The sequence below is a fragment of the Paramisgurnus dabryanus genome, chromosome 8 (genome assembly GCF_030506205.2).
Source record: "Paramisgurnus dabryanus chromosome 8, PD_genome_1.1, whole genome shotgun sequence".
NCBI lineage: Eukaryota > Metazoa > Chordata > Actinopteri > Cypriniformes > Cobitidae > Paramisgurnus > Paramisgurnus dabryanus.
In genome coordinates this window covers 21,661,590-21,724,656 of record NC_133344.1, presented here as the reverse complement: position 1 = coordinate 21,724,656, position 63,067 = coordinate 21,661,590, and the positions used below count along the sequence as shown (strand labels likewise).

The 63,067-nt window shown below is 37.9% G+C and overlaps 1 protein-coding gene across 2 annotated transcripts; it reads left to right on the top strand.

The window, feature by feature from the left end:
* The first annotated feature begins 4,421 nt into the window (after nt 1–4,421).
* nova2 (NOVA alternative splicing regulator 2) lies at nt 4,422–55,766 on the top strand. 2 transcript variants are annotated; one of them, XM_065280974.1, is made up of 5 exons: nt 4,422–5,202; nt 9,114–9,176; nt 15,334–15,477; nt 37,479–37,645; nt 46,558–55,766. In XM_065280974.1, the coding sequence occupies exons 1-5, from the start codon at nt 5,046–5,048 to the stop codon at nt 47,578–47,580; spliced, it is 1,554 nt and encodes a 517-aa protein (XP_065137046.1). In that variant the 5' UTR covers nt 4,422–5,045; the 3' UTR covers nt 47,581–55,766. The 2 variants fall into 2 exon arrangements, with proteins under 2 accessions (XP_065137046.1, XP_065137047.1); XM_065280975.1 differs by lacking the exon at nt 9,114–9,176.
* Nucleotides 55,767–63,067: the final 7,301 nt, after the last annotated feature.

The window sequence follows — 63,067 nt, the reverse complement described above, 5'->3', positions numbered from 1 at the left end:
AAGCATGGACGGATTTTTTACGCTGTAGTGTAAAGGTAAGATTTTAGAAATCGCAAGATTTACATGTCATTTATAAACCCGTCCTTGACTTTTAATTGTTCAATAACTGTGTTTTTTGTTTGATAAAACGTGATTTTAACGGTCGCACCCAGCGATTCTGTGCATCGCTGCACGTGACGTAATGCACGTTCTGACGTTAACAGTCGGGCAATGGACTATTTTTTCCAGCCAAAGGAAGGCTTTAGATATTTTACTTCATAAATTTGCTTTATTTTCTTCGAATATTTATATTGTGAGGGAACTGTTTTATAAAAACAATAAGGTACACGAGGGGCTACTGCAGTATATTAAATCATTCAGGATACGCGACATGCATAAAACGCGGTTTAACCGGGACTTATTCTTATATCTTGATCACGGAATGATTTTATTAGTGGAGCACTTTAATATTAAACAGTAATTTAAACTATTTAATTATTTATATAGTAATATAATTATATAATTATAATTAATTATATAGGTATTTCATGTCTACAAATGTAGACAATTAAGCCTTGTAATAAGCAGCAGTGTTGGGGGTAACGCATTACAAGTAACGCACATTACGTAATAATATTACTTTTCTGAAGTAATGAGTAAAGTAACCCATTACTTTATAAATGTAAACATTAATATTTGAGTTACTTTTTAAAAAAAGTAACGCGAGTTACTTTTCAGTTTAATTAATTCAATTTAAAAAATAAAATAATGTACTGAATTAAACTGAACATATCAACGTAGAATTATGCACTTTGTGCGCCTGAGCGGGAACAGTTTGAGTCAGAAACGGAGATGGCAGGCCAGAGCTTGACATTTTTGCGATTATAAAAAACTCCTGCAAGGCCTGAAAGAGATCAAGCCTCAGCCAAATAAGAAAAAGTAACGCAAAAGTAACTTAAAAGTAACGTAAGCATTTAGTTACTTTTTTGGGGAGTAACTTAATATTGTAATGCTTTACTTTTAAAAGTAACTTTCCCCAACACTGGTAAGCAGTATAATGTACAAGGGTCAATCTCAACATGGTGATCAGGACCCTTTTATCATAGGCTACATTATCTGTTACTTTTGTAACCAAAGGTAAAAACAAAGAGTAAGGTTAAAGTCCATAGTATAGCATTTACAACCAATAAGTTCTTAAATTATTAAACCAAGCTGTTTTATAAATGACCAAAGTTGTTTCGACAGAAGTACCCTGCATAGTGCCTTAAATCCATTATTACCAGCATAGCAATTAAAAAACACAAGAAATTACTGGTTTTAAATTTCAGTATTGAAACCTAAATTATTGAGGTTATATAAAGAAAGAAATCAGCTATGAGAACTTTATTCATTACAGTTTATTGAATGTTAAACTGCTGCCCTCTGGTGGCATGTATTTTCATTGGCACTTAAAATGAAATGAAAATAAAATGCGACTTTAAAGCGTAACTAAACCCCTGGTCAGAGGCTGACTCCACCCACTGCAATATTTGAAAAATGCAAGAAAAGTGGGCAGATCCCAACGGAGATAGAGGGGACGAACTAAGCTCGTATCAAGTGTGTGGTGAGATCGTAACAAGGGCGTGGTGAGCTTGAACCTGCTTACGTCACGAGTCATTTCTTGGACCCAACATCCAATAGGAAAATTCAACTGCAGTAGCCACCGTTCAACCTCAAGAGGGCAGCACTCAGACGTTTTTACACCATATATTGTAGTATTGAAACACTTTATATCCAAATGTCAAAAAACTTACTAAAATCAATGAACAGCACTAATAAAGCATCATTCTTACAGATCATTAACTAAAAAAAGTTGGTTTGGGGTTTAGTTACTCTTTAACATTTTGCCACAAGAGGACAGTAACGTTGCAACCTCCACGGCTGCACTGCCTCAAATAAATACACATTACAAATAAATGATAAGCAGTGCACACTTAACAAGTTTATTAATGAAATATATTCATGATTTTTTTCTGATATGGAACAGTTACAGATAGTTTATTAGACCAATATTGTTTTTGTTTATATATAAGTGATGCTTATCATTATGAGTTTTTTCTAAAAAAAAAAAGAGCTATAAATAATGTAATGTAAAAATAAAAGAACTAAAATAAACTATAGCTTTTCTGTAGTCTCTGCAATAATCATTTTATACAGGCTTTTAATTTTTGACCGTTTTAGAAACACTTTTAACCCTTTGACTGTTTCCACAATTCATCCACAAGATGGAGACTCTTGTTTATTTGTCTTTTGCATCTTGAGTTTTAATTGTGTTGTTCTGATATTTTTAACACACACATAAAAAGAAAGAGATCCAAAAATTCACACCAATGCATGTGAATAAAAATGAAAACAATTTGTCCAGCATTAACACTAGGGCATTTATTTATTAAATAATCAATTTAGAGAAATTCCCTATACCCAATCAAAGAAGATAAAGAAATTACATATATATTATTGTAGGCAAATGTAAAGAATATTTGAGGGAGCGTTGTCATTGTGTTCAATGCGTTTGTTACAACAACTTGATAATTATTCCAAACAAAGACCGAAATGAATCATCAAATACCTTAGGCTGCTTTTAAACTCGCACACTGCCATGTTGTTGCTCATAACTAAATGTGGTATTTAATGCCAGATGTTGCCTAGTCTTGCTAGTTCTTAAGGGTTTTCTCTGCGTGTTGCAGAAACAATAGTGCGGGTGCACATATATAGAAAGGGGCAGATGGGGTCCCCTCTTCAAACAATGTGTGTATCGTGGGGGAGGGTGTTCTGCATTGAAAGTCATCCACGACGAGATATCACCCTTTCATCAGTGTGACAGAGGGGGAAAAACTGTGCGGGTTTATGTGAAAGCTCATAAACCCATATTGCAGTAATGGAGAGCTTTAGCTACAGCCATCTGTCCAAAATTTACATTCGGGTAGAATGCCTCACCAGTAAACAGAATATATATATATATATATATATATATATATATATATATATATATATATATATATATATATATATATATATATTGTGCTGTCTCCAAGCTTTTTTGTATGTGGCTTATAATACGTACTTACTACTTTTTGTTGTTAATAGCGTCAGTTAAGTCTAACTGCCAGGTGGACTTTTTCCTAAATGTGGGATTCAGAACAAAATAAGCAAATTGTACTTGCTTTTGCATGTAATTCATGCTGCTCAATATACCTTTTTAAAGTTTTTTCTCCATGGCAACTACCTCCAGCTGGTTAAATGAAAGACAAATGAACCAAAGAAAACATCCTCCTTAATAAATCTGCAGATTTCAGATGATGGTATATTAACATGCTGTTAAATACCAGTCTGTTTATACCAATCCTCACTACCACCATCAGACATCCTAGGGCTGTGGACCAATTAAATATGTGATCTGCCCCAACCAAAGACCACGACCTGGAATTTTTGATTTTTTAATTTTGGCTGTTTTACATCTAGCACATTTCATGCATGGCTAGAATTAAATGAGCTGTTTTACAGTAACTCATTTAGCTTTTTTCTCTCAGTAAATAAAAGCCAAATGTCTCGGTGCTGGTTTGGCAGATTGCTACACTGAGCAAGAGTCAATGTATTTCAGATGACACTGACTGACTGCTGAAGTTCTTCATAGAAATCTGAAATTGTGTGAGGTAGCTCTTTGTGTGCTGGATGTAAAAGGCGCAGCATCACCTTGATGCGAAACCGAAATAAAAATAAGAGAACCGCTTCCCTCTGGCCTTGTGTTGGCACTGTGTGTGTCAGTGTGTAGGTGACAGGTGGGGGGTTACTAAGAGCAGTGGAGGAATATGACAGGATTTTGAATATGGATAGAACATTTTGTGTCTATGGTGTTCTTGCAGCCCACGTTAGTTTTTACGGTAGTAAACTTTAATAAAATGTGTTTTAAAACATTGCAATATTTAATATTAAAGTAATAGTGGCCTATATTCTACAGTTTATCAAATCATTGCTACAGAATACGATGCGACACAAAGTCAAGTAATTATAACTCCTACATAAGCCTATACAGCAGTTTATTATACTAAATACTAAGCATACTACAGTATTTTTCATGTAGGTGGTGTCTTATACAAAGAGATCATTTTTGTTACAGTTGCATAAATTTTAAAATATTTTAAAATATGATTTACCCCGATTAAATGTACATTTTACGAGATGCGCATTTTTCACTTTTATTTATGCATGCCTGCGCTTATTTTACGATGATGCTCTCGCATTTGTATCACAGCCACCCCTTCTCCTGTATTGTCATGTGATTTATACTTCGCTTCGCCAGGAGAAAATCAAATGTCGTCCAATCACAGCTCGAGATGGGCGTGTCCGCCTCTTACATTTGACAGCCGTAGATTGAGCTCGGCATGACGTCACCCACCGCTCTGCGCTCCGGCAGTAACGCGCAAAGATGCTCTGAAAGCAAGACTGCAGCATCACCGAGTCACAAAAAACATCGCATCTCCTTAAAGCGCTCGTCCAGTCATCTCTTCTCTGGACTCTATTCAACACCATTTACACTTTAAATCTGCAGGCTTTACCCACCACCTGTATGAAGGATCTGAGGATCACATTGAACGCTGTTTTTCGCCTCTTTATTATTTATTATTCGCGTAAGTTACACATGTTTAGTTCCTAGTCGTTTTAGTTTTGCTGGCCACTGAGGTCCTATATTGTTTTCACGAGGAGCTAGCGCCATCAAAGAGCGCTGCTTGAAATTAAAAGGGAATTAAATCGTTTGAGCCACGAGTGAGGACGCGCGCCCACATCACTTGTTATTAATACAGGCTACGCGCATCCTAAATATAATCGAGCCACTGGATATCGATGTGTCTTTAATTTTCCATCTGCGAAACTGCGAAGACTTGGTGTGGTCTTACGGTGTTTTGACGGAGGATCGCAACCACATCGACGCACCTCAAACATATCATCTTGGTTTCATCTAGAAACGTCGTATCTTATCCGTATCGCGTATAGGAAAACGTGATAGCACTTAAAGCTTCTTCATAAAAATGATGGCCGGTGGGGCAGTGCAGCAAAACGGGATTTTCTCCAATCCACATCATCACAATCAACAGCCGCACATGGAGTCTGATCCCCCCGATTCCCGCAAAAGACCTCTGGAGACCCCGACGGAGGCCAGCAGCACCAAACGTACAAACACAGGAGGTAAGGCTGTCTTGAGCATCATCAAACGCAAATGCTACTTCAAAATAGGCTACTATAAATAGGTAGCACACCCGATAAATAAGGATGCGTCTCTTCCCGAAGACAATTTAAAGGTTATAGAACAGTTAATGGTAAAACATAATGGTTAACCGTTTGTAGCAGGTTCATTTTCCCTAAAGCAGCATCTCATAAGATTACCATGTTTATCTGCTACGGTGTTAAATCGAAAGTGGCCTTGCTTTACCATTAATGCGAATCTGAAACATTGTAAAAAAAAGAAAATATTATTTTTAACCAAAATTGAAAAAGTGGACCATACAATCATTGTCTACGACTGCGTTTATTGTAAGTACGACAGCGAAAAAAATTAGTTACATATGTTTACTGAAATACAAGGCTTTAGGATGCGATAAATGCGTCGTATTTTCCTAAATATAATATAATACCGCCACAGACATCAGAAAACATGGCTCGTGCGTCGCATCCTTGTCATCACCGCCAATGACCTTGCGTTTGCCTCTTTTATTTTTAAATTCGACATTGGACATTAAAGCTAAGAATAAAATATGCATATATTTTTAATTTTACCAATATCTATAATATTTAGGATTATTACAACACTTCAGTTTTAATATTATTTATAGGCTACTGAAGAATTGGTAAGCAGTATGGCCTAGACTGTTTTGTACACATTTGCATGCCTACTCCACAAATCACCTGTGTACACTATCAGCATCACACATTTCAGTGCACTGAATTAGTGAATATTTTAGTGTTTGTGTTGCTTGTTTACCACATTCCTTTAGATTCAATAAACATTTGCATACTACTAAATTAGTTTTATTTACTAATTTGTTTACTAAACATTTGTTTACTATTTAGCTGGATAACCTATAAAAACAAAAAAGCTTGCATCAATTCTTCCTTTAAAAAGGCCCATGAATGAAGTGAAGCAGCGGATGTTTACATGTAAAAGAATCGATGCATAAAGCGTTATGAATTGTCAGAAGAAGGATGATGGACCCGTGGGAGGCATACCCTTCACATCATCCATTTGTCAAATGAAAAGACATTGATTATAAAGATACTTAGCCGTCAATGGAATTTATTTGCCAAGATTCAAACATTACATTATTAAACAAAAAAGGAGTAAGATGGGTTATTTCTCATAAGTTCGTATTAGTCACAGTTTAACTTTATTTTTGTAAATATGAATATGGCAGTAAGAGCTGTTCCAGTTCATATTTTTAAACAAAACCAAAAATGATAAAATATAATAGAGGGTCGTGAGAGTATTGTTTAACACGTGAAAAGGAATATGAACTTTTGGGTTTTTATATTAGCCTACTTAAACTTTTGTCTATCAGTCTACTCATTCACATGGTGAATGATTTAAATATGTAAATAAATACTACTAAAGTTTTTGTGCCTTATATTTTGACACCCAGTTAAACATGCATTGGTTATAGGTTAATATGAATCTCAAACATTTATGTAGTCTTCTTAACCAATTTGGTACATACAGAACAAGACTAACAAACCTAATCTTGCGAACAGAATGGAATATTTGTCTGATTGATTATTAATTGAAACAATAAAATGTTGTTTTATCTTCTTATAATATTTATATATTTGATTTGGTGTTTACACATTTGCAAGTTTAGTATGTTTATGCCACATGCCCCCGTTTGACGAAAGTCAAGATGCGAATGACAAATAGTGCACGCTGAAAAACAAAAACAAGAAACGTTTTCCTGCTAGTTGATCATTAAGGCTGTACCCTATTTAAAGGTTTTATGAAAGAGCCTCTCCACTTAGCTGTCTCATGAGATTTAATGTTTTAATTTTGTAAATGCATGGACTGGCGCAGTACCGCTCATCCATTTAAAGATCTTTTTAGGGTTTTAGGAGGTACAGATGTCTTAGCTGGATGGAGTGAAGAGGCTGTTACCTTCCTAAGGCCATAAAAACTGCTGAAGGGTGCATGTGTAGAATCCTGGATTTTTCATACTATATAAAGAGATTTATATAGATGCATAGAAGCTCTTATGAGAGAATAAGCTCAGGATCTGTCTTTGAAAGGGATGTTACATAAAACATGATCTGCCAGCTGTGTTTGAAGATTCACCTCCATCCATCTTCTCAGACAGCAAATGGGGGACAAAATAACCGTTTCAAAGCTGTCACCCACCAAGATCAGTTGCGTCCCACAATGCACCTCTCCCACCAGCTTTTATATTGAGCACAGAGATTTTAGTAAAGCTGTTTTTGATAGGCTTATCGTAAATACATTCACAGCACTCTTTATTCTATTCAATCACCCACCCCCCCATTATTTATTTTTTGTGCTTATAACCGTAGCTCCGGGTCGGGTGATCGTTTCTACTCCACCCCCATTTCTGTTATCTATCATCAATAAAAGAAAGTCATTGATTATCCATTCATCTTATGTCTGGCTGCTGATTCCTTCCTATCAATTCAATACTGAGTTTAGGTTTTTATTTAAAGCGCTGCGTCAAAGAAAAAAAAACACCCTGGCAGAATGGCGGGGATTTGGGAGGGCGTTGTGAAAGACGGCCCCACATTGGATAATTTGCTTGCCTGACTCGCCTGCCATGGAATGGAGGACGGGACCTTTGATGAATATGGATGAGAGGATAAAAAAAAAAACGTGAATAAGAAAGATCGAACCTCCTCATCAAGCCTTCACGCTTATTAGAACAAAGCACGCTGCGCATTGCTCACATGTAGCAGTAATCACAAACTGAATCCAAGTACAATGTTTATATCGGAAGCCATTTTGGTCAGGCAGTTGCTTGGACAGCAGAGCGGAGAAAGTGGTCCTTTCATCACTTCACTAAAATTAGATGCTTGTTTGTTATGCCAAAGCACAAATGCTCTCTAAACCAATGATGAGTCCCAAATCAAATAGAGTATAAATCTATTGTGCAAAGTTATTACGAGAGTGTAGATCAATAAAAATGAAACAAAAGACTTTTTCCTCACACACACTTATCCGGCTTAAGGGTGCTATATTTGCCTTTATTGCTTTTTGGCTATAGTCTGGTTTGTTCGTTTATATCACCCCCAACAAAAGCTTTCAGGATTTGAGCCTTCAATCCTCAGGCTGCTGCTTTTTCTGGACCTCTGCTCTCATGGGAGCCTCTAGTAACCAATTTATGTTTACACCCACTGGTTTATTATGAGCAATACCCATTTAGGCTTTTTTATTAATTTTTTTCTAATTTAACATGAACACGTATAATACATACATACTCATATACGCCAGACAAGGCTTAAGCAGTAAGTTTAATGTCTTGGAAATACAACATGTTCTTGTTTTGTTCCCTGTATAGCTCAATGGGAGTGGTAGGTTGGGCTCATTTCCCTTTAAAGGCACTGTTACGGATACACATGTAGTGTTATTCAAAGATTTTCTCAGCCAGGGCTTTGTGTTGACGTTGACAGTGACAGGAAAAGACTCAACCCAACTTGGACTGTAGATAGTTTGTGATTATTTGCCATGTTTTACACAGAATCTCTCCTTAAACTGGATTCATTTTGGTTTACAGGCTTACTATTAAACAAAAAGTACATTAGTAAAACCCTTAAATGTGTAACACTATCAACAGGCCTTGTTAAAATAAACATAATAGTGGGGGGAAAAGCGTTGTTACTAGAAAGTTTATTAAAAGTAGCCTTTATTATTTCACTACAGCTTTGGTTTAACCAAATATATGATGTCAAACAAATCTGGTCAGCATTTACAAATATGTTCTTCATTATGGCAGGAAGTTTAATGGTGGACTCTGTCATTGTTCTGTTGCAGGCGTGAGCTCTACTTCACCTTGTTTTGTTTATATTCCTGACTTTTTCCACAAGGATTAATTTTGTCATTCACATTCTTTTAGAGAGATGCAACCAAGCGGCCATCCATGATCCACCATTTTCATCAGATTTTGTCGGATTTCACGGTAATTTGTTTCATTCTATGCCAAATCACATAAAGATCTGTTATCACCAAACAAGAGTCTACCTTTAACTCTTGATCTTTCATTCTTTCTTTTTTTGAAAGTTTTTTGACTCATGAAACAGCCATGCTGCATAACACCTCTGTGTAACACATGCTTTGTGATTTCACACAATGGTATTTTTCTGTAGCTCAACTGGTAGAGGATTGCATCAGGTTCTGGTTTTATTCACAACATACAGTATACTGATAAAATGTATACCTTAAAGGTGCAGTGTGTAAATTTTAGCAGCATCTAGTGGTGAGGCTGCGAATTGCAACCAACGGCTCAGTCCACTGCCCACCCCTCGCCCCCGGAAAAACATGTCATCAACGGAGACAACTTGTTAAAAAAGTTTGTCCTTTAAGGGCTTCTGTAGAAACATGGCAGCACAAAATGGCGACTTCCACGTAAGGGGACCCTCAGTGTATGTAGATAAAAACGCTTCATTCTAAGGTAATAAAAACATAACGGTTCATTATAAAAAGGTCTTTATACACCCCTGATAATATAGTTTTGTATATTATTTTGCATTTCTGTCAAGAGATCCTTTTAAAAATTACACACTGCACCTTTAAAATGTATTGGACTATGTTGAATTGAATAAAATATGACAAATGCATACATAAACAGTACATGTAAAGCACAACTGTGCTGCTCATAATTAACTATTTAAAATGTTTAACCTAAATAGCTGGATGAAAATGTGATGCTTGACAAAATATGACACTAGCTGCGTTTCCATTGCAGATTTGCGCAATTATCATTATTTTCTAAATGTTGCCAAAAGACTTTTGCAAAATGACGCCGTTTTCATTAATCAATGATATGACACTGAAACTTAGTTTTTCCTAACTCGATAAGTTATTCCAAACATCACGTCGACTGATGTTGGTAGGTTAACTAATATCACATCCACTGCACTAGGCTTTATTTTTAACCGAAGGAGACATAAGAGTATTATCCGAACATTAATGCCAAGGAAAGGTGTTTACGTATAGGTGTTTCTTTGAGATAATAGTACATTATTTTAAATCAAAAGAGATGTAGGACTGTTATCCAAAAATAATTAGCAAGAAAGCCTCTTATGCTGTGTTCACACCAGCAGCGGTAGAAGCATCAAGCGCGAGTGATTTCAATGTTAAGTCAATGTAAAAACGCGTTGACGCACGTTTGGAGGTCTCGCGGCGCAAATGAGGCGAATTGAGTGTTGCCGCAGGAAACGCATGAGTTAAAAAATCTGAACTTTGGTAGAAAAACACGCCGCGTTAACCAATCAGGAGTTTGCTTTAGTAGTGACTTGTTTAAAGGAAGTGAGCAGAGTCGCAGAAGCCCCTCCCATGACACAAATTTCCGCGTGAATGTCTTGATGACTAGAATTTCACACGCGGCTTTCACGCACAAATGAAGCGAGTACACTCGAAATGTTCAAGTGTCATACTACACACAGTAGACACGCATTTGACGCCTCAAATACGTCTGCCGTGAACCCACAGTTATACTTGGGAGGAGACACATATTGAGGTGTTTATGGGAGGTTTTAGTACATACTGCGTCATCTTATATAAAATAATATTTATGAGACTTACTTGCATCAGGTTACCTGAAAATTCGAATTAACTGTTTCCGTTACAGTTTTGCGAAATACAACTTTTCCGAATTGCCTGAAAAACCACCTCATGCAAGTGTAAATACTTTTCAGTAATATAATTTTTGCAAAATTGTCGTGTTTCCATTGGCTGTATTTTCAATTCGCAATGTCAATTTAAAGGGTAATGGAAACGCAGCTATTGTCAAGTACAAAAGTCTTGTGTTGTGTCACCCCCTCATCCAATTTAAGTCCAATTTTTGTTAGATGCTTTTGAAGCGAGAATACTTAGATATGCATGATACACATTATTTATGAACATGCTCCATATTAATCAAGGTTAAAATTAGACTCATCCGAATCAAAAGCAGGACAGTCTTAGCTAGGAGAGAAATCTGGGTCATTGCAGAAAGGCATGTATCTGTAGTACTCCGGTATAATATAAACTGTTTATAATGTGAGAAAACAATAGCGGTTATTAGCATGTGTTTGAAATCATCAGGATTCGTCATTTAGGTGAATCCAAATTCGGAATCCTTTTATTTATATAACAATTATTTCATTCTAGTCTCTCATGTGTGAATTGCATAAACCGGGTGACATCTAATCAAACTGGCATGCCTGCAAATGATCTGTTTAAGTCAGAGATCTACTTCACTACACTTCCAGATCAACTGCCCTGCAAATCTAATGAGATTACCACAAGAAGATTGCCTAGTTAAAACCCTGTTAAACTCATCCTAAAGCCAACTGTTTACCGGTAATTAATCTGCAGTATTGATACTCAGCGCGCAGCATGCATTATAATTGGGGGAGATATTTTCCCCGAATTTCTAGGGGTCACCCCTCAACACACCTTTTAGTGAACAACTTCAAACAAATCAAGTAAGGCCACTTGAAGTGGAACTTTTAGGAAGTAAACAATGGCAAGTGCCTATAAAGATTTTAGTTATGCCCTAGGTTGAACTATGACCTAATCACCTAATTATTATTCATGAGTCAAACCAATAACATTCTTCACCATTTTATTACTAACTCTCTCATTGATTTCTCTGCGATGACCATCTTGTTAACATTACACTGACACTATTCTTACTTTGGCTCACATGTAACAATAGACATGTCATTACTTTGTCAGTGATACAGTTAAGCCGAGCCTTCAACCAAATCATGCCATACCTCCTCGCTGTCATTGCCGTTGTTGGCTCTGTGTTGTTTTTTCAGCTGCTCTCTATAATTAATACTCCATGCTGCATTGCTTTCATTTCATCGTATCTCTTTTTACAGTACCATCGGTATTAGACTGCAGCCGCATGTAGCTTAGCCTGACAAGATAAACTGCTCCTCCAGAATAACAATCTAATCTAAAGCGCCCATCTTCTGGGAACCGACACAGATTAATTGTGCTGGAATATTACCGCGTACCCAAGCGGCACAGGGAGAGGGATACAATGTCATGTTAAAGTCGTGGTGCAGGGGCCGTGAGCACTGTGCTTCTGTTGACCTGGATATGCACCAGCCAGGTAGAGCCCGACTACAGATAAAGCATTTACTGCCCCAGTGCTGCTCCACTTTTAGGAAAACCTTTGCTGACCTTCCTCAGGAGGGACATTAAATCAGGATGTTGTGTACTATATATATATAATATATGCGCAGTTATATATCTGTATATTAAAAGAACCAATTCACTACATTACATTAAAATGGTGTTTTATAATATGTCTTTTTTTAAATTCTGGAACTTGCACTATACTTTGATTGACATCTTTAACAAAATGTACCCACCTCCTTGACCTTTTCCTGCTTGCATAACTAACAATTTTCTGTTCCCACTAACATATGCTATAGTTTTTGTATTGCCCTTGATTGTTCTCAGCTCTATTTAACTTCAGTTGTAATGCTGTTCCTGTGGTTCAGCATTAATTATTACTTGGTAAATGAATTGATCTTATTTAAGTGAAATTGTGGTTCTTTGCTGTTGTGTCTTTAGGCACTTGTGCTCTAGCACTGGCCTGTATTTATAGCTGCCTTAACTGATTGCCAATTACTTAAGATAGTATATGTGCACTTACAGTATATGTGTTTTTGGCAGTACAGTGGCTACCACATTATTTACATCCATGAGATCTTGACGTCAGTTAATTATGGAACCTTTGCCTTTATGAGAAACTGAGAATCATAGGAGATGTTTGATTAAGATCTCAAGTAGTTCACTGACAGTGGACACATGAAATATATAAATACACTCAAAAAATGCTATAGGTTATTTTCACCCCAACATTGGGTCAATAAGGGACAAACCCAACCCGATGGGTTAAAATATTACTCCATTTTCTTAAAAAAAAAAATCCAGATAATTAACACCCCCCCATGTCATCCAAAATGTTGATGTCTTTCTTTCTTCAATCGAGAAGAAATTAAGTTTAAGAAAAACATTCCAGGACCCCAACAGTTTACAGTTTAAATGCAGTTTAAAATTGCAGTTTCAACGCAGATTCCAAGTGCTCTAATCGATCCCGAGGTATAACGAGGTATAAGGGGCTTATAAAGCAAAACTATTTTCGTTTTCGGCAAGAAAAATATGTAAAATATTGTAAAAAAAAAAATTTCAACCACAACTTCTAGTCTTGCCCCAGCCCGTGAGGCGCCAACACGACCTTATATAATAGGTGTGTTCGACTTCATGCGGCACTGTGCAGACCGATCGGCGGCTGACTTGAAGCAGTGCATGCCGGTTAGTAATTTTGTCCGACTTAAGCTGGCGCTGAAGGCACGTGACTGTGTCATATGGTTTTAAAGTACCATGTGAGTGTTTCGAAAGTAGCCGGCTACCTCAACTGGCGCAGCCTCTCCAGAGCGGCTGCACGGAGTTCTGATGACGACACAGCTCTCTTCGTGATTGGTCGCCTCACTGATGACAACGATCACGTGCGTTTGTTTAATCCAACCTTCAGTTCCACCAAAAAACATTATAAATTCATGTTTTTCTAACAAGTAAAACATGTTAATATGCATAAATATGTTATATTGTGTCGTGTAATAAAAAAATACCAAACTCTATTGGTAATGTAATAATATAGGCTTGTTTCCCGTTATTTTAGGGCATACAGTATAGACGGCAATTAAAATATTAGATCTTAAATATTTTTGGTTGCAACTTTTTATTAAAAGGTTTGTTTTTAACAAATTCACCATCTAGTAATTCACTTCATTCGCCATTTAAAAAAGGAAACATGGCGCACACGGCGCACACGTCACTACGGCATGCAGCAGGTGTCCGGCTTTACAGCTCCGTCTTCAGCTCCTCCCTCGACTGCAAGCGGCAAACCTTGCCGATCGGTCTGCGCAGCGCTGCATGATCTTGAACACACCTAATGCATTATCACGTCAAAAGGTCACGGATGACGTTTGCGAAACTACTGCCCCAGTGTTAAGTGTGGCGAAAGAGGACCGTTCCAACGTTGTTGTATGTGGAATGATACAAATTAATGTCTTGTGTTAGTTTGTTGTTTAAAATGGTCCTTAAATGTATGTTTTACATATCGCGTGACCTTTTGGAGTGCTTATGCAATTACGTAACTGTTAGGGTCTATTAAATTGAGAAAAATCCTGGAATGTGTTCCTCAAAAAACGTAATTTCTTCCCGACTGAACAAAGAAAGACGTCAACATTTTGGATGACATGGGGGTGAGTAAATTATCGGGATTTGACCCAACAATGGGTTAAAACAAACCAGCCTAGGTTAAATTTTAGACCCAATGCTTAGTTTATATAACCCAGCATATTTAGAGTGAATCTATATACTCTTTCAAAAGTCAAAGATTTGGACACACCTGCTCATTCTTTATGATCCTTTCTGCATTACAGAATAATGTTAATATTTAGAATAAGTTTCTGCATTATAGAATAATAATAAAAACACAAAACTTAAAAATATGGAAAGAAGTATGGAAAGTATGACTTACATTTTAGATTCTTTAGAGTAGCCTGGATTACAGCTCAGCACACACTTGGCATTCTATCAACAAGCTCCCAAGGTGCCACCTTGAATGTTTTCTTGAAGGAGTTCCCATGTTTGCTGGACACTTATTGGCTGTTTTGCCTTGACTCTCTGGCCTACTTATTTATAAAAAAAATTAATGTTGTTTGTAAAGAAAAGAAATGGTTTCCAAAACCATTCAGGATTAAGCTTTCGTTTGAAAGGTGAAGGTCAGAAAACATTGTTTCAGTCATGTTTCCAGACATTTGTCTGCCAGTGTGTATGTATTATATAATATTTAAAGGTTAATTTTAATTTGGCCTATTATTATTAAATTCCAAGTCACAAAATTGATTGTATAAATGTACTGTTTACTTATTTTTTTTAAAGACTCTCCACTGCATTTCTGTACAAGCTTGTATGTATTTATACCTTGCTCACCTATGCAAGATGATAGGTGACTGAGATTAAAAGTAAATTAATCACCAGATATAATTCTGTTGATCCTGTTTAAGTTGGTTTTGTTTAAAAATCTCTTTTTTGTCTATCTCCAGAGGAAGGCGAATATTTCTTAAAAGTGCTGATCCCAAGCTACGCCGCGGGTTCCATAATTGGCAAAGGTGGTCAGACCATCGTCCAGCTACAGAAAGAAACAGGGGCCACTATCAAGCTGTCCAAATCCAAAGACTTCTACCCAGGTAAGTCTCTTCTAATTCTGGGCAGCCTTACATGGAAACCTTCATCAACCTCTCCTTGTTTATTGCAAAGCTTCACCATCTACAGTCCTTGAGGTCACAGTCAAACAGCACACAATGAAAAGCACATGGGTAACTTTGCCACATGATTCAACCCTGTATTTGGTCCTCATTAATACATTAGCAAGTGTACCGATTTTCCCAAAGTCACTGTGATGTGTTTTTAATTGGAATCATATGGGACGCTGTCACCTTTGGGCCGGCGGCCACACCATATGGCCTTTATCAGAGCTCAGGTTGCACGGCGTGGCAGATCAACAGAGTAAAATTGGAGCAGAGACGCAAGCAAGCATGTAGCTCAAAGACAAGAGCATGTCAATTGCAATGTCAAAGTCACGTTTCTCAGTTAATGCAAAAACGATGATGACATTTATACCTTTAACGTAATGTAAATCACTCTGGGTAGAAGTGAAAGAGTTCAGAGCCGATGATATTGATATTATCTTAGTTAAATGCTTAAAAACACCCTTGTAGTTTATCCAGAGCCTTTGTGGGACATGGAGATAAATTCTGTGTGCTGTGTGTTGGAATTCATTCAAATGATTTTAGGGACGGGGTGAGAGGGAGGAAGCGAGCAGAGGACTTCTGGGCTCTTACTTAAAAGGGCTTTGTGCGATTTGCTCATCCTCCCATGGTTGGCACGTCCAACAAGGCACCTCGTCCCTTTCCGCCCGGGACACGGAGCATAGAGCGATGAACAGCCATTGCAGATGCCAAATGCAAGACACCTCCTACCCACCCCTTTTCATTGGTTTTGGCAACTTTGTGTGACTAGAGCGGAGAAGGCTACTAAATTAAGGGTAACAGTGAGAGTGAGAGCTTTTCTTCGAGATACACAGAGGAGGATTTTGGGGGAAGGCAATAGTTGCCTGTGGTTTAGTAGTTTGTATGGGCGCTTAATAGGGGGTTCTTCCTCTTCAGTCAAGGGGGCATCTGTATGGAAATTAGCTTGAGCTTTTCATAGGGTGCAAGTCAAAAGATCCACCTGCCGTGCTTCTCACAGTATGGAATAAGGGAGTTTTTAAGTGTCTGGTATGTCTAAACGTCCACATCACGACTGTCCCTGCGTTATATGAGATATAAACCATACTGGCTTTTAATTCTGGACAAAGCAGAAGTGTTCTGAGACAGACCAGCATCCATTATTTCAGCAGAAAGGATTTATTGGTTGTCTTTGCTCCAGAAATAGCTCCTGCAGCATTTATTGGGAAGCAGCCATATATACGACCTTGAATCTGTGGAGTACATTGCTTCATCTTCAAGACACCAAAAAGTGTTGAGCGCATAGGTAAAGAGTTGTAAGAGTCTAAGTGTAGAAATGAGATTCAGTAGGGGTTTGCTGATATGCTCTATTAATATTTGGGTCAGCGTGCAATATATGCTTCGCGTGTTAGGAATGATGTATTGTGTTATTTATGTTTGTCTGTTAGCAGTTACTGTATATTTTTGCTTTTTTCAGATTTTGGTCAAATTATAATAATTTTGGTACAGTTTTGTTGACCAAATTCTAGAATTTACCTTTTCACGAATTTGTTGTGAATGGTGAGAAACTTTCTTTTGCCATTAATATACATGTGAATATAAAATGAAATAAAATAAATTCTTTATTCACCTAAAACATTAGCATAATAAAATATTATTAATATAATAGTAAACTAGAATACTAATTTATTCATATTAAATATCTAATTGGAGGTCTGTTAATCTTTCAATCAGTCTTCTTGTGCTATATTCAGGCGATAATCTGTATTAGTAACACTAGTATTTAGTAATGTCCACAGTTTCATTCACATACACCAAGGAGCAATTTATCATCTCTAATTCACCTAATCACTTTCATTTTATTTCAGACGTCTGATCCAAAAAGTGATTTGCAAGTTCTAACAGCGCCAGTCACTGCATTTTCCCAAAATCTAAATGATTTTCATGAATCCAAAGAGTTTTTCTTTGTAAATTAGCCAGCACTCTTTCTTTCAGGTTCCCTTTACTTTCTGACATTTCCCTGTCCAGGTCACTGATTCCCATTCAACCTCTTTGTCTCTGTGAGCAGAATGTAGCACAATATGAAAGCTTTTTCTAATCCTGCACCATGATTGCAGTTTTTTAGTGTTTAATACCCAGAGAGACATGCCTACCCCCCAACACACACACACACACGCGTTATCAACATTAGTGATTTCTCTGCTGTGTAATCTGCTTATGGCTTAAGCTTTTCTGGCCCCAAGATGAAAAGTCACAATATTACATATCTAACTGAGGGGTAAAATGGTTTCCTGTGAGTTTTTTTGTCTCATAATGCATTTTCGCTCTCATTTAGGTTCACATAATTTTTTCATTATTGGCGATAAAAATATATTAAAATTGCTTGTGTTGTTTAGCTGAATTCACATTATCAGCTCATTGTTAGCTTCGCCGTTAGCTTCATAATTAAATTAGATTAAAATTTGAAATATCTAACTTATTTTTCAGACAAAAGCATGCATTTTCTATAAAGCAGCTTTGTATACATTGTGAAAAGCGTTATACAAATACATACATTTGACTATTATTGTGATGTATTGTTAAGTGTATGTGTGTAAATGTAATAGCACCTGGCAAACCAAATTTCCCAAGGGATAAATTAACTGAACTGATGTTTTGGTTTGCTTTAGTTGTGTAGGAACACTTTATTGACATCACTAACAACAACTACCATTGTATTATTGTGTTTTTCGTACATAGTAAAAAAATAGGATTTTAAAGGGGACATATCACAAGACTTGTCAAATAAAACTTTGGTGTCCTCAGAGTACATGAAGTTTTAGCTCAAAATATCATAAAGATAATTTATTATAGCATATTATAATTGCAACTTTGTAGGTGTGAGCAAAAATGTGCAATGCCATGGTTGTTTAGTGCAGATTAAGGGGTGGTATTATCCCCTTCTGACATCACAAGGGGAGCCAAATTTCAAATATCTATTTTTTCACATGCTTGCAGAGAATGGTTTACCAAAACTAAGTTACTGGTTTGATCTTTTTCACATTTTCTAGGTTTATAGAAGCACTGGGGACCCAATTATAGCACTATAGATTTTCAAGATATGTCCTCTTTAAAACAATTGAAATATTTTAACCAACAATACTGTGTTGATATTCTCAGTATTTGTTTATTCTTATTTTTTAGGGAAAAAGATTTACCACCATTTAAAGCAAGTCTAGGAAGACAAAAATAATGCCCCGAAGTTAAAATGAGCTATAATACTGTGTCTGATACATTAATGGCAATACCATGAGATTCTTTAAACCAGGTAAATTTCATCTTGAATATTCTTGAATTTACATGAATATTACCATTTGACATGGTACCACCCCAGTACATTACTGTGGGTTCACACCAGATGCGAGTTCAACGATTTGTGCAAGTAGATTACATACAAAATCAATGCAAAGATGCGATCAGAAGCATCCTCGTGTGGGGCGATGCGAATGATGCGATATGGGTGGTGCATTTGCCGCGAAAACATGCGCTATTCGCCTCAAACGCGTCTTCGACCAAGTTGAAAATATTCAACTCGAGCGAAAAATTAGCATGACACGAAATTAAATCCCGCGAGTAATCTAGAGCGAGTAACGCGATTCCCCGCGTTTGGCGTGTACGTACCAAGAGAACTTCAGGATGTTAACACTTCTTAGGTTTTTGAATCTCATTACATTTAGAAATGATAAGTTTAGACTATTTCCCATAATGTGTTTGTCACTTGGCTTGTGAGAGTTTTAAAGAGCGCATGAAAGTGTTATGTACAGAAAGTGAAGGTTGTGATTCTCCAATGACAATTGAAATAGGCAAAGAAACTGCTAGAGCGTTCTAATTAATGATGTTGCACACATTTCACTTCTTGTTAATAGATTTGTCTGTGAACTCCATTAATAAAGCGCTATGCATAGCATGCATGCTAACCCCTCTAGTATGTAAAAGCTCCATTGTCACGGTCTGCATCTGGGCTGTGGATAAGCGACTGGTGATGGGGTCGCTGAAGAAGAGACAAGGTACCCTTAATCCCCGTGGCTTTGTTTTTTTCAGGCATGTGACGTCATCCTCCGTGGCTGCTGACGCTCTGTGCCAGCCAGTGCCGGACTGTCACACAAACATGTCACACAGAAGAACCTTGCTTTCTACAGCGACTTTGACCCGAGTCGCATCATAGACAGCGTTATAGAGAGAATCACTTGTGTGAGGGGGATGATGGGGCGGTGATCTCGAAAATGATGAAGATGATGCTAGTACATTTGTGATATAATTAGCATGTTGCCCACTTAGACTGCTGACGCAGATGCTTCCGTTTATAAGTGACTAAACCTTTCTAGTGATCATCTTCAAAACCTTCATTATGAAGCATCGTATCTTTATCTGGGCTTTCTTTCTCTTTGTTGCTGTCTCCTATTAACTCCCCCCTCGTTCTTCCTGCCTCTCGGGTGTTGTACTTTCGCTGCCATAATGCGTGGCTTTTTCGTAAGCTGTAATGAAAAGCCACAGAGGGACCAACCATTAATAGAACGCTGCCAATTTATTCCAGGGATCAATTTTGGACCATGGGAGTGGTGCTTCGTCCTTTACACCCAAACCCCCCCGCCGACCACCATCTCAAATAGATCCTACAAGGCTTCAGAGCAAACACTATTGATCAGTCATGCCACTGCACAGAGAGCTCGCTTCTTTAATCGAACACTGGATAAAATGCAGCACGAATGCAGACGGCACATAAATGAGCCAGAAAGACCAAAATAGCCGGCGGACTCTTTCACCCCTCGTGTGTTCACCATAGGACGAGCGCTGACATATTTCTTATCATGCAATATGTTTGGATTGTTTTTATTAGTCTCTAATAGAAACTGCGAAAACAATTCAACTGATGTAAGCTTTTAGAATTGTAGCCAGTTATGAGAATATTCCCTAACGGTAAACAGTTTGGTAGATGTGAGAGCCTTTAATCCCGCATTCCTGCAGAGCAGCTCTATCTGTCTGTCATCCGTAAGACTTTGCATTATTACATCAGGCACCAAGTGGGCGAGTGCTTATGGGCAAAGGGCTTAGGACCTCAATAACCATGCTATGTTTGACTGATGGGTGCATAGAGGATTTAGATAAGGATGGTCTTGGATTTGAGAGCTAAAAATATCCTATTTTACCCATTTGGGTCCTTCCTCAGGTCTATATAAACACCTCCGCAGAACCTAGAGTCTACCAACTCATACCACTTTCATCACCCATATTGCACTGTGAATTGTGCGTGTTTATCTTTGTCTATTACCCCATTCACACAGCACTTTGGTACCAGAAAAATTCTGTAAAATTGGCAGAGAACACAAACACGTCCCGTAAATGTTCTGGGATCTCTCCCATAAAGAGGACCTAGTAACATTGCCGTAACATTTACAGGACACATCCTGTGTGAACAAAACACAGAACAATGGCGTAGTGAGGACGGGTGTGTCATCGCAACAAGAAGTTATGGTTCAGCTCTTTGACACATTCACAATGAGAAATGTCGGAAAACTGGACTGAAGCTCAGAAAGATTGCAAAGATCAGGGAGCTCGTCACTATCAGCGCTGAAGCTGAGATCATTCACCAGCATGACAGAAAAGCACTTCACACACTCCTTATGATCTTGTCATAAACAAAAATGTACGCGTGTGGTTTCTCGAAAGAGAAATCATGGATAATTAGCAAACTTCAGACGCTGTGGAAAAAACCTACCTAGTGCAGGACTTTATACGTCTTGTGTCTTTAAGGGATCTTTACGGCATTCCGGAAAATCATTGGTAGTGTGAATGAACCAAAAATCTAATGATCCAGGATACATTTTCTATCATTTCTGTGTGAAATTGGCTTATGTATATCAATGCATATTATGTATATTCCTCCCTTGTAGAAAAGAACAACCTACAAACACTGGTTTGTATTGGTTTGCAGCTCTAGCTGATGCACTAGCTTTGTTATGTTGTTCACCCGCATAGACTTTTTGATCAAACCACCAGCATGCGGATGACAAGTATCTTAAACACAATATATACTAGTGACCAGTACATTCACAAGCATTTGAACAATAGCATGTAGAAAGAGAGGTTAGGAGGATGAGGAGGGGGAATGGTTGAGTATATGGGGGAGGAGTGATTACATGTCCAGTTGTTTGAATGGCCAATGATAGGTCTCAACTGTCTGGGACAATGAAAAGTGGTGGGCCACTCTTAATGACAATAGAAGCTTTTGACATTGTTGATGGCACAGCTTCTCAAGAGCAGGGGGAGGTTCAGACAGGCTGCTCTCCCATCTGCCTGAGGAGGTGTTGTGTGTGCGTGTGTGAGGACTAAAAACAAGAGTGAAAGATAATGGAGAGTAGTGAAAGTAAGAGTGCACCTTGTAAATCCAAATTCAGCCTGAATTGGTTTCACACTACATGTACCCATGTGATAATTTTGGGGTTTGATTTCAAACGGCGCACAATTTATTTAACCACGACCGAAGTGAGCTGTTCTAATAGGTGATTAGTTTAAGGGATAGTTTACCTGAAAATGAAAATTTGGTCATCAATTTCTCATCCTCATGTTGTTTTAAACCTGTATGAATTTATTTTTTCTGATAAACACAAAAGATGATATTTTGATAAATGATGGTAAACACACAGCAGATACTGACCATTGACTTCCATAGTAGGAAAAACAAATATGATGTAATTGAATGGGTACGGTCAACGGTGTGCTTACCATCATTTATCAAAATATCTTCGTCATCATTTATCACAATACTTTAATAATATTTGTTTTTCTACTATGGAAGTCAATGATTCCCATCAGCTATGTGCTTACCATCATTTATCAAAATATCTTCTTTTGTGTTCATCAGAAAAAGAAATTCACAAAGGTTTATTATAACATGAGGATGAAAGACAGAATTTTAATTTTTGGGTAAACCATCCCTTTAATCCACACAGTAATATTTTTTCTCAAAGTTACACATACATATTCTTTGTGTGGCAACATAAATTTAAACTCATTGAATTCAAGAAAAGAATATGTAAGCAATAAGGTACGAGAGACTGTGTCGTGAATAAGTAACGTCTGAAGGCCGTTGTTAGGCACGACGTGAACCCCTTCAGCCGTTACTTATTCACGATACAGCACTTGCCTCGAGTACCTTATTGCTTTTATAAAACAATTACCACACAATATTAAAGTAAAAAAAAGTATTAGTGCAACTTTCATTCAGTTAAATTAATTAAAAGCATTCCTTCCGCTAGAAGAAAAATAGTCCCTGAAAGTGAACAACAAGGTTCCAATGTGTAATATGCTTGAAAGCTTAAATAGAAACAACAAGCCGATACGTGTGGTTGCTAAGGGTGTTGCTAAGGGTGCAGTGATAAATAAAATTTGGTGGTTGAAGCAGTCATAGCCGTGTTTTATCGTGAATAAAGCACAGCTATTGACCAATCAGAATCAAGGATTAAAACTAACCGTTATATATCATAGTAAGTAGTTAAAAGAAAAGTTACATTTTGTTATTTTTGCCTTGATTAAAATGTTAAAGCTGCCGTCGACAACTTATTTTATCATATTTTTTGATCATATTCACTGAAACCAACACTATGCTCCGATAGAACAACATCAACTAGACTGTTTAAGAAAAAACCCCGCGCTTCTAGCTCCACCTGGAGCCTGTTATTTGTTTTGCAAAAATCCACCGCTCCCGGTTCATTTGGTCCAATCAGCGCAGGCTGGTTCATTTGGTCCAATCAGCGCAGGGCTGTGTAAAATCTGCCTGTCAATCACAGTACCTGCACGCGCCACAGATCCCCATCCCCCTCGCGCGCGTTACAATATCACGTGCATCCGCCTGAATTCATAGTTGTTTTGGTTTGAATGCAGCGTGATGGCGGAGAGAACTTTCAGTAACAAACTTCCGATTTCTCGGTTAACAACTAGAGCTAGGAAAACAACCAATGAAAAGAAGGAAACAAAGATAGAAAGCGACTGTGACCGTATTAAAACTAGGATCAATATCGGACCGGCATTTGAAAGGAATCTACGAGATTTCAAGCTGGATGCAGAGCTTGCCACATTTCTTCTCGACAGGTAATTGTGCTTTATCAACCATTGATTGTATTTCGGAGTGTTATGTAAGTAATCTAAGTATTCTTGCTAAGTATGCGTTCACAATAATACTTTTGCACACGCGCTGACGAGAACGTGCTCTGAGGGAGGTTGCTCGGAGGTAGTGGGGGAGGGACATGAAATTGTAAACATTTGGAAACTGCTCAATCCTCCAGAGTTGCCGACGGCAGCTTTAATTTACACTATTTGTCAAAGGTTATTTACAAATTTTTCTTCTTATAGAAGTACTGTAATGTTTAAAAGTTTTGTATAGCTTAGTGGTAGGGCACTGTGTTAGCAGTACAAAAGGTCATGGGTTCGAACCTAGGGAACACACATACTGATAAAATGTATATGCATTGTAAATCCTTTGTATAAAAGCGTTTGCCAAATGCATAAATATAAATCCCAATTAGAATTTGCAAACATTTTTATTTGTACATTTTGCATTTTAGCAACCAGAATTTGTAGGTCTCCCTGTGATGTGTGAAGTTCCCATTCTTTTTAGATGTTATTGACTGTTTAAATTCATTTATTATTTTTAAGTCGTCCATATAATAATATATATATATTATATATATATATAAAATATTATATATAATTTTTTATGGACGACTTAAAAATAATAAATGAATATATATATATATATATATATATATATATATATATATATATATATATATATATATATATATATATATATATATATAGTTTGTTGAAGAAATAATTAACGTTGACACAGTTATATTTTTTTCTGCATAATTAATTTAGGCATACACTTCACATAAGATCATAAAAAAACATTTTAGTCAAATGACTCTAAACCTTTGTGTTGTATATGTGTCTGTACATACTGTATCTTTGTATACTTATATTATATCAGGACATAGAAATGCATCTCCTCTGAGTGAATCTCTAGTGCTAAAGCTATAAAATTAGAATTATAGTGCTTCTCATAATAAGGTGTACAGGACACAGAGGGGGAGAGAGTGTTGATATGTTACATAAGCGAGCTTGTCTCTGAGCCTTTGTCTGTGTCTGTCAGTGGGGTAGAGATGATGAATGTGTCAGTGGGAGACAGCCATTCTCATCTCTTACTGCGTTCACTGTCATCTGCTGCACATCTTATGATGAGCTCATCAATAACACCCCCCCCCCCTCGCTTTTTAGTATAAGCTCAGCAATTCAGGGAGCTTGACAGATTTTATTTATTGTATAGATGTTGACGAAGTTAAAATGAGTCGCATTTTGCTCAATAAATAATAATATGTGTATTTTGTGTGGTCCCAGATATATTCACCCTCTTCCAGAGTGAAATTCTTTTATATTTGCCAACCAATTCTCAGAGTGTACTGTGAGTTTTTTTTGTCCTATTGCTTTACGTTTTCGTAGTTGCAAGGTGAGCAGGATCTGTCCTATAAAGGTGGAGCCTCTCCTGGGGTTTGGCGCAAATCTGGTGGGGCGACACCCCCACCCCGCTTTCTCACAGACACGCCCTCCTGTCTATGCTTTCTCACTCCCCCCTTTGAGACAAAGCATGCTTTGTTAGTCTCTACACTCGGTTGCCCCAGAGATGGGAATTAAAGTGACGGCTCCAGAGGCAAGAGGTTTCCCTCCACCATCATCATCATAACAGTGGTCTTTTTTCTACGTATTCACTAGACAGGTAGACAGGCGACAAAGAAGTCTCTCGCCTCCGTGTTGACGTCTGCCGCTGTTGTACGAGCGAGACAGACGCTTGGTTTAAGAGGTAGAGTTAGCCGCAGTGAGGATGTATACTCTTGCAGTCTAGTCACGTAGAGGAGCCACAGCCAATCGCAAAGCAACAGCTCTGCCTCCATTTTGAAGTTCCCGCGGAGGGGAAAAAGCAGCACCAAATGTCTTGCTCCTGATGTTGTCGCATTATTAAGGAGTGTGAATGTAAATAGTAGATAGAAAATAATCATATAAACAATGAACAAGTACTAATTTGCTGTATGAATATGTTTTATTAATCAACTATTTATTATTGTGGCTTATTTATATTTATTAGCAACACAAAAGTGATTCCCAGTAATGTAAAATGTAATTTGTTTAAATTATTAGATTTATAGCTTTAATGCACTGTAAGTGGTTTAAATGTCTGAAAATTCAGATATTAATAACAATATAATATTAGAAAATAGTTTATTTGTAATGTAAATTAATTATGCAGCAGCCATCTTTAATAGATCAAATATCAACATTTGTTTGATAACCATTTTCAAGCACAACCACAGGACATAAAGGCCTCAATCACATTTCAGTGATCGTTGAATTATCATAATAATGACACCTGGTCGGTTTGCACTGGCGATCCCTCCCATTGCATAAAGAGGTTATAAGTGCAAAATCATTTAATGTCCTGAATTGGGGCAATTTAGCATTTGCATTAGACATTTGCGGCTTAAATTCGAAAAGCCCCTTACATAAGATTGGACAATGGAGAGCTGCATTGTGTGAGCACCTTTCCTCTAAGACGGAAGGTAGTTAGAGATGACAAAGAAGAATATTCAGTTGGCGGTGGGTTTTTCTTTTGGAGAGGATCCAGCCTCCTTGCAGAAGGGACAAAGCTCCCCCTCTGAGCCTCAATGGAGCCTCTAAAGGCACCGAGTTCCACAGCTGCCTCCAGCTCCACCCATTTGCCTTCCATAATCCCCACTGAATGACCCCCGAACCCCTATTTCACTCTCCGTCCCACTCGCGGTACACCACCTTGAGCCCACCAGGCTCTCGTGATTCATTTCGCTTTAAGTCTACAAAGCCGTCAGCTGTCAAAACGTCCCCTTCAACACACCGGCTGTAGGCTCATATTAATTGCAACAGATCAGCTACGGCTAATTATCTGTGACCTCTTTAGCCATGTAGGAGTAGACTGTCTATGTGCTCTGGGTTTTGAAAGAACATACATTTGGGAATATACGTGCACAAATATCCTGAAACAAGATGGATATTTAATACTTGTACAGTAGATATAAAATATTATTATAGTGTGTCTTTGCTAATCTCTCCTTGGAACTAGGAGTGGTGGAGCTATGTGTAGATTAGCATTAGAGCCGGGGCGAACAGTTGCCCTCACGTCTACATTGGGGACCTCCAGATTTGGTCATGTGACTGTGGCCTTCTAGAATTATGTAGGATAATGATGGGGGGATGGCTGGGCATGGCCCAATGACCTTTACCAATTGTCTCTTGGTACTCATTGTTCTTGAAGATACAGCATTACTGTACAGCTGTGTTATATAAATCATATAACATCATAGCATCAGGCAAAATATTTTGTGGCAGAGAGAATGTTTAATGAATTCAAAGTAGAATTCTAGTTAATACAAGTTGCTAATATTTTATTATTAAAAAAGTATGGTATTGGTTGCATGGTAATTCCATAATTTCCTGTCAAGTACCTTTAAGTACCATGAAATATTATGAATATGATAATCATGTATAGTACCACAATATATAAAAGTAAAGATTTATTACATTTTCTTAATTTCATTTGGAAGACACTTGCAGAGCGACCTAAAGCGCACTCAGTCTATGCATGACTTTTCTCAGTATGTGTATTCCCTGGTATCAAACACATGACCTTTGTATTGCTAATGCAATGCTTTACACATTAAGCCACACAAACGCATCTGATCATCATGGTACTGCCATAATACTTATTAGTAAGGATTAAAAGAACATTTAGCACATTTTTGTGGGAGTTTTAAGTCTTTTCTTGTTGTATCCAGACTGTATGATGATGCCCTTTCAGTCACATGAAACCTTCAACCACAGACACAAAGAAGATTGCTAATTGCTATTTTGCTGATTACTAATTGCTGTTTGCTTTTCAGCTATCGCCAAAGCCAAATGTTCCCCAAAACGTTTAGCTGAAACACAATTTGGTCCAAAAGAGAGGACGTTTGTTTGGAACTGAAAGAAACACCTTAAAGAGAGACTGATCTTCCTGCCATTACTGCCTCTTATAATTACTAACCCCTCAGTCTTCATGCTAAAGTTTGAAGCGGAAGGGGGAAAATAAGCAGGCCGCACGTGCGCTTAAGACTTCACAATCACTGCTTTCAACATTCGTTCCCACCTCGGCCCACGCAGGGCAGGTGCAGTCAGAACGGGCAGAGTTTCAGGAGCTTCTTTGTAGTAAAACGTTAGCACTTTACTGCACAAGGGCTGGCTGGCCAGCAATGTGAGCCTAATGCCAGATTTTAGGAAAAGTAGATTACACTAGATTTATGCACAGGCAATATAAAAGCCAAGTTGATTGTGAAGACCCCCACACCCATGAACTGCAGCAGCAGTCAAAACTGCTCCTCTCTTCTTCTTTATTCCCAGTTGCGTTGGGTAACTCCTTCAGCAGACCTGGATAATGTCTACAGTTGTATGCATTTTGGCAGCTGATGCAGACTGAGAGATGCTGCTGATTGTGTCTTTTCAGACATCAGATGTGTGTTTAAATAAGGCTGCCAAAAGGGACTTGGAGCTGGACTCGATTAGTAAAACTAGTCATGAAACTCTCTGATGAGTCCGTAGATGCATGATTCCCGTAGTTATTGTTCATGTGCAGTCTCTCTACCACAACCCAAGTGACTTCTAAGAACTGATGTAGTTACAACAAGAGTTCAGTCGTAGAACAGCCAGTACTCCGTTACACACGAACGCAATGTGTCTGCAGACTCCAAACATCTGCATGGAGTGCACGCGCAAAACCCGTTCACATGTGGGTAATTGTATACAATACATGTTCCTTTCAAACACTCTGTATTTCTTTGAGCTTGACAGTATGTTCTCCTGGTGTTGAGAGCCTTAAAAGGGGGGTGTCTCATTTTCAGGTTGAGTTCTTCGGCCTTGCTTGGCTCCTCAGCCCCATTGCCTCATTCAAATTCCAGCTGTACGAAATGGGGAACAGATTGTGTGCATGATGTAAAACGGCAGGCATTCTCCCGTTGCTATGGATAAGGTCATCTGTTGAGTAAACTCCGAGCAGATTAATCCACATTATGAAAACTAGAAAACTGAAAAAAATAACAGCACCCACAAGGGAGAAGTGATAAAAACATGTTTTGCCTAAAAAAGAAACTTTTCCGGTGGTCTCCGCCTGCCATAGAAGAAGAGTGGAAAAATGAAAGTGATAAGAAGTGGGCTGGATATTGCAACTTGGCTCAGGAATACGAGGATCTGGAAGGTTGTGATAAAGAACCAGAGCAAATAGCTGGCCCTAGATCCACAGGCCTGGACACCTCGGCCAACTCAGTTTAGATGACTCACTGGCCAGCGGAGGAGGCCCAGTCTGGAAAGGACTCTTAGCAATTAGCAGTGCCTGGAAATGATGGAGCGTTTAGGAAAGTGGCAGCAAGTTTGGATGGTCTTGTGGGGTGTGTGGGATAGGGTTTGGGGCAGCTGTGCCAGCTGACTCAATCTCCCTATGTTTCAAACCGGCAGTGTTTAGACGTCTTTGATGGACAGCAGGCTAACAGAGACAGGTGTGTGTTGGACTCCGAGCACTTGTTGGGAACCCAATACCTCCAAAGGGAGATGCTCTCAACGAGTTGAGGACAGGCAATATGTGAGAGGGAAAAGTATTTAGATGGGAGAGAAATGTTTTAAGGTCGTAGCTGTTACGTGAGCTTTGTGCTACTGAAACAATTACCTAGCGTTTCTTCATGTGCTTACAATCACCGTACTTAATACTTTTAAATGTTCTTAATCTACTTTCAAATGATTTTTATAGCACCTGAGCTAAAGTGGAAATGTGAGACTCACAAGCTAAGCTAATGTTTTACTTTACATAACATCTCCTTCCAGTTTCTATTTGTGTTTCCATCGCTACTTCATTAATAATACTAATAAATGACTAAAGGAAGTGGATGGTGGAAGAGGATCTCTATTTGGTCATCCTACCAATAGTGTTATGTGGACCAGTGGGATATTCCCCGATTCTCCATAGCCTAATGTAGATGACCATCATTCACTGTTAGAATCGTTTGTGCTGGCAAGGAATTCACACCAGCTCCGGTTACCACACAAGGCTTTGGAGATTGCAATCACACTATGAGGTGGTACACAAAAAGTGTGTGCATGTGTGTGATAAAAGTTCTGCCCTTGTGGAATAATGCAAGCATGTTTAAAAGTGAATTGATACATGGGGAATTAAAAAGGACTAAGTCTTTGTGTTGGTGTGCAAATAGCACATGCTTCACGTTGGCGCATGTATATGCAGAAGTATTGTGTTGAGTTAGGGTGCATTCTGTATTGTTCAAGTGTCCAAAAGCTCAGTCTAAAACACTTAAAATCATTTAGCCAGTAAATTCATCAGCTATAAAGCAGGGTCGGCTCTAACAAGGAGTCAATGCTAAAGCATCTATGGATTTTACACCTTCTCTACGTTCGTCTGTAAGGCAATGGCAACTGTATTTAAACGGTAGCAGTCGTACATCATGGACCGTAACTCCTTCAAGTAAAGATTAGCTGAAAATACCTTTTGATGTTTTTATTAGAAGAGATAACTCACACAGCTAGCGCGCACAGATTCAAACGCCAAAGTCAAAAGCGTTATGTGAAGTGCTAGTCAGGCTAACATGTTGTCTCTCGATTTGTGGATTCGCTTTGTCAATGTGAATTAATTCTCCAGGAATATCATCACATCTTTGCCTGACTTACAAGTTTGTATGTAGCAGATTTAGGATCGTAAATAACAGAATGGCTGGTCGTGATATTTAGTGCTTAGGTTTATGAAATGTGAATTTAAGAACTGAGTCACATGGGATTACAGACTCAGATGTTTCATTTGAAGCATCTCAAATTGGCAGCTAGTCTTGCTTTCTTTGTTTCTATCTCTTGAGATTCGCAAATGCAGTTCTCTCTTTTCTGAAATCTGCACAGCACACCCGTTGAGTTGGTCCCAGCTGACTTATGAGTCATTTCCTCATCAAAGTCAGTCCGTGTTCAAGCTCTTGGACCCCATCTTTATGCAGTTCATGTTTTTTTGTGAAAATTACTAAACATAATGACATCATTTTGGTTCAAGAGGCGCAACACAGATTGCAAAATGTAAGAAATAATTTTCCTCAAAAAATAAAAATTCATCACTATTATCCTTTTATGATATATTGAAAGAAAAGTCACATTTTTGTAAACTATTCCTTTAAGGCAAAGTGGGGAAAATGTTTCTGCAAACACAGCTCCTATGAGCCCTTAAAACTGTGTTATGCACCTGGCAGGCAAGTTTAGATCTCCCTCTAACCAATTCATCATCTTTCTTTTGAAGAGTTTAGTTTCTCTGTGAGTAATGTCAAACCCTCCTTTCTCTCTCTACTGCTGGTTTGGCTATATGGAATAAAGAATCTATTTTCTCACTCTCTTTCTCTTTCTTGCTTACTGCCTGTTTGTGTCTCTCACCCTCTTTTTGTCCCTCTGTGAGGTCTTTGAGGGGTGCACAGGAAGGTCTTGAGAGGGTGAGAGAGAACATGAAGGAAAAGTTGTGGACAGATTCCCGGGCCAGGCATCCCTTCAGCTGTTTGCACGCCATGAGCACCGTAACCATGGCAGTGTCACTATAGATGTGGGGGGATGAGGGCGGCTTAGGTCGAACTGAGGAAAAGGGGTGGTCAAACTTTCAATAGGAGTGACATCACTCAAGAGGAATTCACTCTTTCTTCCAGATCCTTTTGTTATTCTTTGGAGACTCTTCTATTCCTTTACACGGCTGTTTTCAAAAGCTTGCACTGCGGAGGCAAAGCTGAGATTGTTACCCCCTTCCAAAAGTTACTAGAAATGCTTTTTTATGACATCTACCCTTGTGACTGCTTACAGGGGTCAGATCGGGTCTTTGGAGAAGCATCTGGATTTAGAGTTTCCAGTCAGTCAGATGTACTTGATCAGTATTTCCAACCTTTCCTACAGTCCTAAACCCCACCAGTCCCATCAGTAAGGCCCAAATAATCATTCATTAATGTCAAACCAGACATGTGTTTATTTTTACTCATAGATTATCATTTGATATTATTAATGTCACTTGAAACATTGAATAGTGCTGGTGCAAAACATACTCTGCTATGAGTGTTTAGACACAAAATCACAAGATTAATTATAAATCAGGTTATTTTATTCTACTTTATTTCTGTTTAATAGGTTTAACAAAGCAAAACTTTCCAAGTTCACTTTGGATATACACACAAATCATTGGAAATCATTGTTCTAGGCTATAAAATACATAAACTGTCTCCAAATTTCTATCCCCATCGCTCCACTTCACTGTTAATCATTACATAAGCGCTCACAACACCCCGCCATTTCCTTTTTGTTTTAAAATAAAAACACATGACTTCATCATCATCAACTGCCCCAAAATATTTGCAATGTCCGTCAGTTGCTGTGGCGATGTCTTATGTCATGTGCCTGAAGTGGCCTCCTTCCAAACATTCATGTATGCTAGAAATAATATCACTGATGGACACCAGCAGGACCCAGGTGTTCTCTGCTTTAAATTTGCCTTTCTTACAGCCCACACTTTATCTTATAGTGGGTGCTCCATGTTGAAAGAATGACCCGTGTGGTCATGTGGGACTCGCTCACGTGGAGACGGCAATCAGAAGTCTTTTGATGGGCGGACAGGAAAATACGAGTCAGTGGAAGGAAGAGTCTTGATTTTTATTCCACCCCCCAAAATCATTCGCTCTCTCTTTCTCTATCTTCCGCCTATAGGTCTCCCGCCCTATTTTCACTTTCTCCCAACACTGAAGCCAGGAAACATCTGTAACCTCGTCTACAGGCATGGCCTGTACATTTGAGAAAATCTTTTGGACTCTGTAGATAAACACAATCAGGAAACGTCAACTCCGATTTTTAGATTAGGATGCACTGTAGGATAAGTTCTTTGGAGAAGCCTCTTTTAAAAAGGCCGTCCACGTGTCCAAAAGAAACACTGGTTTTTCTGTTATGCTGTGTGCAGCTGTGTAATGGGTTATTGAGTTTGCTGTGGTCATTTCTATGGTTTTAGAACCCTGTCAATCAATAGGTCAATACATCTCTCTACTCTTGTCTGATGGGACTTGTGATCAGCATTTCTGATATACATGACACAGCAGTAGTCTAGCCCCACAGAGGGGTAACAAGAAATGTTTGTGTTGTATTTTCACCTGATTGTGATGCACATTTGTAGGATGGACAATAATTACATTGCTACACTAGAAAATACACTTAAATGCCTGCACTCCTTTTAATGAGCCAACATTACGTTTTGTTAATCCTATTTCAGCCATGTGCCCTACACCCCTCTGTTACTGTTACACCCATCAGATTCCAGAGCTTTTATAAAACAGATTGGCATAGTCAAATTATTTTAAATATTTAAAAAGATGCAATACCCTTGTAATAAAAATGATGTGTTCTTAGTATAGCTAAATCACTAAAGAGACACTTGATAGAGCAATACGCATAAACATGACTCATCTACTTTATAACTGTACAAAAACTATTTAGTACAACAGAGCCAAGGTGGCATTCCCTTGCCAACTATATAAAACACCTCCGCACTCCCTTTTTGTTTTAGCATGAACACCCTTGTATTGCTTAAAGCATATGCTGATAAATAAGTCTATAGAATAATCTGTAACACTTTACAATAAAGGTGTATTTGTTAACATTAGTTTATCCTAACATGAACTAACAATTGGCAATACTTCTACATCATTTATTAAAGGGGTAGTTTACCCAAAAAAGAAAATATTGTCATCAATGTCCCATCCTCATGTTGTTCTAAACCTGTATGATTTTGTTTTTTTTCTGATGAACGCAAAAGAAGATATTTTGAGGAATGACAGTAAGCACACAGCTAATTGTAACCATTGACTTCCAAAATAGGAAAACAAATATAATGGAAGTGTGGTGATGAATGATGAAGAAGATATTTTGATAAATGATTGTTAGCACAAAGATGACGGTACCCATTAAATTTCATTGTATTTGTTTTTCCTAATATGGAAGTCAATGGTTAAAATCAACTGTGTGCTTACCATCATTTATCAAAATCATCAAGAATTAGAACAACATGAGGATGAGAATTTTCATTTTTGGGTGAACTATCCCTTAAATCTTGGTTCATGATAATGTTTTAGAAACTACACTGTGAAAAGTGCAGCACTTTTGTCAAATTAACATATATTTTTTGTTACTTTAAATACTTTAAAAAAATTTAATTTCACGATCGGATTCATTTTATATCATGATAACGATATGTATCACGGTAAAAAAAAGTATTAATCTTTTAATAAGATTTTATTATATTAAAATATTTAATGCCTTAGAATTTTCATAATTCTCACAAAACTTATACATGCATAAAAAAAGAAGATAAAAACAAACAAAATTCAAGCTCACTGAAATATAAACAGTCAGTGATGAAAGAATGATGTACATTATATATCATATTAAAGGTAGAAAAGTGATTTTGTCAAGAGCAGTAAGACTTCCCCTTTAACACCAATGCCCGGATCCAATCTACTGTTAAACATGCGTTTTCTATTTCAGCTGTTTACTTTCCCTAAATTGTTGTATTTATGAGGATAATTGCAAAGATGAGAATTTTGTCGCATATAAGACAAATAAAGCGTCAAAAAAGCAGTGGATGCGCGACTTGTTCACAAAAACTATGCGTGCATATAGCACTGCTGTTTGTTTCAATGGCTTAAAATCACTTGTTTAAAATTGCGGTGCTTAAATACGTGTACAAACGTCAAGTTTTCGTGACCACGCGCACCGCAACGTGATGTGGCGCATTAACTAGATAGAGACGATAGTGCAAAATCTCTACCGATTGACGACATTTCTACCGGTTTATCCTATCTACCGGTTTATCGCCCACCCCTAGAATTAACTAACATTAACAAAGATTAATAAATGCTCAATAAATATTTTGCTCATTGTTAGTTCATTTTAACTAACGCATTTTTACCAAATGCAATGTTAACAAATACAACCTTATTGTTAAGTGTTACCATGAAATTTAGTGCCTTTTAATTTGTATCAAACCAATATAAGCATATAAAAAAGACATTTTAAAGTTTGTATAAAGCACAGGGATGTTGTAAATGAATTGGCGAATCAGTGCTTTGAAAAGAAAAAATGCATTGAAATGAATCAATCTCTTATCTGCATTTTTGCCTCATGTTGGAAGATAAATATTTTTATTTTAGCACTGTTACAATCATAGCAAAGATAGGGTACAAAAACGTATTCTACCAGAGTCTTTAGGAAACACAATGGCCAACTACAAAGCTTATTACAACTATTGTGATGTTGAATACTTCACAAGGCAACTGAGCTGTGATTTCCCTTCCTCTTGTTGGTTTGTGCTTGTGTGTGTGTGTAGCAGGGGGTGTTTATGTATTTCGATGGGTGGTACTGCAAACTTCCCAGGTCAATAGGCTTTATGGGCAGAAACTTAAACATGTGTCTGCATGTTTTTCTGGTAGCTCAGTTGGTAAAGCATTGCATTAGTGCAAAAGGTCATGTGTTTGATTCCTAGGAGACAGTCAAAATAATAAATATAGCTTGAATGCACTGTAAATCACTTTGGATAAAAGCGTCTGCCAAATGCATAAAAGTAATGTAATGTACGACACATACAGTTGTAGGCTGGTGTTTCTGCCGCCACCCCATCTCCATTTCAAAACAATGGTGATCTCTGCTCGAATAATCTACCACCCCGATTGGTCCGTCACAGATTACTGTTGGGCCGCCAGCTGTCGGGAGCTCAGCAAAGCTTTTCTATTTTGTAAGAGACTATCCATGATGTTCTTCAATTTGACCGTATTAACAGACCATCGTGTAACTGTCTGGGACTGAAGCCAATTATTTTCATGCTAGTAAACAATAGAAGGTTAGAGGAAACCGGAAAACGCTACTGCTCCATGGCGATAAGGCCCGATTTGCTTCCCAACCTCTTGGGAGACACGAGATCATGGCTTCGGATCAGTTCAGTTGTGTTTTTCTCTTCCCCATCTAGGTTAAGCTGTTGCAGATTTCGTTTATATTTCTGAATATGAAAGCCTACGTTTGACTGCCACACTGTGGTGTGATGTTATTTATTTTTGGGGGCTTCTGTCACAGAAGTCTCCTTTCGTGTTATAGTGTAGAAAGATTTATTAACCAATCAGTGCACAGAAGTCAGTTCATTCCTTTTGAGCTTGCACTGAAAACAATAGCAATTGTGCACGTGGCTTTACCCTATTCATATACTGCAGGCGCGACAGTAAAATTTAAGCCGAAACATCAATATCGTATCAAAATTAATTGAAAGTAGAGACTTCTTGGCGTCTTATGAAAAGCTTGCTGTGAATAGACTGACAAAAATAGTAGCATTGCCAGGCGACTGTTATTGCAGCTGCTCCCATAACTTTAGCCTGCATGTACACAGATCATGGTATTTACATGGGCAGATGCTTTAATGCCGGTTGCTGGTCTTCCAACACAATATCTGTAGCCTTTGGTGTAATGTGATTGATAGCCGAATGATTGATGGATTCACTCATTGTTAACACATGCGATAGTTATCATCTTTTTTTTATGTGCTGTCATACAAACAATGCGCTGTAGTATTGTTTGACTCAGTTGAGTAAAAACAGATAATAGGCCTTTGATATCAGCGATTTGTACTGTTGTCAGCTGATGATATTTTATGTTGCTTGCATGTAAGACAAAAACATTCCTACACCTGTTTTAGTTTCAAACACCATCATTTGCACAGTACTCATCTTATGCTAGCAGTAGTAAAACATAGCATTTGGTTTAATGTTGGTTCATGTGAAGTACTTTGTATAGAAATGTTGTTATTATTAGCATTTAGATGACAAATATAATAAAGTGAGAAGTTGGCTTGTGCCAGCTGAAGCATAGTGTGTGGTTCGTAATTTCAAAGTATGTGCTCTGCGCGTCGAGTGATCCTATGTGCATCACGTGTCTTATCAAAATAAGTGCCTGTTGCAGACGTGTCTAAAGGGTTTATGATAAAAGAGATGCTTGCGTTTGCCAGATACTCGCATAATCTCATGCGTATTCAGAGTTTACTGTTAAGGGAGTGTCTTGCGTGTATTTTCTACTCTTTTATCATTAACAGTTTTGATGCGTGTGCAGCAGGCACTTATTTTGACAAAACAGGTGATGCACATAGGATCACTCAGCGAAGAACACATATTTTGAAAACACAAGCAACACACACGACACTCTGAACACTTATTTTGAATTTGCGCCCCTCGGATGAGCACTCACGAGCCGCCACTGATAACAAAGGCATCATATTTGGTGTTACTTTATTTGAAATAAATGTTAACAGTAACAGCTACCAAAGAGATTGCATCACAGCTTGAAGAATCAGAATCTGTATTGGTATTGGCTGATCATGATGACAAGAAATTGGTACTCCATATGGGTACCTAGTTTTGGATGTTGTTATGCTTTAGTCTCTTCCAGACTTTTTAACTACCCTAACAAGCAAGACTTCCTTAGTTTATCAGAAATTATATGCTGGTTTCACAAACTAGGATTTACCACACTGTACAAAATAATTTGCTGCCTTAAATGTTTTGTTTAATCAACTCAGATTTACAAGTAAATTCAACTTACTATGATTTATCAGCAGGGATATTTTCTTGGAAACCTTTTTTATTATTATGTATTATACAGAAAATGTCCTCCTTGGGTTTTCTTTACAAATCTGTGTTTGTCTGCATGCTTGGGACGACATCTACAGTATAATTGTTACAGATGCTAAAACCCTGGTTCTCTTTGTGTCCTTCCTTTAGGAACAACAGAGCGTGTATGCTTGATTCAGGGCACCGTAGAGGCACTCAACAGCGTCCACGACTTCATCGCAGAGAAGGTACGGGAGATGCCGCAGAGTGCTCAAAAAACAGAGCCGGTCAGCATACTTCAGCCACAGACCACCGTCAACCCTGACCGTGTCAAACAGGTGAGACCCTATTTCCCCTGTCCTGCCCTATTTCCTGTTTCTTTCCCTTCCTGTTTCCTCTTCATCCTTGCAGAGTTAAAACACATATAAGAAAATATAAATCCTTTAAAGCATATACAGCTTTGAGTACATTGAACGTTACATCTGAGCATTTGGTTTCAATACTGCCTCATTTTTATCCGTGGGTGTAGCGCAAGTAAAGGTGAAAAATGCCCAAAACATTATAATAAAAAATACTGCCTCATTTTCAGTTATTTTTTATCTAATACTCATCTAATAAGTTGTCATAAGCAGCCCCAGCTCGAGTACTTGGGTTTAAAGCCACAGGATAAAATAAACTGTTGGGAGAGATATTTTGATGGTATCATCCTTTGTTAACTCAAAGACTGCATGATGTGGCATTTGCGTTAACAAACTACAATTTCGAGTGTGTTCAATTAGACAAGCCATTGATTGCCTACTGGCTATCTGTTTAAGAGATAATCGCCACCGGTCTCTCCATTACTATGGTCCATTGATCCGCCAGGTCCCTGCAATGTTATCATCCACAGCAATGGTTCTTCTCCTCTATTTATTCCTTACTTAATTAAATCAGGAGAAAGTAGGCTTGTATTCATTAATAATTTACGACATGCTGCCTTTTTCTGTTCTTTAATTTTTAGTCAAGCTTGTCCATTAAGGAAGCATCCTTTTTGTGCTTATTGAGCAGTCTCTGTGAAGAAGGGGCCATAACCTGAATTTCTGGGACATAAGTCCACGACATTCACCCCCTGCAGAGATGCTGACCTAATTATTTCTGCATGTAATTATAGGGCTTATCAGCACAACAACACATCTCACTACTTCAGTCTACACTATTGTTTCGGCTGAAACAACGCCACTGCAAGCCCTTTCTGCATTCTGCTGCAGTGTGAGATTTGACAATCAATACAGTGTGCAGTGATGCTGAAAGACTGGAATGTGAAAGAAAATATTGAATTGTTTTAAATGAGCCAACACTAACTTTTTTTAAAACATAAATTGCAATCCAAACAGATATAGATTAGACTGTGCTTCACAAAGGTGCAAGGCATTCATTTTTATTGGTCCAAAGTGATGATGATTGTAGTCATGTGATCTTGGCTTGCCTTAGCCATCCTTTCCAATTGTCACCACAAGTGCAGCTGTTATGGCATGTATCTCAATGCATTACACATCTGAGAACAGACAGAGCGCAAGATATAGTGAAAGATTTTGAGTAATATTATGCAGCAGCTGCTGATCTTGGGTACGACAACCGCTAAGCCCGCAACCAAATGGCCAATCCAAAATCTACCCACCCAGAACACAGGAAAGCTGATCATCTGTATGGTTCATTGTTATGGATATCTCATTGTTTAAGGCAGTGTTTAACTGAACTGAATTTTTTAAGTGCCAGCCTGCAGTGGCTTCCTTTAGTCAGCAGAGGTTTCCTCTGATCTTTTCCTCTGATCCTGCTTCCCATATCCTGTTTTTTCCCTATTCACACAGGAAACTGTCTATTAATGCACAGGAAGGCAAGAGTGCTAATTTTGTCTATAGGTGGATTACCACCGTGAGTTTTGAAAGTTTATTGCATTTAGCTAAAGGAATAGCAGATGTTAAAGCACTTTGGAATATAACCATACAAATCAATTTCAATTTAATTTATTCAACTGAAAATCAATAGTACGGCCCATGGCACTTACAATAACGAAAAGAAAGTGCCTCAGCTTGAAACAATTTATTATGCAAGTTAAAAAAATTTTTATAGGATAATCATATATTCACAATAATTTGATTATGTGGATTAATCACAGAAACAATGCATCGCTTATGTCTGTAAAAAGTAAAACCGTTTTCCTTTAATCTTTATTCTTCAACATTAAAGAGAAGAGACTGATTTTCTCTATGCATCACTGGTCTTTCCTGTAATAACCCACAGCTTTACTTCTAATAAATTGATGAGTTGGATTGCCTTAAGTGGCCGTGCTGTTTCAAACCAACCTTTCCCTTCACGACACCACCAAACCCAGCCTATTTAATTATCCTCCATCGTGAATCTAATAAAAGTTCTCACTGGAGCACTACGCACGCTCGCACACACAAAAACAGCCAAGCGAAACGCTGCTGTGTTCCCTGTTCGTCTTCTAAATTAAAAGCGACATCAGGAAAATTGCTATAACGTCTGAAATTGGAAAAAACTCAATAGCCCAGCCTTCCTGTGCCCTCTCCTGCCTGGTCTCTGGAGAGATGGCGATCGGCTAAAATATTTTATGCCTTTTTTAACCTTCAAATCCATCAGCCGGCGAGAAAAGGTCACAGTCTCTCCACGGAGTATTGATCGAATTTCTAGAAGAGCCAATAGAGAAGGGGCTTACACCATAATGGTTGTTGGACAAGGAAGTACATCTTTTAATGCCAAGCTTAAAACACTTTTGGGAGAAAGATAAGGCAGATGCAGTTTGTGTAGTAGTGTGGGTTCAGTATTTGCAGAGTGACAGTTTTGTTGGTTATTTTGTTTATACAGTCTATTCGTTCAGTTTTTCTGCACACCTTTATTAAGTTGAATTATGAGTATATACACTAGTCAACACTTGAAGTGGATCAAAACCTTTCATAAAAGATGTCTTAAAACTAATACCCAATACTCGTTCTTGTCTTAGGACAATTTTGAATGTATAATTTTTTTTGATCCACTTCAAATGTTGACTAGTATATTCCACTCCCTGTCTTATCATTTCCAGGACTTTCTCATTCTGTTTATATAAAGGATATTAATATGGTTTTCACTTTATATAAAACACAAAGCATTGAAATCTCCGGTGGGTGATACAAGAGGTTATAAATATATCAGAATGTTGAGCATTATTATCAGGGATTATATTGGGCATTTCAGAAGAATTGACATGTCTATATCAAGTCTCATAGCCAGTGTCATTTATTAAAGCAACTTGTCCCATTGATATTGGACTCTTGTGATCTCATTTTGTCTGTGTGAGAGGATGTACTCTATCCAAAGCTCGCACATCTCTAATCCTGAACGGGGCCCCTGGAGATATGAGTTGTAACATTCTTTGATGGATGCGGGACTCGAGCTGTCTAAAATGGCATAAAAATCAATAATAAATCAGACCTTTATTAAATATGTATTTGTAAGATGCATACTTTATTTGATGTTGCTTTGCGTTTGGTTTCTGGAGGGATCTGTGATTCAAGTCTTGAGTTGTTTAGATATTACATTGGGATTTGTTTTTTTAAGACTGTCAATTTATCATGTTGATTTCAGAATAAAAAGTATACAAATTCATAATCGCATACAAAATAAAGTGTTACAAAAAAATTTTAAGTACACGGCATGACTTGTTAGTGAGTTACATAAGGGAGTTCTGGAATCTTTATGAAAGTAGTCACCTTGGTAACTTTCAATAGCTGGGGACTATTTATTTTATCATTGCGGCTGCTGCAGCCACGGTACGGCAGCAAAGTCCTTGATTATTACGGCAACTTTTAATTTTAATTTAATTTTCCGTCAGTCTTAGTACACAAAAATATCCAAACCCTTTGGTTATTTTTGGGCGCGATGCTAATGGTCTAATCAGATTCAATGAATTATACTAAGCTATGGTAAAAGTGGTACCACCAGACGTGGAGATCAGCTGAATGAATTACAAAACGGTAAAACTCAAATGTTTAACCCTAGGGGATCTGGAAAATTTGCCTATTTTCAAAAAAGTGGAGTGTCCCTTTAAAGGAGCAATTGAAATTTAATGTACCATTTTTAGGTTTTTGCATCTGCAGTCAAAACAAAGGCACGTTTTTAAAGTTGCACTGGGCGTTACTTGATACGTTCACTTAGAACATACCAGAGATGTCCATCAGCATGTGTACCTAGACCAACAATTAAAAAAAAAAAAATATCACAGACAGAATTCAAGAACACGTCCCATGAAAACAGCCCTGAAGTCAACCTAGAACAGACTTAAAAAAAATTTCTGTGGGCTTTTGTTCAGTGATATGGGTCAACAATATATTTATTTCTAATGGCACATTTTGTCATTTTTTTATAATGCTGTTCTCGCCGACTGCTCTGTTATGTTTTCCTCATATTGATAGATGCGATACACATTCATGTATTTAATTTATACAAAATTGACAGGCCTAATATTTTCTAATGTGATGTTATGTTGTCTAGATAAAGATGATTTCAGATCTCTATTTATTCAACTCAATGTTATGAGCTTGGCTACATCACAGAATGTTTATGCCTCATTGTGTAAATGCTTGCAAATTAACCTGACTATCAGACTCTCAAATCAAATATGTTTTGTTGGAAAGCGCCACATGGCCATTATACACAACCGTAAGGTGGTCTGGCTATTAGGAAGACCTTATTTCAGAAATGCTGTGGGCTCGGTCATTACAGGACAGACTATTTTTGGGTGCATCACCACTTGTGATAGTGCTTAGGGTTATTTAATGCAATCTAGAACGCTGAGCGTTAAGATTGTTGTGGATGTAAGGGGAATATTGTATGTGTCTTTAGTGAGCAATGGTCTCTTCCTGTCATACATGCATGCATGATGCAAGATGCATATATTATTTTGAGGAATATCTTGTTGTTTGCATCAGTTGTTAGCGAGCCACATGCATGATTTCTCATTTTTTTTTAGAAGGTGTTAGTTAACGCTGAAACATTTCTCTTTTGTGCATCATCACGTAAGTGGGTGAAAACTAAGTTTGCTATGAAATTAAATACAGGGATTTAATCTGGTCATTGTGTACATGCTCAAAGATGAAACTACAGGCATCACTTAGCGCATCTCATAAAATGCAGCGATGAAAATCAGCAGCAACCCGCATGACGAACTTGCATCCTGCGTTTGATTCTGACAGGAAGAATTACACAGGGTGAGAATTGAGACTTCATCATCTGCGACCTTTCGCATAGGCCCTTGCTAACAAACAGCAACCTCTCACGACAGTCATAAGACCAAGGTGAGGAGAAGGAGGAGGACAAGGCGTTATTTTTAACTCATGTGGAGTTTTTTCTTTGTCAATGCCAGCAGCCAGCGCACACAGGCAGAGGCAGATGCTGTGTAGAGATGTGCGGCTAAGCCTGGGATCAGGAGACAAGCGATTAACCCAAAGGCAAGTGCTTAAGACTTCAAAGTGCAAACAGCTCAGGCACTGTTTTGGGGACAGGGGTGGCGAGGGGTGTAACAGTTGCTGTGTGCCCTAGAAGGGATGCACCAGGGGTCATTGTTGGGGCCGCTACTGCACTGGCTGGAGTAGAACCAAATTGGTGTTTGGGTGTTTTCAGTTCATTAAAATTTGTGTAAATAGAAGATTTAACTGTATTCTGTGTGGCAGGAAGCTTTTAATAACAGAGTACAGTTGGATTTGCTGCTACAAGGACTCAGGGGGGCTCATCTGCCGGTTTGGCAAAACCCACGCAAAAAAATTCTTTGAATCATTTGAATCAGTCTCAGATGCTCCTCTTATTATTTTCTTTTTTGTAGCTGTTAGAACGATGATTCCATTTACATAAAGAGTACATACATATGTCCTTCACGGCTGACCAATTCCTTTATTACCCATTACCCACAACCCCCTGCGGCATCCTCCTGACAATTCATCAAAGACTTTTAGTCCCAGATAACTGGTGGCGCAGCAGAAGGCGTCTCTCTCTGTCTTCATCTCTTGCTTGCACTTCACTGTCTTATCCTCCCTCTTTCTTTCACTCTTTATAGAGACATCCACCTCCTCTAGCTCAGCACTTGGATGCATTCAGTGAAATTAACCTGCATATATGTCGACGTTGCTCAATTCTTACTCAAGCGTCTCGGTTCTATCAGCACTTCTCTTGCCAAATGCTGTCATCAAAAATTATAGCGTCATAAAGTTAGAGGCGAAGAAGAAAAGGAAGAAGTTGATGCTGATAGTCTTTTAGTGCTAATTTTCTGTTAATAATTAGTCCTCTTGTTTGTTTACATTTATACATTTCACAGCTTTTTATCAAAAGCAGCTTACAGTGCATTACAAGGTATGCATTTATATCTGTGTGTTCTGGGTTCAAACCTATGACCTTTTGCACTGCTAATGCAATGCTCTATCACTAAGCTATATAAGAATCTATCATTTATTTTTATAATGTAGGTATTTAATGTAACCACGTTGATAACGTTTTACACATTGATGGTACATTCACACGGGACAGAAGTGTTAACACTTGACGGAAGGCTAACAGCCAATCACAGTGGCCCCTGCACATGCTCTGGTATTCCATAAACGTAATTGGCTAGCTCGCACTAGGTTATTTGCATAAGGCGATCTGATTGGCTGATGCACGCATTGCTTCTTGAAAAGTTGAGAGATGTTCAACTTCTGCAGCAAGCAACGGCAGTGACGTGGCGCAGATGGATCCACAAAATTTAGTTTGGCAACGCTTGACGTCAACCATTAAAAGTGAAAGGGAAGCGTTAAGGCTTACGGCCCGTGTGAAAGTACCGTGATAGGCCAATATGCTTAAAATAATGCACACTTGGCCTAGTGTTGGGCTATATGCCTCATTTTGAGATCGTCCGAGATTGTGAGATCGCCGATATACGATAGTATGGGGGGGACAGGGCAGTAGTTTGTTCATTTATTACTTATTTATCACAAGTCACTTGATTGGTGGACAAAAAGAAGCAAGGGCAACACCCTGATGACCGTAACCTTCTTAAAACTGATGCCATTAATTCATCCGCGTCATTAATTCCAGGCGCTGCTGAAAAAGTCTCAAATGTAACATTTATATTTTTTCCAAGAAAGTTAATGTAGGAGTCTATTATATCTTTTTATTTCTATCCTAATTCAGTTAAGCTGAATAAGAGTTGGAGTTACAGTGGCAAGGCTAAGCAGCCTCTGTAAAGACATGTTTGTAGGCAGCAAGCTACAGCCTTGAGGGAAAGAAAGAAAAGAACGTAACAGCTTACAAAAGAAACAAACGTAAGGCTCAGGCGATCAGCACGCCCCCCCAACCTCTCCCTCTGCTTTTTTCTGCTCTCCATCGCTTTGTTCGCACACACCCGTACAAACACACACCCCCACAGACACACACCTCTTGCTTCACTGTACACACACCTACCCACTCGTCTCCCCTTTTCACCGTTTTCATCTCTCTATCAGTCATTTTGACAGTGCAATATACAGTATGTAGCATTGTCAAAGCACCCTTGGAGGGCTTGAGGTTTTCATTATACGGAGTAATTAACTGTCAAACCACAACGCATATGCAGTGGTCTTACAAAGCGCAGATCCATCCGACAATGATCTAAGAGATCAAGCTCCAATTTGCTAACTCATTAATGGCCGAACATTTCAAGTAACGTGGATGAAATGATTTGAATCTTTAAAAGCTGCTATGTCCTTCAAAAGTGTTATTTGTCCGTGTTATGTTTGTAAATCTGTGTCTATGTAGACAGCAGCATAATGGTGTATTTAAGTGAATGGTTGAGAGCTTATGAGGTGGGGGGTGGCGGGGTGGTTGGTTGGTTGCTATGCATCATTTCGACTCTCTTTCAGTCCCCCTTGAATGCTGGAGTTGAGTTTCCATGGAAACACTGACCCCTGGGAGTCGATGCTTTTCAGGAGGAGCCTATTTTACCTTGTGATTCACAGCTCAGAAAGTAGAAGAACAAAACACACAAGCATCTTTATCTTTCTGTCCTTAATTTTCTTTTCATTAGCTGTATATACCTCTTTTAATAATATACAATTTTATGTACTTTTTTGCTGTGTGTAACTATTTTAGCCACTGCAGCTTCACAAAAACTAATTAAAATAATTATATTGTTAATGTAGGTTTATTGAAGTGAATAGGAAAGTGATAAGACTCTTATGGGGATAGTTTACCCAACAAAAAAATTCTGTCATCATTTACTTCTAAACCTGTATGAATTTCTTTGTTCTGAAGAAAACAAAGGAATATATTTAAAAAAATGTTTGTAAACTGATCAGAAGCTCCATTCACTTCCATAGTATTATTTTTCCTACTATGGATGTCAATGGGGCTTCTGATTGGTTTGGTTACAAAAATGTTTCAAAATATCTTCCTTTGTGTTAATCAGAACAAAGAAATTCATACAAGTTTGTATCAATGTAAACAATGACAGAATTTTCATTTTTTGGTAAATATCCCTGAAAATTAAAAGTTCCTAAAATTAAGGTTCCTAAATGGTACTTTGTCACGCTGAAATATATACTTTCACTTAATAAGTATACATAATTTCAACCAAAAAATTTGGATGTTGACAAACATTAATACATTTCAGGAAAGAAACTTCAGGTTAATGAATGCGCATAATATCTTTTACAGTACTTTTAGCAACATTTTAACAAGACCAGTATGTTCTGTGTAAAGCTTTGGTCAAAAGTATCAGCATGAATCACTGTGCTTCATCAGACAGCAATCCTTTCTAAGTTAGAGAAGAAACCATAGTAACGGCTGTTTACACTTAATCCTTCTTACAGAAGGATATTGTTGGTTTGGATATTTTGCAGACGCTGTCTAAAAACTACTCGCTGAGAACATTATGTAGTTGTTATTCCAGATTAAATGACCAGATTAAACACATCGGTCATCTTGACGTTCAACTAGAATTATGCTTTAATGATACAACAACTTAAAAGTAATTACGTTAAAGACTAGAAGCCATGAAAGTCTTGAAAACATATGGTTGCTGCAATTGCAACAAATATAACTGTTGTGCTGACTTTTATAAGCTTCCAAGTGGCTGAATTCACACATTGTACTTTTAAGTCCTAAAACTGTGATGTGGCTCAAGCTAAACTAGAATAAGCAATTGTATGGTTGTTTCAGAATGAGTCATTAACAGATGACTGATTTGATTTGTTCATGTTCTCTTTAGGCCAAGCTGATAGTACCCAACAGCACGGCAGGACTGATCATTGGCAAGGGCGGGGCCACCGTCAAGGCTGTCATGGAGCAGTCTGGTGCCTGGGTGCAGCTCTCACAGAAACCAGAAGGTATCAACCTGCAGGAGCGTGTGGTCACCATCAGCGGAGAACCTGAGCAGAACCGTAAAGCGGTGGAGATCATCGTGCAGAAGATCCAGGAGGATCCACAGAGCAGCAGCTGTCTGAACATCAGTTACTCCAACATCTCTGGCCCAGTGGCCAACTCCAACCCCACCGGTTCCCCATATGCCAACTCGGCCGAGGTGATGCCAGCTGCTGCCGCTGCGGCGGCAGCCACAGCCTCTAGTCTCCTGGGGCAGGCCAGTCTGGCTGGAGTGGGTGCTTTCCCTACCACCATGTCCAGCTTCTCAGGGAATGACCTGCTGGCTATCACGTCCGCACTGAATACGTTAGCCAGCTATGGATACAATACCAACTCCCTGGGTCTGGGGCTCAACCCTGCGGCCGCCTCAGGGGTTCTTGCCGCTGTGGCTGCGAGTGCTAACCCGGCTGCAGCTGCAGCCGCCAACCTGCTAGCCTCCTACGCTAATGACGCATCCACCAGCGCTGGCCACCCAGCAGCCAGTCTAGGAGGCTTCACGTTAGGATCGCTAGCCGCTGCCACTGGAGCCACCAATGGCTATCTGAGTGCTGCTTCCCCACTGGTTGCAAGCTCTCTCTTGGCCACTGAGAAGCTAACCGAAGGGGCCAAAGATGTTGTGGAAATTGCAGTGCCAGAGAACTTGGTGGGTGCCATTTTGGGGAAGGGAGGCAAAACGCTTGTGGAGTACCAAGAACTGACAGGAGCCCGCATTCAGATCTCCAAAAAGGGAGAGTTTGTTCCCGGCACCAGAAACCGTAAAGTTACCATAACCGGATCGCCAGCCGCCACACAGGCAGCACAATATCTTATCAGCCAGCGAATTACATACGAGCAGGGTGTGAGGGCCACCAATCCGCAGAAGGTGGGCTAAAACAGGGAGTATAAAAAAGGAGAGAAAGAGTGGGGGATGGGGAAGATACAGAGAAAGAGATGGAGGGCATGAATAATGAAGAAAATCAACCACAGGCTTTGTGGAAATCTCAGTATTAAAAAAAAATAATTGAAGAAATTCAAGAAAAAATGTGTAAAATGTAAATATGGGTTTATTTCTTAAGTTTAAATCTTTTGGGATTTTTTTGTTATTTTTTGTTTGTTTGTTTGTTTTGTTCTGTTTTGTTTTATTTTTGTCAATTTTCCGGACAGCAGTGAATGGCATTTCAACCTGGCATGCTGCCGCGCTGCAGTTCTCAGCAGGTGGGCAAGGTGGTAGGATGGGGAGAATGGGGTGGAGCAATCGGAGATCCAAACTCCCAGGAATCAGCCCTTTCCCCACCCCCATCCCCTCCTAGCTGACAGATTTTTGTTCTTTACTTTTAGCCCTAAGATCAATTCTCAAACCTTTGGCCCATGCCCCCTTTCTATGTGGGTTTGGGACTGAAAATTACCCCTACCCAATTCTGTGACACCCCATAACCCACCCTTGCCCCAGCCCTCCCAATTCCAGCCAGCCCAACCCTGCCTTGAAAGATGGGGCAGGATAGGGCAAGGGATGCGAGGCTGCTCTAGGGTCCCTCAGCGCCACTAGACATTGACCTGGGGTACCAGTTTGACCAGGCGCATGCCACGCGATGCTACTTGCTACTACAGAGTTAGCATAAGGGAAGCTTGTAGGTGATGTTGCGGACATAGACCAGGATGCACATTGCACCTGCTTTGGTCAGAATCTATAGTACCAGAGCTCCTTCAGATTGAGGCATTTTCTCTATGGGATTTGAAGTCTAGTGTTTATACAGATACTATCTTATCATTATTCTTACTACTACTATTATTATTATTATTACAAATTATCATCACCATCAGCGTTATTTATTAATATGATTTCACCCATAAGGACTGAGGTATCTTTTTTTGTTTTTCTTAATCTGTGAATTCAGGTTGACATGAATGTAAAGACAATTTTTTGGATTTCGTTTTTTATTTAAGTAGATTGAATCGTGTGTCCATGTAATATATGTCTTATTTAACGTCCAGTGATAACTGCACCGTCGGCACCAATACAGTTAAAAACCTTACACATACAGTACACTCCAAGCAAACGATTACCACGTAAAGTGCAACTAAACATAAGCAGACTTGAAATCACAATGGGACTAGATGATTTATTCACTTATCCTGTAAATGAGAATGTAGGTCTTTGCACAAGTCCAAAGGAGCTACTAAATTATTATTATACTGAATATAATGTTTGCCACAGACACCCCTTCCTTTGTAATGTCCCCTTCTCTTCAGATTTGCAATGCTAAAGCCATTGTGCAGTTAAAGACACTGCAGTTCAATGTCTGCACAGTTATTGGCAAATTTGCATAGATAACAATTATGAACGCATACTACTGAAAAACTACAGCCACGAACAAATTCATGCTCTGATCAGCACAGGCTAGTTAGTAATATGGTGTGCCCTAGAAATCCTCTTTTTGGTTGCAACACCATTTATCCAGGTTGTCTGCTTGATTGTGGCTAATATGAATCACAATGACTGATGTTTACCACCTATTTACCTACTTTCTTTGAAACTGAGCGGGCGGCCCATGTGGAAAAACTTCCTGTGCAGATCAGAACTATCCATGTGCGACGTATGTGCTGCTAATAAGATCATACTTTGTTTTGTGTTGTTTTTTTCTGAGTACACTGAATTTTGTCTTAATGCACTGTGAAGTGTGGAGGCCGTGATGGAGGGCCAAACAAAGTCAGGGTTTTGTATTATCGCATATCGCATGTATCACAATGATGGAATGTACTCATGTGGAACTTCTCATATTTATATCAACGTCCATGGAGTCAATGCATTGCTTATTGTAGGTTAGAAGAGATCAGAGAATCGGGACTGAATGGTTGGTAGGCTGAGGTCAGGGTTTTGGGTTCTTCTGGACGTCATATTGCAGTATCCGATATTTACGTTTCTAGGTGTGCGCACACCCAAAAATGGCAAGCTGAGTGTCTATTTATTGCAAAGGGGCAGAGGATGGTATATTCTCTAACTTTGTGTCCTCCAAAGCTATTTTGTCTAAAAGACAAACATACATTTTTAATTACCCCAAACGTTTAAGACCATTCTGTAATTTTCCAAGTGCAGAATTTCAAAACAGATTGGATGCCTACTTTATAATTCAGACAGCGCTGTGCTCTCTCTCCCCTCACTAAAGTTATGATTCTTTCCTCTCCTTTGCTTTTGGAGCACCAGGGAGAGTAAATCTGAACCAATTGGTAAGGAGGCTTCTTTATTTTCATCAAAAAACCATCACCTCCTCTCACTCTTCTCAACCCCCTTTTACCTTTGTGCACCCCCATTCTGACACATCAACCCAGAGACCTTTCTCTCACATTTCTCCATGGGTGGCAATGTCTGGTGTAACAGTGCATGTGTGCTTGCCCTTTCACAAAACAGTGATGATACAAAAGAGAAGATTTGACTACAGAGTAGAAGGTAGACGCTTTCACAGTCGACCACATCACACCTGAGTCTGTCATATCTGGGCCTCTTTAAAGGGGAATTTGCACAAAGCCATCAATGTGTTTGTATGGTGAGTGTGTGTATGTGTGTATAGCTTGGAGTCTTGAGTTTGGATAGAAATGGATGTGTCCAGGCAGATATGGGAACTATTAGATGTTGTGTCCAAGGTGGGGAGGTCTAACAAGCGAAGTAAAGAAAGAAAGAACAATGACTCCAGATACTATTAAGCAAGCAAGGGCGAGCTATAAAGATCAAGATGGCAATCGAGTGCCTCCGCATTTTAGAGTGCATCTTTGCGTTCGTTTTTTACCCATAATGCAGTACTTCAGATCGTGGAGAGAGGAAGCAGTCAGAATTCAATATATAAGTTACTCATATAAACACACACAAACAAAAAAGTACTTTTGTAAAACAAGGTTAACATCACATTTAAGTTGATTAACACTAAAGAACAAGATATTACTGTGACAATTCAATGTGAAAACTAAAAAAGGTGCCAACGTAGTGTCAAGGAGCAGCTTTCTGTTTCTGTTTGGGTTTTGTATTCAGTACTAAAAGTACATATTGGGGGGATCTCTGTTTTTATTTGTTAGTAACTGGAAAAAAAATAGATCAAATGTGATGAGTACTGAAAGCAATATACGTAGTAGCATGTCGTCATGTCTTGTCATTTCGTTCTGTCTGTGTAGGAGCTTTGGATTTACCTAGATGTTGAGTAGATTTGCATATACTATTTTTTAAGTTGTGAAGATGCTGCTATTGAATAAGTGATGTACTAAAATTTAAGATATAAAACATATCTGGTCAGTCATTTAGCAGGACGTGGTAGAGGTGTAACTAAATGCTACATTGGTAAGAAAATAATTGTTTTATCACTGGATTAAATAAACCTGTGCCAAAATAGATCTTTACAGATGTAAATGTGATTTAAATACCATTAGTTATAAGAAGACATACTTTTGTAATGGGAAAAAAAATGTGAAAAGTGCCAAACAAGTTGGGTTATAACTACGGGGGTAAAAGTAACTTGCAAAAGCAAAAAATAGACATTAGCACTATAAGCTTGAGAGTTTTCTGCCCCCTTAATAACTAGTCCTCGTGAAAAAGAATAGGGTGGGATTCATATGTTAGGCCAAACAAAAGCAGGGTGCCATGTGGCCAATAACACACATCCCTGGGGCTAGAAGACTGCCGAGTTAGCTTAGCATGGTTAAACTTTTATAAGTTATCAGCATTCTTAAGTCAGCCTTTTATAGTTCTGAAAATGTATTTTGTGAAGATAGATGTTATCTTTTTTGCACGTTGATATTGCATGACACCAAGTGAAGCGTGGATTTAAATAATGAAGCTACAAAAACATACAAAAAGAACAAAAAAATAAACAATTAGGCAATGTGCATTCATTTTTAACGACAAATCTTTGCATGTCAACAACAGTTAGAGCTATTAAATTAGCTTTTTGACATTTTTAACTTTTTTAGTTTTGCTAAGACCAAGCTGGAAGATTTCGTTGCTAGGCCACAGAAACCAACGTCATTCAGAATCATAATCATATTCAGCGTCATATTTACAATACTCATTTTGTACAAGTTATCAACATATTGTGATATTTTTGTTATAAAGGGAAGCTGGGAATAAAAGGTTAATTTATAGGAGAATCAGCGAACATTACAACAGTTCATGCTCGTGAATGTACTCACCGCTACATAAGTTTGCATATCACTCTGTCGAGGCTCGTGTTTGCTGTAAATTGTGTGTCAATACTAACATCATTAGGCTATATTACACCCTTGTGTTGTTTAGCTTGTTCTGCCATCTCTGCACATTAAGCTTGATTCATAATATGCACTTTATACTTTTATTTCATGCCACCCCAGTAAAACAGCCCTATTTCCATATGAGAGCAATGCAGTGGCACTGCTTAACCACTTGAATCCTTTACCTCACATCTCCACCAATAAAGAAATAGCAGAACTATTACAACAGGCAGAGATAAGGCACTACAAATAAATCGCTGGGTTTCTTTGTTTGCATAAGAAAAATGGCCAGATTATCGGTGCTGACCAAAAATAGCAGAATAGTTTTATGAGCTGCAAAATTTGGAAATGTTATTTTGTTAGTGTTTTTTTGCTAATAATAACAACAAGTGCCAAAATAGGCATTTTCTTTAGGGCCATGCTGAGATATCAACAGCAAAATTTGCTTTTTAACTATATCAGGCATATTTTTGTGCATAAAAAGGTGACTTAGCTCTGTTGCTCAGTTGAAATAAGGGATATTTGTGTTTTTTGTGCATGCTTTGAGGAGTTTTTTTTGTGTTTGTGACATGCTGTGTAACTCATGTCAGTGCGCCCATACAAGCACGGCTGATATTTTCTTTCCCAGATTACTGGGTTCAGCAGCTTGTCACATGCAGTCGAGTCAAAAAAACCCGCAAACTTATGGTTTTGCTGATGTTTAGAAGGTCATTGCTTTCAGGTGGGCACATGGCTAGAGCTTCTTGCTCTTCTAAAACCCCACATACCCCTAGTCCAACCCCACCCCAACTTCGCCCCACCATAAGAAGATAAAAAACCTGGGGTCTTTTTAAGCTTGTACCCATCGAAGCACCAGCAATGTTAGAATACATTTGTCATATCACTGTTTTGTTCTCTCTTTTTTATTTTCCTGTTTTTATTTGTATGACACTCTAACCTAGACCAAGTATAACAAATGTCATTCATATGTATCCTGTTTACTCTCCCTTTTTCTCCCTTTTGCACTTTTCACTGCTCCCCTTTTTTCCAACCACTCCCCACTCTTCTGCCGACCTCCCCCTCACACCCTCCCAGACTTTCTCCTGAGTGCCAAACAAAAACAGTACCATTCCAAACTTTTGAGTTCTCTTGTATGTTGGACATCCATCGGAAGCACCCATGAAGCCAGCATGTTTCTCCATAACATGATGTCAGTCATGACGCCTCAACATTACCCAAAAAGCAAGCAGTAAAAGCGAGACCTGGATTAACACGGTAAAAAGGCTGGCTACCTCTCATAAACTGCTTTTCCTAATTCTCTGTCATCTCTTCAACCTCCAGGACATCACTGATTATGTGCCATAATGTCGGGGGGACTGTCACTCTCCTCACCCCCCCAAGTCTCTTCATTTGATTTTTCGATGGAAAACATTAAACGCAAAGAATGAGAAATCCATTTAAATGGCAGGTTTTGTTTCTTTAACATAAAAACATGCTGAGGAGTGTAAACGTCAGCTGTGCAGCCATCTTCTGTCTTCTGAACTTTGAACTTCTCACCCCTCATGAACTTTATTGACCTTCTTCCTACCCTTCTATGTTCATCAACCGTTTGGACTTAAAATCTCCATTCCATCTCCAAACCTTTTTGAGACTGTGCAATTCTAGTTGAGATGATTGGATTTATTTCATTTTTTTTAAGTCATCATTGGGGACGATTCTCAGAGATAAAAAAAAAAGAAAATAAAAAACAAACAAAAAATATCAATAAGATCCAAACTGTTTCTCCACAATTTCATTATTTTCTCTCATTGTAAATATTTGTCAGATTTTGTTGAACTGTAACCAGAAACGTGTTCAACACAATGGGGCTGGCAGCATAAAATCGGTTTTGTGGAGTGCCCAATGCGAGCCAGTGACGGGCATTTGGATTTTGGGGAGCCTACATCTTTAAGCCAAACTAAAGCACCTCCTGTTAGGGGTTCTTTAGTATATGAAACAACGCACAAAAGTAAATCAATAGAAATGGGCGTCAATGCAGCACAATTTGTTGTTACACTGGAAGAGATTGATTTAGAAATAAGTAATGTGTTCCTGCATATGTAAAATGTTAATGAGAATTAAATCTGGTTAAAGATACATCACGGAGCCACATACAAAGTATTGCGATTGTAAGGTGATCACGAGGAATGTTAATTCCCATCAAACCATTTACGGCCATCAAAATACATAATCACTACTAACCATTAAGATAGACAATTAGAGTAAGTTTCATACTTGAACTGATGGTAGTTGCTAATCTCATTGTACATATCAGATGTGTCGAGTGTAAATTGTGATACGTGTTGACTAGATGTCTTGATCATTGCATCTGTTCATAAGATCATAGATGAAAATGTTTCTCTGTGATTAAGAAAGATCGATCATTCTCATACGTCTCAACCATGCTTTGAGCTCCACATCTAATGTTTCTATGCTGCCAGCTTTATTTTCTGATAACCCTTCATGAGCTTATTTATTTTCAAACTACTATACACTATTAATAAATGGCATCAAGAACTAGAAAAAGGGATTGACTGGAAAGATGAAATACTGTTTTGTTTTTAGTATTTTAGTGGTTTCTTTTAACGTCATCCATTAACTGACTTAAAAAGTATTAAATATTTAATGTAACTGTAGCATTGTGTTTGTAAAAAAATAGTGAGTTGTGTTTCTTGACTTGTGGATTACCAGTGAAGTCAGCAATTTAGTGCTAATATCTATTAAGTCATTTATTTCTTTTTCTTTTTTATTTAAGGGTTATTATTTTTTCCGACAGCAACAGCAGTCATTATAAATGTTCATTTTACCATCACCTGTCTTCTGTTGTCTTATTCTTCACCTCCCACTACACTCAGTTTCATCAAATAACACATTGCAAGTTCGTGCCTGAAATCATGTGCTCGGTCTTGGGGAGGGGCCATGCTGGGTGAGTGATGCGTGTGTGATGCGAACGAATGCGACTGCTGAGACAAGCTTGGGCGGTTGGGTGTTATGTCCTCTGTCCACCAAAGCTAAAACCTGTTGTGTTTCCATTTACCAATGGAACCTGCTAATGTTATAGTTCAAACCCATCATGTAAGCCTAGTTGATGGTCCATAACTTCCCCCCGTTCCCAACCACTTTTCACCACTACCTCCCCTTCCCCTTATGAGCCATTCCTTCGCCACGCACCCCCACACCATGTGATGTTTTTCATAATAACGTACTACTTGACCAGACCCACATTAACTCTGTTGTCATGCCTGCAGAGGAGGCGGTTGCCAGTCAACTCACCCTCCGCTCATGATTCGCCACCATCCCTTACGTAATGGCTGCCGGGGCCGCGCCCACTCTAAATATGAATAATTTTGTAAAAAATGAAAAGAGTAAAAAACATTCAAGTGACTCTCAGGGTGTTTACGTAATCTACCTTATTCTGTGACTTCACAGAGCCGTGATCCAGCTCTCCCTCCTCAAGCTATTTAATAAGCCCAAAGACATTATACCATGTACGATTACTTATCAAGTCTTCGAAAAACAAAGAATGATATGCACCCAATTATAGAACCAAGCAAAATGCTGTAATGTTTACAACTTTAATGAGACCAACGCTGTTGAAAGAATGTGTAGGAGTTGAAAGACAAATCTTTAATAATGCGTAATTTCACACTGAGTTCATTTAATGGTAATTTCTATGTGACATGAAGTTATGTGTTAATGAGGCATTTTTGAAACATTGCATGTTACTATTTTTTGCAATGAATTACATTTTTTTTTAAATGTCAGTATGGCTGGTACAGTGTAAACTTCGAACTACATTTGGTTGCTAATAATAAAAATACATTGATGTCAGTGTTCATCAAACGTATCTTGGACAAAGGTACCGGACTCCAGTCCGCATAAAAAAATGTTTTTGCGTTATTTGTTCATATTTGTATATGGTGACAGTGAAAATAAAGGATGTACTGGAAGAATCAGGGAGACGTTGGTAGAGTTTGAAGGGTCAGGGTCTCAACTTCAACACCAACAGTTAAACCTGACAAGAAATTACAAGGGCCAGTCAGTCAAACAGAACACAGCCTGTGACTTTAACCGCACATGAGGTAAGTTACATGGGAGCGAAACTATAATTTCCATTATGTACTATGAATTAAGGATTTTTATGACCTCACACATTACATTATTATAAAAATATGATAATGTGTCTTAGTGGTTTAAGAAACCATGAAATGAGGCACAATCCAATAGTGGTTTGACTGAAATGGAGTTGGTCTTGAAGAATCAACAAATCTTATTCCATTTTCTTTCTTAACATACAGGAGAAATGGCAGCAAGAAACATAATTTAACATTTTAAAGAGTGGATCGATGAAAAAAGATGAAAGACTGACTATATTTGAATTGGTGTCTCCAGTGTGACTGATATGCAAATGCAGTATGTGTGATGTAACAAACTGTAATTTGCCATTATATAGTCACCAGCTTCTTCAGAACGCATCAATTGATAGTTTCTTCTGGATTAACTGAACTCAAAGATGTATTTCAATGACATTACGAAGTCTTTCTCTCAATCATTGTCATCCACCCACTTTCTCTGTGCACTAATTCATCCAACCTGCAAAACCACCTTCACATCCACAACACCAGCTACGAGCACTGTGAAGAATACCATTACAGCCATTGGTCAGTGGGCTTGACCGGTTTTTATGTTGGCTTCCAGCACATTGATCTGTGGTGAAGACCCCAGGGAAATTAACATTCACCGCATGATTTAAAACCTGTCTCACCAAACCAACTATAAAGAAGTATCTCCAGAGTTCAGAAAAAACATCTCCACTTACAATAATTGTTTTTCAGAGCATGTTTAAAGGTAGACTCCTGTTTAATTTCACAGCTAGTGTGCAATTCTAATAAGATGTGTTGCAATGCTTTGGTTTTGAAAACTTGCAGGTAGCATCTTAATGTCTTGAAAAAATAAACAAAACTGTTCTGGTGAAAATCAAATGTAGGAATTGGACAACGCCAGACAGCAGGGATTTCCCAACGTAGCTGGAATCCAGTAATCCAGCTGCAATCTATATTTGCATTTATTAACCAGACCCAAAGGTCCAAGCTTCCTTTCAAACAGGAATAATTAGTCCGGATTCATCACTGGCTATCTATCTCTACTGGGATTGGTGAGCTAGTTTAGCGAGGGGAAGTTGGAGCTTCATCATTTCAAATGTATCCAATCTCGCAAACTGCACCTTTAAAGCCTTGGGCCACAATTGATTTTCTCCTCCCCTGCTCTGGTACTACTCATCACGTCAGTTCTCATCCAAAACCCAACAGGCATTTTCTCCTTTTAGGCCAGCTGTTGAAGAAAGCAAGCCTAACTGTTTCAGCCCTCTTTTCTAGGAGGGAATGTAAAAAAGTAAGAGTGCAAGAAACAGACAAGAATATGCTCTCAGCCCTCATAAATCCCTAGAGTTGGAAAGCAGACCTATTGAACATGTGCAAAGATCTCCAGTCCTTAGTCCGAAACTTTTAGAGGGGGAACACACGTACTCTGTTCTGATAAAGAATCTGCTACCGTTAGGACTTACTGTATTAGCTATACTACCCCCCAAGTTTACAGACACTTTAGGCACTCTTAAAAATATGTCTAAATGTCATTGCATTAGATAACAAAACATCACACCAAATGACATTTAATCAGAATTAACTGCACTTTTTATTTTACATTTTTAACATATTAAAGCAAGTTCCCCTAAAGACCAAACAGTAAACATATTTTGTTCACATGAACTATCCAAATGCATATAAATGCTTTGTTTTTTGTTTTAGCTTTCATATTTTATTATTTACAACCTAACAAACTTCCTATTGTGAAGTGGTTTGCCTGGAAATTTTACTGTATGCTCTTTCCGTAAAATAATATATTTTGATATCTAATGCAACGATTATTTATACATTTTAAGTGTGGCCTAATGCTCAACTACAGAAGAACAAGACACAGTTTCAGTAGCCTATAAAATGCAACCGTATACAGGGAAATGAAGGACTTGGGAAAAATAGGAAACCTGTCACGAGAGATCTGCCATTGTAAATTATTAAGATTTGTAGTTTAAGAAATAGCTTTCAGTCTGTCTCAAAGGCTGAAAACAGGCAGCCTCTTGTTTTCCTCTGCAACGTTGTGTGCAAAACAGCATGAATTCAGCATGAAATTTGTACATATACTTGGGCTGACTCTGTAAAAATAGCTAGGATACAAAATCACTCAGTGAGACGCAGTCTAATCGATTTAAAGCAAGTGCATCTTTCAGCTACACAAGGGGTTTTGCTGATACAGAAAGTATCTGTCACATCAAAGCGAGGTACAGCCTGGTCCAATGGAAAAAAAAATCTAAGTTAGCAAACTGATCCTTGAAGTAAAAATCACTTTGTTCTTGTTTTTTTAGATAAGTTTTCAAAATTGTTTTTTGCACATGTGAATCTACTAACATGATATACATTTTTTTAGTGTTAGTCTTTAATGTACAATTTGACCTTAAATACTGTTTCTAAGACAAAGACAAATCAGGTGGTGTTAAACTAAAGGTGGTCCAAAAGAATATAACCTTTAATCAGCAATAATGTTCAAAACTTTATAAGCTATATATAGAGTATCTTTTTTATGGCACTGATGTATTTATTTGACTTTTGCAATGTTACAAACAAAAAATAACCACCGTTTTTGTGACAAAACAGTACAAAAGTGATAAAACGATTAGGTTAATCACTTTTAGATATTAAAGCAGATTTTTAAAGACATTTATTTGATTGTTTGTTCTCTAAGTGCAATTTTACCAGCAACTGTAATATGCTATAGCAAAATAATGCTATCTCTATCTACTGTGATCATAACATGCTTCCAATAAGACATTTAGTCCCAAGTATTAAGTAAGTGTTAAATACACTCTCTTTTTTGAAAGTGTATAAAATGTTCTTAGGTGGGAATGCCTAAATTATTTTTGTTGAAAACCAAATTATCCAGTTGGTTCCATTTCATTAAATTAAAACTCATATTGCATTGATCACTACTGAAAATGATTGTAATAATTTTCTATATTTTTGTTCCTGCTGTTGTAATTTCTAACAAATGATCCGAAGAAATAATTAATAATATAAAGAATAACTTTTAACCTCAGTGTTTTATGCGTATATGTACATAAGATAAAGAAAGATAAATTAAGAAAGTTGCAATGCAAAGCTGTTATTTTAAAGCACTGTAGCGTGTACAGTGATATGTTTTTTATCAATTTTATGGTACATATGATATGTTCTGCATTTCTGCAGTTGTTGTTTTTCTTTTTGTTCATGAGCATATGCTTTAATAAATATGTTTTATAGTAAATTGTAAGGTGTAACCCCTTATTGAAAAATCTGTTCTTACTACACGGACAAATTAGAATACGGTTAATGTTCTTGCTTCTGTCTGTTTTTAGCTTTGGTGCTGCTGTACATAGAAATCAATCTGAAAATACTGCTGAAAATGCTGTTGCTAGGGTAATGAGGTAAATGTCCTTGAAAAGAGTCAAATCTCTGTAGAAATTACAGTATCACTGGCAGCTGTTTGCCAGTAACTTACTGTAAATTTGAATTATGTTATTTACTGGCAACAGTTTGTTCAAAGTTAAATGAACATTAAACATTAACAAGTCTTTGTCTTTACAGAATAAAACTAAAATAACAGCCTTATGCAAAGCATTCTGGGAACCAAAATCTGAAGGAAAAAAACTTTGATGAGGATTTCTGCTTCCCAGAGTGCTTTGCATGAGGCTGTTATTTAATAGGCCTACTTTTATGTAAAGATAAAGACTTGTTAATGTGTAATGTTCCTTTAACTTTAAACAAACTGTTGCCAGTAATCAACATAAATTTATCTACAGCAAGTTAGGGGGAAAACCGCTGCATATAACTACAGTACATTTTTGCAGCATGTGTGAACTGAAACATCGTACTGCTATAGTCAAGAGAGGGACTTAATTGGATGATGGGTTGCCACAGATATGAGTAGGGTAATGCAGCCAAGACACAAGATAAAAATAAAATTTAGTTTTCCATTAATGTCTTTAGACTTTACGTGTAGGTTGACAGTGTGAGACACAATGGATGTATCGATACAGTAAATGTACAAGCCTGTGCAGAAAGGTATATTGAATTGTACATTGAAATATACATCAAAGGATATGGTCAATACTAAATAAGAATGCCTGAGAATGTAAAAAGGATGAATTTGTTGGCTTCACAGTTTCGATGAATGATTGTTGTTACAATATTGCTCCAGGTAAATACGAGACAATTACAAGTGAGCTATTATAGGTCTTCTGCCAAAAAATTGTGCCTCTGTGACACTAAAAACTTTATCATGCTATGCTATAAAGAATAAAATGTTATTTGTATGAGACTTAACTTTAAAAGCTGCAAAAAACAAGAAAAACAGTGTGACAAATTCAAAGTGCATGTGAATAGAGCCAGAGAGCAACAAGATTTTATGCATCACAAACACAACGTTTTTAATCACCTTAAAAACAGGTTGACCTTTTCTGAATGAGCACAATGTGTGCTGGTGATGATAAACTCTCATTGTGGACACTCAAGTCTCTGGTATGAAGATTATACGGTTTAACCAAGAACCATAAAAGTCAATTTAAATAAACTTAGTTAGTGTGCTCATTAACACCTAATTTAAATAGCTTTAAAGTAATCTTGAACAATTAAGCATATGGTCGTGGCAAACAAATAAGCAGTCTACACTGAGGCTGTCGACTTGTTTGAGTCCCCTGTCCTCCTCCTTTTGTCCCTATACAGTACTCTTACTCTCTCGGTAAGTCTCATTTCAACGGGTTTGAAGGGTCGTTATGTACTTTGGCGTTATTCGTGCAATAATACTGCATCTACTACATTAGCTTACACAGGAAAAGGTAATTATTTCACGGAGTGATGATATTATATGAATTCGTTTGAGAAAACATACGGCTTTCTCTAATTCAGTTTGTGCACTGTTAAACACATGAAAGCAGACAGCGCGAAAGCAATTTATCCAATTCGCTAATACGTTAACTTAAACAGTTATAAAACACCACGAGATTGTGTTGGGTAACCACTAAATACAAGGAGAAGAAGACATTTATTTGAACATTTCCCAGAAAGACAAGATGTGGATTTAAAATATGTCTGGTATGTTTTAATCTAATTTAGCCTACCGAGATATTGCTGCTATACTCGTTTTTTAAAAACACATAAACTTACACATATTACTATATAATTACTTTACACTAGTTAATGATATCTTACCTTTTAAAAGTTACTGATGTCTGACAAACTGATATTTATTATAGTGGATTAAAAAGTGTCTTACCTCAGAAATCCTGGCCTCCTGTCAGACTTCCTCGCGCCATTTCAGTCGTTGTAACGGTTTTTGCGCGAGAGACAAATGCCTCGTGTACCAAATCAAAAACTCATAATTTGTATGTAATCTCTGATAAAAATAATATGATAAATAAACATTTATCTAAGTGAAATAAGGAGCAGGTATAGTAAATTCCCCTTTCTGCTGCACATATTTTCAGCATGTGTGGTTTTTACATAAATATTTTTTTCTCAAGTGATTTGGCATCAAACGCAAAAAAAACCGACACTGATAAATGGAAATCAAATTAAAGGAGTTATTAAAAAAAAAAAATTTTTGAGGGGGAGGGGAGTTTAATTAATCTATTTTAACATTAAAGGACATTGCCTAATTGCAAACAAAATACTGATGCATTGGAAGAATTGTTAAAATGTAAACTGCAACAAGGTGTACCAAAGCAAATGTAAAGCGCTATTAAAAAACACTAGCCATCGAAGGCATTCAGCTGTCAAGGAGACTGAAGACAGGAATGCCAAGGTCATTTATCTTTTTTACTTAGCCACAAGGGGAAGAAACATCTTTTGACCTTTCTAAGCAACTCACCAAAGTACTCTACAGGGCCATACAAATTTTATTGTACGTTGAAAGAGAAAAAGTCTTGCGGTATGGTACCTATAAGCAACTTTGAATCGAATATGTGTGTGCATTCTTTAAATGTTAAAAATTTTAATATATTAAGTACACTCTAAAACAAAATTGGTGCTAAATAGCACTTAAACCTCGTAATCATAGGGGAACATATGCAGGTACAACATAGGTGCTATATATGGCCCTTAAAATGGTTCCCCTATGATTATGAGCCAGTGAATCACTTCTAGTGCTATTTAGCACAGTTTGTTTTTAGAGTGTAGAGATGCACCCATATGACATTTTTCCACCATAGCCGATTATTCAGACTGATATCTGCTAATACCGATAGTTGGTGGTTATATTAACTTGCATTAAATAAATTCTTAAGCTTACATTTTCTGAATGTTTTACATTCATTTAATTACCATTAATGTTGAACATTAAACTAGTGAAGTTTCTTTACATTTTTTATAGACAGAGCTCAAATTTATTGCATTTTCCTGTTCTTATTTGATTTAGGATATATTGTATCGGCCATGACTATCTGCTGTTTTTAAACTATTGGCCGATAGTGCAAAAAATTGCTTTTATTGACCGATACTGATTGATACTGGAGTATTACTGCAAAAGTTCTATAACACATTAATATCACACTAAAGTTAAATAACTAAAGTTTTATGCATAGCCTAATCTTCCAGTCTCACATTTCTCTTATGAAAAAAAATTATTTTTCCTGCCTTATAGCACATGGTTCATTATTCCACCAAAAATGTTTCTTTTCAATAGTCTTTCATTAAAATGCACTAACCGTCGCCATCTGAATCGACTTCCTTTGCAGATGATAGATTGTGTTGGCTATTGGTTTATCTCAAGAGACACCATAACAAATCTTTAACAGCACTATAAGCAAAGACCTGGGGTGCATTTTTAAAAGCATCGTTAGCTAATATAGTCCTTGTTACTATTGAACTCTACTGGTCATGACAGAACTTGCAACCACAGTTGCTTTCTGGAAACACACCCCAGATTAGTTAAAGCAATAAATCTTTAGAAAGTAAAAAATTAATTTAAATCAAATGGGACTCCAATTAACCCATTTACCAAAATCTTCCACCTCTTTTTGCACAGTTTTAGCAACAGTAGCTAACACC

Bases quoted from the DNA above. Each gene is read 5' to 3' on its own strand.
- nova2 (XM_065280974.1), top strand. From the start codon at position 5,046: ATGATGGCCGGTGGGGCAGTGCAGCAAAACGGGATTTTCTCCAATCCA. The intron at 5,203-9,113 runs GTAAGGCTGTCT...ACATTCTTTTAG, and splicing joins CAAACGTACAAACACAGGAG to AGAGATGCAACCAAGCGGCC. The intron at 37,646-46,557 runs GTGAGACCCTAT...TGTTCTCTTTAG, and splicing joins ACCCTGACCGTGTCAAACAG to GCCAAGCTGATAGTACCCAA.